Source organism: Hydra vulgaris, chromosome 01, assembly GCF_038396675.1.
Source record: "Hydra vulgaris chromosome 01, alternate assembly HydraT2T_AEP".
NCBI lineage: Eukaryota > Metazoa > Cnidaria > Hydrozoa > Anthoathecata > Hydridae > Hydra > Hydra vulgaris.
Window position 1 is genome coordinate 11282491 of NC_088920.1, and position 72089 is coordinate 11354579.

A 72089-nucleotide genomic window follows, 5' to 3' on the forward strand; every position below is an offset into this window, starting at 1 on the left:
GCTTAATATTGGAAAGACTAAATGGACTCCCTTCTACCAAGCATTTAAAAAACATTTACTTCCAAGTGATATGTTAATATTCAATTTTGTTAATCACTAAAAAAATTTTTTTAGCTAATTTTGGGCCAACTGATACAAAATATTTGCTTATTTATTACGTATCACAGTTAGATTAGAGGAAAAACCATCGTTAATTTTTAAAGTTTTGGGTAGAGTGCACGTTTTTGTAATCCGCAAAAACGTGCGCTCTAATTTGAGTAATTCTTGTTTATACCAAGTAAATTAGAGTAGTACTGTTTTTCAATTTTTTTATTTTCTTTTAATAAATTTTGACATAAATTTTGTAAAGAATTTTAGTTTTCTGTTTTGGTTTTCAAATTTTTGATATAAAATTTTTGCTTAATTTTAGAGTATTTTCTGTAATCTATTGTGATCCATGATAAAATAATTTCGTGTTTTTTATTTACAGTAGATTTTGGAAAATTAACGTCATACAATTTATAAAAAGTTTCAAAAAATGATTCATAAAATATATTAGCATCAGAAGAGGCTTCTACTTGTTTCTAATGAAGCACAGATAATTGAAACTGTCACTTTGAAAAGAACACAAGTCCAAAACTTTTAACAGTTAGTTTATAAATTTAAAATAAAAGTTTCTGTGTGATTTATGTTTTTTTAATAAAATTAAAAATTTTATTAGTTATATAAACTCTTTATTTATCTGCTCCTATGTTTAATTTCTCTTGCAGCGTAGACATTATTTAAATAAAAAACAAGTTTTTGTTGATTTTAAAGAGTTTTATTAAGTGGACTTGTGTACTTTTCAAAATGACAGGTTCAGTTGTTCTTTGAACAAACTTTAAATTCGCAGGAGTAAAAAAACGTTTATTAAACGTTACTTTCTGTCGAGATATTTTTACTGCAGCAATATTAATTGAGAAGAAAATAGAAAAATGGCCAGAGATATTATTTTTAATTATACCTTTTTTGAACGATTTATTAAAAATATCAGTTGTTATTATATTGTCTGATGACGTTGCAGTTTTTCTTGTTGGTTTATTAATTTATAAAATGGCGCCATATTCTAATATAATGTTAAAAAAAGTTTTTTATTTTATAATTAGTCCAAAACTGTCCAAACTAATACCACCTATTAGGTGGTGTGATCTCTTTTCATAAATGCATATACTTAAAATTTCTTTAAAAAATATATTGAAGTTTTTAATTTGACCAGAGGCTGGTCTATGGAAGCAATATGGAATTAATTTTTATTTTAAGGTTTCAATTTGAACTTTAAAACCTCTTTATTGTTGTCAGAATTACTCATATCAGGCCTGATAATATACCCTAAGCCTTCTTTTATAAAAATTACAAAACCACAGCCTCGCATTTTTTTTTTGAAACTTTAAAGAAATTTTTTAAGAAAGTAAAACCTGGTGTTTGTATTAGAACTTGCGTTATCTGTGTTGCACCAAGTTTTTGACATAAATAAACTAAAAGTACTAAGAGATACTTTCATGTTTGTACAAAAATTTTCAAAATTTTTTTTAATAAGCTCCTTATGTTAAAGTGCAAAGTGCTAAAGTCAATCGAATTAAGAAGTTCTTTTATGTAATTGGAATAATAATAGGGGCAGCTGCTTCGAACAGCAGTTGCTTCTTTAAAGTAATTTAAATCCCGATCCAATTCATGGTTTTGTAAAAAAGTCATCAGTTAAAAAACAACTAAATGAGTTTAAATTTAAACTGTTGTTGTTATTCGAACACATTTTTTTTTTTTTATTATGAGACCTAATTAAATATAAAAAACTCTTTTAAAAATCACGCGTTCTTAGGCAAGTTCATGTAAAATTTTATCATATTTATCGCTTATAAAATCTACACTTTTTTTGATTCACTAATTTCTAGTTTAAGAGCCTTTTTTCATCATTTATCGAATTTACTTTGTTCTCCAAATTTTCTATTTTTTTCGTAAAACTAATAATAATTTTACTGTCGTGCATTTCTAAAAGTTTTTTCAATTAAGCTATTGTAAAATTTTTTGACATTTTAAACTTCCTAGCAGTTAAAACGTGTACGTTCAAGGCAAATATTGAGAATATCTCCATATCTCCATTTTATTTTTATGTTACAATGATATCAGTAGTAGTGGTAAGTAGTAATAGTAGCAGTAAAAGTATTAAAGCAGCAGTAGTAGTATTAAAGTAGCAGTCCAAGCATAAAGGTAGCAGTAGAAGTATTAAAGTAGCAGTATAAGTGTCAAAGTAACAGTAGAAGTTGTAAAGTAGCAGTAGAATCGTAAAAGTAGCATTTGAAGTATTAAAGTAGCAGTAAAGTATTAAAGTAGTATATATATATATATCTCGAAATATATATATATATATATATATATATATTTATATATATATATATATATATATATATATATATATATAAATACATATATGTATTTATATATATATATGTATATAAATATATAAATATATATATATATATATATATATATATATATATATATATATATATATATTACGAAATATATATATATATATATATATATATATATATAAATATATATATATTCATATATATATATATATATATATATATATATATATATATATATATATGTATATATATATATATATATATATATATATATATATATATATATATATATATATTAGTTTGCTATAAGTGTCGTTAACGCATAATAATATGCACATTCAATATTTCCGAATTTTTTTTTACAGTTATGTTTACAGTATATTAAGTATCACATCTAAATAGATATCTTCACTAAAATCATAATTTAATAAAAATATGACGTATTGCGTCTTGGAACTGAAACATGTACAATATTTTATAATTCCTTTTGGAAATATTTTGATTTACTATTAAAGTTATAGGCGAAGGAGAGTTGGTTCTGTGTCGAGCTGAAAGTTACGAGTGTTTTTAATGTATTGTTAACATAAATTTATTTTTAGAATTTATGTTGTTCTGGGGGATTGATATATATATAAATATGTATATATATATATATATATATATATATATATATATATATATATATATATATATATATATATATATATATATATAAATATATATATATATATATATATATATATAAATACATATATATATATATATATATATATATATATATATATATATATATATATATTTATATATATATATATATATATATATATATATATATATACGGCAACCAGAAGCCGTTTAAAGCCAAAAAAAGGAGCATTTGATCATTATTAGTTAATTAACTTGCTTATAAGCAAGTAATTTAACTTACATGCCTGAAAGAAAAATTTCCAATATATATATGTTTATACATATATATATATATATATATATATATATATATATATATATATATATATATATATATATATATATATATATATATATATATATATATATATATATATATATATATATATATTAGTAGAAAATCACTTAACTAAATTTTTTTCCATTTGACACTGTGTTTCATCAACAAAGATTCATCAGAAATGAATGATCAAATTAATAAAACTTCAATTTATACCAAAAATTAAATTACAGGAAATTGCAAATGTCTTAACTACTGTAAATTTTCACACACTGGTGGAATTTGCTGACACTATTATAAAAAGAATTCTTTAGAGATGATTACTAATGCTTTTTTTTTTAAATTTTTTTTTAAAAAGGGTAGTGAATGTAAATATTATTTGAACTCATTTATTTTTATCGTTTTTTAGGAGAAACTTATTTTCGTGCCTACATTTAGAAATTAATTCCGATCTTTTGTTTAATAAGCATTCTTGATTTGAATGTGTAATTATTTTAAATTTTTCTTGTAGGCATAGTATGCATTTTTTGGAAATATCGTTATATGCAGGCGCTGTTTTAAGGATAGACCAATTCAGTATAAAATCATCAATATTTTTTTCTTTTAATTCCCATATATATTTTGACAGCAAGGTGTCTTTTGAATACTTTTTATTCTTGAAAGATTGCTTATGATTGGAAAAACGTTTTTTCCATTCACCCTCTGTTATGCCAATATATTGTTTATCAGGTACATTCTTGGAGAAAACAACACATTTATATACCACATTTTTTGATAAACAACTTCCACTCATTGGACAATTGTATTTTTGTTTACAATTACAATTTTCTGTTGTTTTTTCATTTAGGATTTCTTTTTTGTTTAACAAAGCCTTATTGTGACCTTTTATAATTCTTTCCATATTTTTTGTGCAACTGTAGCTAACTTTAATTGTATTTCGATTAAAAATTTTATGTAATTTATTGGATCGCGGGAAATGCTTATCGACCAATTTTATAAAACACTTTTCCTATGTTATAACAATATTTCCAAAAAATGCATACTATGCCTACAAGAAAAATTTGAAATAATTACACATTCAAATCAAGAATGCTTATTAAACAAAAGATCGGAATTAATTTCTAAATGTAGGCACGAAAATAAGTTTCTCCTAAAAAACTATAAAAATAAGCGAGTTCAAATAATATTTACATTCACTACCCTTTTTAAAAAAACATTTAAAAAAAATAGCATAAGTAATCATCTCTAAAGAATTCTTTTTATAATAGTGTCAGCAAATTCCACCAGTGTGTGAAAATTTACAGTAGTTAAGACATTTGCAACTTCCTGTAATTTAATTTTTGGTATAAATTGAAGTTTTATTAATTTGATCATTCATTTCTGATGAATCTTTGTTGATGAAACACAGTGTCAAATGGAAAAAAATTTAGTTAAGTGATTTTCTACTAATATATATATATATATATATATATATATATATATATATATATATATATATATATGTATACGCATAAATGTATGTAAATACAAACAGTAGAGTTTTATTGTGTCAAACGTTAAAATACCCTAAGTCGATACCCTGTTGAGAAAATCTCAACAGGATATCGGCAATATTATAAACGAGATAATAGATTTACCAATAATCAAAAAATTCGAAAAAGTTTTGTTTGATGTAATGTTACTAATTTAATTTTTCAACAATCTAACTTTTTATTTTAAATGAAACTTTTTGACTTTAAGATATAAGAATCGTTTTTTATAGGAAGTAGACAATGTCAGCAACTTGAAATAGTTGAGTAATTGGATTTTTATGAAAATTTCAGAGATTTCTTTAAATTATTTCATTAGAAAAACCTAAAAATTTGGAACCATAAGGGGTCGTCCATATAGTATGTACGCTCATAAGGAGGAGGGGGAGGTCTTTAAAAAGCGTACAAAAGCGTATGGGGGCGGGAGGGGTTGAATATATAAGTACGTGTGCACTAATTAAAAAGCAACTTTTCTTAGTTAATGCTTATATTTATTAACTTATCGCCACTAACAAATACTTATCTATAACTAGATGGTTTTTAATAAATAACTAGATATTTTTGAATTTAATAACAAATAAATAATTTTTCTAAATAATAAAACCATGACCGTCACAATGAAATGGCAGTTGAGGAGGGATAGAAGTACACTTACCCTTAAAGAAGATCTAATTTCAATTTTGTTTTGGAAACTTTAAAGTTCTTTTTACTAAAGGAACTTAAAAATTAGTAAGAGAAATTTAAGTTTAACAATAAAAACGTAATAAGTTTAAATAGGCTTGGTTAAAATGTTGTGGGATTTTAGTTCCAAATAAACAGGTAGGAGCGTTTATTTGGCACCTTATAATTATCGTTTGAAGCGGTTTATAAATGTAACACCTTACATGCTTGGTTACGTTTATTACTTATTTAGGAATAGGGAAAGTTTTAATAATAATGCACAATTATTGGATTTTCAAGCAATATTCAAAAAGATTTGCTTGCGACGGTCAAAACATTTGTTTTGACCATCGCAAGCCTAGAAATTTTCTTTCAAAATTTTAATGTCACAATTTTTTACATACCCTCCACCTATGCTTCTTTATTGCACTTAAAGTAGGAAATTAATTACCGCGAGGAAAACACATTTGTGCTCAATCTTGTATAATTTCGAAAATTTTTTTGTGTATGAGAATATATAAATATAAAAAATGTCATGTAAAGAAATTGCATATTCTTATCTCGGGTAATTTTTTTGATAAATATAATAAACTAAGAAGCTGGAAAAAAAATGGAGGTTATAAATTTTTGAAAAATATTTCAGCTAAAAAAATGCAAGCAATCAATTTAGTGTTTGAAAATTTTGAACTCTGAACATCAAGGTGACAATGAAGTTTGCAATCATTTAAAAGATCATTTTTACAAAATAAAACAAAAAAGACTTGTTGAAAGATTTATGCAGTTGAACTTAAAGCGCTTTTGCTTAAAAGAGGAAACTTTTAAAATCAACAAACTGGCGAGAATGTTTGTTTGGTACCTTTAAAGTATAGGTTGTGTTTAAAGAGTGGGTGATAAATTTTTTTTAAGTAATCACAAATATAAAAAAAAAACCGTTATCTTTATATAAATTTTGGTTTACTCTAATTTTTTTTGTTCAATTATTAATATTGGGTTTAGGTAAGTATTTTAAAATAACTTTTAAAATCTAAACTAACATTCAAACATATATTTTTTGCAAAAATAGTTTTTACCTAAAATAACATATGGAGGGGGAGGAGATAATGTGAGGAGGCCGGGGATTTTTTTCAAAATTTATTGGGGTATTACAATTCTAAAACAATTTTTGTTAAAAAAAATACAACTTTAAAATGAAAAAAATGAGATCTTTAATGATAAAATTAATTGATACACCAAACTTTAAATAAACTTTTTTGTGACATAAAACCTATTTTAAAGACTTGCTGTGCAAATATTTCACATCTAGTTTCATTTTTTCAAACTGGATTGTATTCTAAATTGTCATGCATTTTAAAAAGTGATTTAGGAAGCTCAACTTTTATATGCTTATTTAAAAATTTATGTAATGGTTGAGTATACCTCGACATGTTTTTGTTTTTTTTATATACAAGATAAAAAACTAATAATTATATAAAAAAAATTTTATTTATGCGAAAGTTTCAAATTAAAAAATCAAATTCAAAAATGGAATATTAGCAAATGGTGAATCTAGACCTAATAATAAACAACTTTACCAGTTGTTAGTGTATATCCATCACCACTACTCTAGTATAATCCATCACCTAAAAAACCTCCTTTATTCCATGGTCTAATATAAAAACCAGATCCTGTTGCAGTCATTTTAAGTCCTTTTCCATTCTTCTTCATGTAAACAATACCATTTCCAGCAATTTTATTAATCATATTTGTCCAGCAGCTGAACTTACTCCTGCAAGCAGTCCTGTTGCAAGTGATGGTATAACACTTGATGCTAAAATTTTACCAGCTGTACCAAAAAATGGTAAAAATGTAGCAAGAAATCCGCCCTCGACTATTTTAAAATTGTGAATGAGCTGCGCTTCACTTAAATTAATTATTAAACCAGTACCATTTTGTTAAGTTTTTTTAATTTTTTCCAATTGTCTCTTTGTTATACATAATGCATGATCACCATTAAGATCTAAATGGGCTAATTTAATACTAGCTCCATAACCATCTTCATCAACTGCTTTTTTAATTTTTTTCAATTGTCCCTCTGAAATATTTACTTTAATATTAATATAGTTACTCATTGTCTTTTTATATACATAAAAATATTAATATTTTTCCTCTTATATGAAATCTCATAGACATTTCTTCTCCTCTTAGATTAAAAATATTTTCATTTTGATCAATTACTTTAGTTTACATTTCTTCAATTGTTTTTAGTGTTACTGGTAGGTAAATTAAATTAATTTGCTCTTGAATAATTATATATCCGGGTCCTACACTTGGGAAAAATGAATATATAACATTTTCCGTATCTCCATTTTTATATGATGATACTATTATATCAGATGTAACACGTACACTATTAATTTTCAATACGTTTACAATATTAGTTGATTCATAATAACTTGATGAATATACTTGGCTATTAAAACCTAAAACATTTCTAATCGAGTTTGTAGTTGTAAAATCAACTTTATAACCAGTTGCAATACTTAAAACTGATTTTAATGTATTATTTTTGCATCAATTGAAATAGCTGGAACTCCTACCACAGTGCTGTTGTTTTAATCAAAATCAATTGAACATAATTATTTATATCATCAATCTCATAACATCCTTCTGGGTTGTTTATATTAAGCCAAGCTGTTCCATTATCTGCACTGTATCTAATATTGTTTTTTGAAGAATCAATATTAGGAAATCTGTAATATGTCTTTAAACTTACTAGAGCCACTTCATATTTTTTATCATTATCAAGTTCAATAAGAAGAGTAAACTGAGTTTTTATTTCATTTCCAATTCCGCTTACTAATATAAAAGGTATTTTTGTTTTTATGTACATTTTTTTTTATTTTATAAAAAGTTGGCTGGAATATAAAAGTTATCTAATCTACTTCTATATTTTCCATAATCATTTTTAGAAGATAAATCTATAACAACAAATCCACGAGGTTCTGACCAAGCAATCTTACAAAATCTTCTAAACACATCTTTTGTCATGTCATTTGAAACATAATCTGTATAAATATGATTTAAATTCTTTAAATCTTGCGGAAATAAGCAAATAAAATTTGCATTTTCTGTAATAGTTTGTCAAGGTAACATAAGGTAATTTTGAGCAAGATAAAAACAATCTCCATTACTATATCTTTCTATTATATAATATTTTTCACACTTATTTTGCTTTGTAAATTGTAAATCATCAAATATCATCAAATTATTCTTGTTAATATTAAGATCTTCGGGATCTGGTACATCTTCCGCTGTTTTAAAAAACTTACACTCCATATCTGTTTCCTAATTCAAATGTTTTGAAATGTCTTCAATTATAAATTCTTGATTTCTACTTTGTGTTGAAACTTAAATAGTTTAAGAATAACTTCTTTTGGTAATTTTTCTTCAAAAGATAATTTTATTATTTTGTATTCTGGTTGAAAAAGAGGCTTTCCAAAAACTTATAAATTATTATAGTCTAACCAACCAGGTCTTAAGAGTAAATTTAATAATTAAGTAGTTTTTCTACAAACTGACTTTCCAACAATAATTCCTCTTTTACTTTTAGGAAACAACTTATTTTTATTTCGTTTATTGTTATTTACATTCCATGATAAATCCTTAATTTCCATTTTTTTATATATAGTAAATAAAAAATGTATTGTGTCAAATGCAAAATTAAAACTAATACACTAAATCAGAAAAGAGTCGTTAGTAAAAAAACAATAGATATATGTTACGTGGAACTTGCGCTATTTGCGGAACAACAAAAACTTAATTTGTGTCATCAAAAACTGGAGGTGGTTTAGTTAGTTCAATTAATTCAATAGCAAAAAAAACGACTACCATGGGCAAAGTCTCCCGGTGAAGTGCAAATACCTGGAATGAACTTTGCTGGTCCTGGTACTAATTTAGATGAACGAATAATTTGTACTGACGCATATAAAGAATAAAGTAAACCTGTATATAGAGTTGATAATGCAGCTTACGATCATGACCTTGCTTATCAACACTTTACAGACAAATAGAAATATAGCTGATAAATTTATGGTAGAAGAAATGGATGTAATAAAAAATCCAACAATGCGTGAAAAAAATGAACGCGGTATTATAAAATCTATTATAGCATCTAAAGCGAAGTTTGGGCTAGGTTCTTTGAACCAATACGAAGTTGGTGTTGAAAAAAACTACAATTGATGAGTGAAAAAGTCAAAGAAGAACATATGAAATGAACTGACGAACTTGCAAACGAACTTCATAGACCAGTTGTAAAAACTTTTAGAAAAAGAAAAGTTACTATAAATTGAATTGATGAAATACGGGCTGCTGATTTAGTTAACTTGCAATCGTTCTCTTAATTCAATGATGGTATAAATTACTTATTAATGGTATTAGATGTATTTTCAAAGTATGGATGGATTATTCTATTGAAGAGTAAAACTGAAGTTGATGTTGCAAATGCTTTAAATAAAAATTTTGAATAAAGAAAGTGTAAAAAAAATATGGGTAGATAAATGTTTCGAATTTTATATTAAGCATGTAAAAGCGTAAGGTGTTAAGTTATATATATCTGAAAATGAAGAAAAAGTTGCGTAGCTGAACGATGGAATAGAACAACGAAAGATAAAATGTTCAAATACTTGCTAGTTTTACTAGAAAATATATTGATGTTTTAGATAAAATGGTAAATACATATAACAACACAAGACATTTTTCAATTAAAATGACACCAGTTGCAGCTTGCAATAAAAATAATGAGAATATTGTTTAGTTAAATCTAAATGGAAATGCTAGATCAGAACCAGTAAAACCAAAGCTTGCAATTAGTGATAAAGTTAGAATATCTAAAAAGAAGACAGCGTTTGAAAAAGGATACACACCTAGATAGACTGAGGAAGTTTTTACTGTTTCAAATATTCAGTTTACAGATCCACCAACATATAAAAAAACTAATGATAAGGCTGAAAAAATTCAAGGTACATTTTATGAACAAGAACTGCAAAAAATAATTCAAGAAATATTTAGAATTGAAAAAGTTATTCGCAAACTCAAAAACAAGTCACTAGTAGAGTGGTATGGGTATCCTCAATCGTTTAACTCACGAGTTGATAATAAAGAATTGATAAATCTAAGAGCATTTACACACAATTTCAATATCAAGTTATACTGTAAAATTATCAAATAAAGATATTATAATTAAAAGTTATGAGCTCAGAAATGATGGTTGGTTTAATGGTTAAAAAAATATATGATATGATGGTTGGCTTGATGGTTGAAAATAGATTATTAGATGATGGTAGGTTAATGGTGGAAATAAATGTTATTATTATGGTTGGCTTGATGGTTAAATGGATGATGAGATAATGGTTAGGTTAATGGTTAAAATGAATGATGAGATTATGGAAGGCTTTTAGGTTAAAAATTTTTGACCTAGAACCCGCACTTTTCTACTACTGTTATTGTATTAAAACTTAGAAGCATGGCTCTGTTTTTATGCTTAAATGTTTACGGGTTTGGTTTTTCCGAGTTAAAAACCCTCATTTTATCTGTTCAGCTGGTAGGAATATTCATTTTAGTGCATGGTTTTGCAAATTTTGTAGTTGAATAATATTATTTCTTTTTTATGTGTGCCCATGCCAAATTGGCAATCGAAAAATAAGTATGGATTATATTAAAGTAGTGTTTTTTTTTGTGAACTATAATCAATAGATGAGCAAGACGTAAAAGAAGACAGTCCAAGTCTTATCGTCACGAAATTATAAATATAAAATGCCAAATTGCAGATTATATTTCAAGACAACTCAAGAGAATGATATTTTAAAAAGTGCTTAGCTAGCTCCGTCTTAACCTCGTAGAAATAAATACGGAATATATACGGGCTATACGGAAACTGCTTCGTAAGTCTAAATAGTTAGTTTTACAATTTTTAAATAAAGCTAATACAATATAAACTAAAAACTAGATTAGTTTTATTTGATGCACATTATAGGCGTTACTTTGATAACATTTGTTAATGACTTACCTTTAAAACTGTGATGTTCTAACCCAACTATTACTTGGAGGAATTGCCTATACTTTAGTCAGATCGTATATTACAAATTATTTAAAATCACTTTGTTAATAGATTTTAAAAGTAATCGACATTTGTTTCAGATTACAAAAGTTACACAATTAAAAAATCTTCACAAAAAAATGTCAAACAAAAAACTAAGTATTCAAACCAATTAAAAGTTTTATTTGTTATATTTTAAACAGTTTTTTTAATTAAGTCTACAAGTTTTATGTTGTTAGAGAGATTTTTTACTTAAAAGCTCTTCTGAAATTTTCCATAGTTTATCTGCAGATTTAATATCCATAATAAATGGTGCATAACACAAGAATTTAGCCCGTAATTAATTCTCCAGATATAAACCAGATTTTCTTTCTAATTCTGGTGATACTCCAGCCCAAACTCTATGTTGTCCTTTTTCAATCCAAAATTTTTTACTTAGAAGTCTTCCTAAACTGGTCACGATATTTCCAGGCATAACTGAATTCGACGCGATACCATTGTTCAAAAACCGTTTTGTCAAAGCCAATCAAAACAAACAGTTGCATGTTTTTGATTGTCCATACAAAACAAATCCTTCGTGCTATCTACCTTTTGTAAAATAAATGTCATTAAAATAATGTTTGAATACGCATGCGCTGTTGAACTGACATTGATTACTCTAGATTTGTTACTCATAAGTTTCACGCCCTCTTTTAATGCGGGTAAAAGTCCCACAATCTAAGCATAATGTCCCAAATAATTAATACCAAATTGTGTTTCAAATCCATTTTTAGTAAATGATATAGGACACGCCAGAACTCCAGCCTTATTAATCAAGATATTTAACATTCTGTTTTTGGCAAGAAGTTTTTGCACAAAATTATCTTCACTTTCTAAAGAGTTCAATACGAGGAGCTCCACTTCGATCTGATCATTTCCCTTAGATTTAACTAGTTCTTTTGAAACTTGGTGTCCATTTTTCCAAATCTCTTGTACATAGAACACAATTGGCACAGCTTTTTCAAAAACTCTAAGGGTTTCAACACCAATTCCAGTAATTCCACCGGTAACAATGACTTCATAGCCATTTAAGCTGATCCCTTCCACAACCTCCATTGTAGTGGTGTCTTCTCCAAATTTGCTGCACATTGTTTAACTTTTATTTGGTTTTGGAAATTTAAAGTTAAAAATATATTGAAAATAAATTTTTTGGCAAAAAATAAATTTTAAAAAACTCTAAATTTTTTTATAGGTATTCACATGTTAGGTTTAATGAAATTAATTACGTAGATGTAATTTGATATCAATAAAAACTTCACTTATGGTTATCCTTTGCTAATATAATGCTAATAAAGTTAAAATAAAGCATCAACATACAACAATTAAGTTAACGTCAAAAGCATCAACATACAACAATAAAAACAATATAATTATCAGCAACTTGGACATGAGCAATAATAGTGATAGCGTAACAAAGTTACACTAATAATAGAAAATATTTAATGCAACTAAAGCAGTAACAAAATAGTAATAATAATAAAACATAACAATTTTTTTTTTTTAACAGAAGTCAAGTAAAAAGTTTGAAGTTTGTTCAAATTGTTTAGATTTATTTGAAGACAATAAAGTCTAATTATTTAAGCATTTTGTAATCATTGCTTAAATTTCACTATTCTTGTTTTCCATGTAAAATCAATAACTTTGTTATTAGAGTCAAGCACATTAAATGTTATTGAAATAATTGACATATTTGACTTGCAATTAAATTAATGGACATATTTATAAGTCCTAATGCTGATGTTAAAAAGATTTTATTAATTTTAAGCTTACTAAAAACTTTTTTACAGGTGCCATACCTATCGGTGCATGAAAAAGATTTTGAGAAGTATTTAAATCTTTGAATAAGAAGTTTTGTTTATTTAAATAGTTTTCAATAGTTTAAAAACGTACTTGAAGTTTAAAAAAAATTGGACTTATAATTTTGAATCAAAATCTTTTTTATAGTATTACATTAAGGACAAAAGGACAAAGTCTTGCCAATAAAAAATAAAATTTTTAAGAAACCATTACTATTTATTCAAGCTTCAGTTTAGTTTCATTGGTGAAATAATAATGTCAGTTGGTAAATTGCTAAATTGTTTTTCAAATTTTTTTATATCTTTATTTTGTCATCAATACAACTGTCTTAAAGACTTTCAAACAAATAAACGTTTTGCACTCTGAAAGTTTTAATAGATAAAAAACTACAAATGTGAATTAACTTAATAACTTTAAGCAGGTATTTGTTTCAGCATTCAACTTGGAAAGAAATTGTGTATTGCCTATCCATTGAGCTCGGAAAGTAGTTAAATAACATTTAACTGTTAAGTATGAAAAGTAGTTCAAAATTTGTTACCCTTTTGTTACTCTTTTGGTTAAAAGTCATTCACTGAATACAAATTAATTAAATTCAAAGTTTAGGCAAGGATGGAGACAATGGGTACAAATTATATATGTCCATATATACCACATTCGGTTAGTTTTATCAAGTTTTATCAATCTTATCAACTATTACACTATTGTTTTTACATAAAATAACTAACCTATTATTATATCTTTGACCCTGAGAACCTTTCAGAGAACACTGAAAGAACGAAAAGTAATGGTCACACCATTGCTTTTCATTTTTTTGTTGATCTCTGATGCTAACTTTCTTAATCAGTTTTTTTGGCTTTTGATTGGTTTTGATGAAATCAGTCCGGTTTTATTTAAACATTAAGGATTTCAAGCATAACTAATAACTCTGTATTTTTGTTTGTATTGAGACATATCAATAGCGTATCAATAGTAAATAGTGACTTTTTATTCTTGCCACAAACTTGTTTATTTCGTCATCAATAATGAAACACTCACGGCTAACTTGTTTACCAGTAGATAAAAAAATTTAGGTACTTTTGAGTATATTATTGTTTACTGCCAGTAATAGTCAAACTAAATAAAAATCTGGCATCAGGTTTTTTATGAGTCTATGTTAAGTAAATCAAAAAGTTTACGCCAAGGTATCATGTAAATTAACTTCGTCAAAGTTTTGATTTTTTTTTACAGTTTTTTTTAATTTAAAGTGTTTCTTGCTAAAATTATTGATTTTTTTAAAAAAGTTTAAAACTTTAAAAAATTTTGAAGTTTGAGTTGAAATTGAGCTAGATTTATCTAAAGCAAGACATTTTGTAGCCATTTTTTCTATCATTTAAATTGAACTTGTCACTTACTGAATTAAATTTCAGCCATTAAACAAAATTGAACTTTTGTTAGAAAAATGCTCGTATCACTAAAGGCAACATTCTTGTTAGCAGTAACAACAGACGTTTACCGAGTAGTTTGTTTTTAAACCAAGTTTTAAAAACAAACTACTTGTTTAAGTTTTATTTCGCTGTCACTCTTTCTTTTTAATAAATAGACAAGAAATATTTTTGGCAGCTCTGCATAGTGACTCAAAATAACAAAATTAGCAATAAACTACTTTTATAAATAATTTACAATAATCTACTTTTATAAACTAATTTTATAAATATGTGCCCTTTGTTAAATAATATCAAATTACAATTATTTTTTATTTCAAAAGTAAAAATAATTTTTTTATAAAACTTTCATTTTGTATTTTATAGTTAAAAGATGTAAAAAATGGTATTATTTGATATTAATTTCTAAGAAATCTGGAAAATGTGAGACTTTTATTTAATTAAAATAGAAACTTTTTAATTTAAGTAAAAGTGTATTTTTATGTTTAAGATATCCTTTGGCTCTTTATATTCCGAATATAAAGTAAAATAAAACAAAAAGTCTGATTTTTTGGTTTAAATTTAAAGACTTTTTAAAATAAAGTGGCAAATAATCTTTAATGACTTATATCAGCTAATAATGTTGCCCCAAGTGCGTCGAAAATATGTACTTTTTCGAGATAATTAAACACTTCTACTTTTAGAATTTAGAGGGATTCATGCGGTTTTGGAAGTTATTAAAGATGCATATGTTAGTGAACCCAAGAAAACTTTTATTCCGCCATTTTTTAAAGTATTTAAGTTTATTAAAACAAATGATAACGGAGGGAAACTTAAATTTAAGTACTTTACTTTGTCAGGTTAGAACTATTTTGTTCCATCTCCAAACTTGAAAAAAATGTGTAATAGCTTTTTCTATTTTTTTGTTATATTTTCGTTCTAGCTGCATTACTTTTAAAATTGAAAAAAAGGTGTGACAAAAAGTGTCAAATTAGATGTTACCGATTGCTCTATGTGCAAAATAGCGATAAGATGTAACCTATTGTTCTATGTGCAAAATAGTGATAGTTATTAATATTATTTTGTTCCATTTCCAACAAACAATAAAATTGTTTATAAATCGCATTGAATAATATGTTCGTGATTATTTCCTCTTTAATTATTTAAAATGGCGGAAAATAATAATGTATGTCTTGGAGTAATACACAAAAATACAGGTATTTTCTTATATATTCTAGTGCTAATCGGCTCTTTTTAGTTATTAATAAAAATTCAGCACATTATTTTAGTAGGAAATGTGTTATTATCTTATTTAAAACTCACGGATTTTGTTGTATATGTGACATATACACTAGTGTGTGTTTGTCACATATATAACAGAATCCGTGAGGTTCTAATAATATATATATATATATATATATATATATATATATATATATATATATATATATATATATATATATATATATATATATATATATATATATATGTTAGTGTGTTCTACAAACAGAGTGCTCAATGTTCCTAAAGAACAGAGCAATAATAAATTAGTAAAAACATTTATCGAATATTCTTCAACACTGTGTTTCACCATCAGTAGGTTTATCAGGAAGAATCAGGAAGAATCTTCTTTCTAATGAACCTACTGATGGTGAAACACAGTGTTAAAGAATTTTAGATAAGTGTTTTTACTAATTTATATATATATATATATATATATATATATATATATATTATATATATATATAAATATATATACATATATATGTATATATATATATATATATATATATATATATATATATATATATATATATATAATATATATATATTTTACGTCAGATCAGGTTATCCTGCTCCTGGTAACATGTAACCCAGTACAATCTGCTTCATGTCCTGCTGCCTTGTAGGATACGCCTTTTTAGGCAAAGGCTAGGAGATGCTAACTCCGATTTAAAACACCCCCTTCCTTGGGGCTCTTGGTTGAGTAAAGGCTAGAGATGGTGTCTCGATAAAAATACTCATCTTAGGCAGATGTTAAATGCACCCGGCTACTGTCTTGTAAAAGGCCTCCTAGGCAAAAATCTAAGGGGTAAACAGATCCTATCTGTTGACCAGCCTCGCACCCCTTCTTCATCTATTAGGCTGGCACAGATGAATTTGTAATACATTGTTTCCAGTTTAGGATGTTAAATGCTGAATCTTCTTGACTCAATGCATGTATTTTGCTTGTGTCTTTGTTTTTATGACTAGACAACTCGTTCTATTATCTCATAATGAGAGTACAGCTCTAAAACTCAGTTTTATGGTTGTGATGCCAGCTGGTATTTAGGTTTCCCGAACTCCGTGGTAGCTCTCAGAGAGGCTAATTTTATCCACAGCTGAAAAATATCAAAGTATTAACAGTGCCATGTTGCGCATGGATGGCGTCCCAGTTTGTACTTTTCGTGTGCTTTGCGGAGGCCACATTTAGAGCCCATTGTTACGGCTTAGGGTTTATTAGTAGTAATGAGGCAATTGCTTGGGCTATTAAACGATGTTCTGAGTACTATCTATGCTTTGAGTCAAGCTCTTCAACCTATGTTTAAAATGAATAAAGTACCAAAAACTAAAAAACAAAAAAAACCATCATCATAACCAAGTTCTCTAAACCTATCATTCACTAATATTTGTGGTCTTCGAAGTAACTTGAGTTCTTCTGTTGAGTCTTATCTCTTGCAAAGTTCACCAGACCTACTTGCTCTTTGTGAGACTAATTTGAGTTCGGCTGTCTCATCTTGTGATCTTAGTGTTGATGGTTATCTTCTTCTAATTCGTAAAGACTCCAATAGTCACATGCTTGACCTGGGCATTTACATTTGTAAGAATTCACCTATTTGTCGTGAAACTAGGTTTGAATCCACAGACTAATCTTTTATGTGCTTTCGTTTAGCACCACTTCACTCTATTACCTTTCTCTTTGTTTTATATCGCTCTCCTTCATCTCAAGACTGCACACTTGTTGACATTATTTCTGATCATATTGACCAAGCCGTCTCTCTATATCCACCAGGTAATATAATTGTTGTCGGTGACTTTAATGCTCACTCTGAATGGCTTGGCTTAAGTGTCAGTGACTCTGCAGGCATTAAAGCCCACAACTTTTGCCTTTCTCAATCCCTAACTAAAATAGTCAACTTTCCAACTCGCTGTCCCGACAACCCGAATCATTTACCTTCTCCACTCGACTTATGTCTTGTTTCTGATCCTAGTCAGTGCTCAGTTTCTCCACATTCACCTTTAGGTTCTTCTGATCACAGTTTGATCTCTCTAAAACTAATATCTCGTTCTTCTTCATCACCTGAATCCCCCTATTATCGTACCTCTTACAACTACAGTAAAGCTGACTGGGATTCTTTCCGTGATTTTCTTCGTGATGGCCCTCGGGTAGAAGTCTTTCGTCTTCCTGTCGACAAATGTGCTTCTTACATAACTTCATGGATTCAAGCTGGCATGGAATCTTTTATTCCCTCTCGACAATTCCAGGTCAAGCCTCACTCTCCTCCATGGTTTTCTTCACACTGTGCTGCTGCGATTGCCAATCGAAACCGTTACTTCCATATTTATCAGCAAAACAATTCTCTAGAAAACAGACGTCTGTTTATTACTGCTAGAAACAATTGTAAAAAGGTTTTGTCTAACGCCAAAACCCGCTATTCTCAGTTCATGAAATCTCGTATCTCATCTCAAAAATTAGGCTCTCGTGACTTCTTGAGAATCTTTAATAATATCAATAATAAGGGCAAATCTATAATTCCACCTCTCTTGTATGGTTCAGACATAGTCACCTCACCTAAAGTCAAAGCCGAATTGTTTGCTAAAAATTTTCATCAATATCATCTTTTGATTCCACTAGTTTTGTTCAGCCTGATATTGCCAACAAACAGGTTGATCCATTGCTTGACATTCATATCACTCCAGCATTTGTATCTAAAGTGATTTCTTGCCTAGTCTCTTCTACAGCTTGTGGCCCGGCCAACATACCTGTTATTGTCTTGCAGAAGTGTTCTCCGGAGCTGTCGTCTATACTCTCAAAACTATTTAACAAGTGCTTATCAGAGTCTTGCTTTCCAGCCTGCTGGAAAGCGGCATCTGTTATCCCTATCTTCAAAAATTCTGGAGAGCGATCTGATTCGTCTAACTACCGTCCCATAAGTCTTCTTCCTATCATAAGCAAGGTTTTTGAATCTTTAATTAACAAACACTTAATTTCTCATCTTGAATCTAATAACTTACTTTCTGACCATCAATATGGATTTCGTTCTTCTCGTTCTACAGCTAATTTGCTAACAGTAATAACTGACAGGTTTTATCATGCATTAGATGAAGGTGGAGAGGTTAAGGCCATCGCTCTTGACATTTCAAAAGCTTTTGATAGAGTTTGGCATGCTGGTCTTCTCCATAACCTTTCTTCTTATGGTGTATTCGGCAACATCTTTAAGATCATTGAATCCTTCCTATCCAATCGTAGCATAAAAGTTGTCCTCGATGGACAACACTCTTCTTCTTATTCTGTAACTTCAGGGGTTCCTTAAGGTTCTATCCTTGGCCCTATACTCTTTTTAATTTGCATTAACGATCTTCCAGATATTCTCACACCTAAGGTGGCATTGTTTGCTAATGATACTACCATTTATTCTCGTCGCAATAAGAAACCAACACCCTCTGATTGCTTGAAGGGGAAATTTTAGCTTGAAAAGGATCTCACTTCTGCTACAGCATGGGGCTTACAGTTGCTGGTGAACTTTAATCCAGATAAAACTCAATTTTTTTCAGCCAATTGTTATCGCAATAATTTAGATCATCCTATATTTATGAATGGTGATGTACTCGATGAGACACCAACTTTTCAGCTCTTAGGATTAACTATTACCTCAAATCTTTTTTGGAAACCATATATCAAATCAGTTGCAAAATTTGCATCTGCTAAGGTTGCATCTGTTTATCAAGCTCGTCACTTTTTTACTTCGGATTCTGTTCTCTGTATCTATAAGTCTCAAATCCGGCCTTGTATGGAATACTGTTGCCATATCTGGGGCGGATCTTCTTATGATGCCCTTTCTCTTTTAGAGAAGGTGCAAAAACGCATTGTAAACATAATTGGACTTGCTCTTGCAGCCAACCTCCAACCATTATCACATCGTCGTAATGTTGCTTCTCTTTTTTTTTTTCTACAAATACTATAATGGGCACTGCTCTAAAGAGCTAGCGTTTTTTGTGCCATCTACTAAAATTCATTCTCGTGTTACTCGTCATTCAATTAAGTGTCATCCTTTTTCTGTGACTGTTCCTAAGTGCTTCAAAAACGCTTATTCGTCTAGTTTTTTTTCTCGAACATCAGTTCTTTGGAATTCGCTTCCTTCATCTTGCTTTCCTGATTCATATAATTTGCAATCTTTTAAGTCGTCCGTCAATCGTTATCTTGCTCTACAATCTTCATCTTTTCTCTTTCAGTAACTTCCAACTTTAATTAGTGGCTGCTTGCAGCCTTGTTGGAAGCGAAGGTGATTAAAAAAAAAAAAAATATTTATATATATATATATATATATATATGTATTTTGAAAAGTATATTCTTCAGAATATATATATATATATATATATATATATATATATATATATATATATATATATATATATATATATATATATATATATATATATATATATATATAAATATATATTCTGAAGAGACATTATGTAAAAATTAAAATTATTTAGTGATTTCTAATAATTCATTATTGCTCTGTTCTTTTAGGAACATTGAGCACTTTATTTTATAGAATACATTTATGTTTGTTGCCATAATTAAATAAATAAATATATATATATATATATATATATTTATATATATATATATATATATATATATATATGCATGAATATATATATATATATATATATATATATATATACATATATATATATATATATATATATATATATATATATATGCATATATATATATATATATATATATATATATATATATATATATATATATATATATATATGTATATAATACATGTTTACTCCTTATGCTTTAACATATTCTTCATTTGCCGGTCAACTGCGATTACCTCTGCATGGCGGGAAAACAAGAAAACGTAAGGCAAACTGTTATAACTAAAAACAGTCTAAAAGTATGAGTCTTAGGCAATCAGGAAAAGAATATATAAATATCAGAGGCAGGGTTATTCAACCAAAAAGTATTAAAAATATAAATATTGTAGAAATTGTTGCAAGTTTAAGTCTTCCGTTAATTTTTCAGAAGACGCGAGAAAAATATTAATTAATGGACTGTGGGGAATGTTTCAGATTGAAAAGCAACACTTTTTTAGTAAAACTACTGAACGATTAAATAAAAAAACAACTCAGACCAATAAAGTAAGCAAGTCAAGAAGAAAATAACTTATTTTTACATTTTCTTTGTTGTCAAACATCGTGCATGTAAGGTGTTTTATTTGTCTACATTAGACATCAGCAGCAGATAAATATCATACTATCGTGAAATAAGCTTAAAACTGTTATTCTTGCCCCTACAAAATGGGGGAAACATTGTAAAAAATGATCTTGAAATGACCAAACAGAGTATAGAAAATATATCAACTTGTTTCCACGAGTTCAGTCACATTATTGGTTTAGCATTTTCTGCAAACAGTACTTTGATGGTTCATTAAATTTGAAGAAACTTTATGATTTATATATAAATATTGCACTCAATATAAAGTTTTAGCAGCAAAGGAATGTATGCACCGCAATATTTTTAACACCAAATTTTATATTGAATTTCAAAAGACAAAAAAAGATCTGTGAGATACATGCTACAAAATTTGCATTATTTAAAATGAAAATGAAGAGCAAATCCTAAAGTATAACAAGCATATTGCATCGAAAAATAAAACAAAGATCGAGAGAGATAAGGATCAAAAGTTGAACTCCCCTACCACACCTATAGTTTGTATTGGTCTGCAAAATGTCTTGAGGTTGCCAGAAAGTAACGTGGGAAATTTATTTTATAAAAGAAAGCTCAGTGTTATAATTTAACAGGTTACTCTTCGCTAAACAAAAAAGCATATTGTGTATTATGGCATGAAGGTATGTCTGGTCGTTCTGGTAACAATATTGCCAGTGCTGTGATATGCATGTTAAATCAAGTTTACAAGGATCTTCCTAATATTGACAAGTTTTTACTTTGGTTTGATTCTTGTGTTCCACTAAATAGAAACAGTCATATGTCAGCTGCATTGCTTGAGTTTCTTATTGACCATCCAAATATTGAAACCATTGAACAAAATTATTGTGAGCCAGGGCCAAGCTCCATTCAGGAATGTGATAATATACATAGTCAGATTGAAAAATCATTACATTCGGCAGAAATATTCAGCCCTCCCTTGATGGTAAAAGCAATGTTAAATGTTAACTAACGTAAACCATTTTTTGTATACCAAATCCAGAAAAAAGACATCAAAAATTTCTCAAATATTGCCTGTCTTATGATCTACAAAAAGGTTCCATACTTTAATGTCAAAACTCTTGTTTATAGGTGTAATGCTCCTGGTCAATGTGTGTATTTCAAGAATCGTTTTACAGATATTTATAAAGAAGGACTTCTGTCTAAACCAAAAAACACTCGAGAATCAGGAAGTAATCTTAAAAAACCGTCAATTCCATTGGCATCTTGGTTTCGACATAATATTAAAATTTCTAGTGAGAAAGTAAAAGACATTGTAAATCTGTACCCATACATGCCAGCTGTAGATGTCTGTTTCTATAAAAACATTAATTCAGTATTTTTTTTTCAACTCTTTATCCGGAAACAAATATTATTTTAATTGTTTTATTTATATACTTTATATAGTTATGTTATGCAACATTCAGTTTAATCTTGTATAAGGTTCATTTAAACTGTTATTAACATGTTATTTGTATTAAAAACTTTGTTTTTATATTTTCAATAAATCTTTTTAAATAGAAATGATTTTCTTTAAATAATATAGCTCTTGTTTAAAGCTGCCCATCCTTGCAGAAGCAATATCAGTTGAATTCTGTGAAAGTAGGGAGTTTAGGCAATATTTATAGCAAATGTAAATATTTTTTATATTAAATGCATTATATTCCTTAATATATTTCCTTTTCAAAATGGTTTCAACCACCTCTGTAGCTTATTTAGTTCCAAAGATATACGTGTTTTAATATTTTCAATTCATAGACTTTTTATGAAATATTTTCTTAAAGTATCTCGTTCATTTTTTGGCACCGAAAAAAAAAACTTTTTTATCTTTTTTTTTTTTGCGTAAAAAGTTGCGTAAACTAACTTATAATAAAATTTTATTAGAAAATAAATTGTAAATCTAAATTATTTGAACAATTCATAAGTAGAATTTTTTGGGGGGTTAACGCAGACGTACCATGAAGTAGTCAAATAACTGTATAATATGTTTGAATATGTTTAAAACCTTTTTGACACAAAATAAATTTTCAAATATTTTAATTTATAATACGTTGAGCGTAACAAAACTTTGATGATAAATATTAACTTAAATTAATTTTATTTTTCTTTAATAAATTATCAATTGAACAACGTGGACCCAAATAAAACACGCCGAAAACGTCAAAATACGTACAAAATAAAAATAAATCTAAAATTTATTTTTACACAAACAAAAAAAGAAATTAGTCAAAGACTTGTTAATAATTTCAGTATTGTTATAGATTCAAAAAAAGATTTAACCACTTATAGTCTACTGATTCGACTAATTTATTGTTTTCAGCACCTATCATAATATAAAAAATGTTATATTTTTAAATGGGGGTTAGGGTTTTTAACTTTTTAAAAATTTTGAAAACAATGAATGAAAAACTCGTTGAATTGTTCTATTTCATTGTGTTTGCCTTTATTTGATTGTGTACTCTCGAGTCCTTAACTCAAGGGGGGGGGGGCGTTCATTATTTTTTGAAAACTTTGCCACCCACACTAAGCTTATTAAGACCCCCTCCCGTTTATTAATTTTTACTTGTTTTAACCAAAAAAATTATATCTAAAAACTAAAAAAAAAATCAGTGAAAATCAGCTTTAAAAATCAAAAAATACATACTAGTTACTGATAAGTAATAAAACTTTCAGTGTAAATTCTGACCCTCCCCTCCCCCGGTTCATTAAATCTTGACTAAACCCCCCATCCACTTTTATTACCCCCCTCTTGTATTAAGAAATTGAGATAACATAGATTAACAGACACATGGTAATACTTATACGGATTATCTTATCTGTCTATTTGTCTTAAACTTTTTAATAGATGTTTTAAATCGTTTTGTCTTTGAAATAAATTATCGCACTATTAATGTACCCAAATTTGACTAGATGTTGCAAATTATTTGAACTCAGAAAAAATATTTTAATTATCGAATTTCAATTCAAACTTCAGAGTAGGCTATGTGTGTATTGTTAACAAACAATTTTATACATAATTTGCCTTAGCTATTTCGTTCATAAATTAGACAAAATTGTCTAACTTACTTAACGAAGTGCACCAACGAGAAGGTAAGCCATAGGACTTTGCACTCCATCCGTGAGCTGTCATGTTGCCTAAGGTTAGCCCTCCATTTCTGGATTCTTTCCTTTACTTGATAGGCAGTTCATGTAAAAGTAATAGTAAATTAGCCTAAGGTTAGCCCTCCATTTCTGGATTCTTTCCTTTACTTGATAGGCAGTTAATGTAAAAGTAATAGTATTTTTGCATAAGCTTTTTTTTTTTTTTTTTTAATAATAAAAATGTGCAGTTAAGCTGCAAATAAACAACAACAAATAAACAAAATTGGTACAGATAAACATATCAGATATGATTCATACTATTTGTAAAGATAAAAACCACTGAACTCAAATGCAGTAAAAACAAACTATTGGAACATAACAATAAAAGAAATAAGATTAATATATACTGTAACATAATTCTAAATTTACATTAAATAAAATTTCCTCGCAACCCTAGCTACAAAGAATAAGATCACCTTTTTCAAAATCAATCAATAAAGGAAATGACCATACTTCATCAGGTTCGTTATCATACTTAACAAGGTATGTAGTTCTTCTACCGTTTAATTGATCAATTTGAACCACTTGCGCACGTTCCCAAGATACTTTAAGAGCATCTTCTTCTCTAACACGATGTTGTATAAAAAAACCTACAAAATCAGATGGATTGTTAATAAATTTTGATAAGGAGTGCTTTTTTTGTTGCTCTATTAGTTTGTTTAGTCTTGCATCCTGAATTTTTTCCATTAAATCTTTTTTTTTGTTTTCAACAGCTGCATCACGTATTGAACGAGGCTTTAAATTATTACTTATATTATTACTTAAAGATTGTTTGTTTGGTGTTAAATTTGCTTGAATAACAATAAGAAGATTTTGATATAATTCCTCTGAAGACAAGTTTATTCTTTTGCTTCCTTCTACTTTTGTTTTACAAAAATGTTTTTTGTCACATTCAACACATAAGATTATGCGATAAAAATTAAGTTGAGCAAGGAGTACTTTTGATTTCAATGGCTCTTCTATATTAGAAACTGTTTTCTCTGCTTCCTCTAATGATATCCATGCCCTTACATTTAAATTTATCAAATCATTACAAGCTGCAACCTTTTTATGTTGTAGTTTAATTTCTTCTCGATTTTTTTCTTCTTGCTTTGCTAGAAGGTGCATAGCATTATCTTTTTTAAGAGCTTCTTTTCTTTCATCATATTTGCTTTTCATTAATGTTACTTTAGTTCTTGAATATTCAAGCAATTATTTTCTTTCTTCATCTGATTTACTATTAAGCCATTTTAATGTTTGGTTCTGAGACCACATTGTCAAAGCCTGGATAGTTTGAACATTTGCATTGGGTTTTGTGCGAACCATTAAATCCAAAATGGCAAAGTCGCTTTCTGATGCTTTATTAGTGACAGGGACATTAGAAGCAGCTTCAGAAACAGAATTAGATGGATTCCAATATTTACCACCTGGTAATTGATCAGCACACTGACGTTCCAAAATAACAAGAATTGAGTGGAAAATAATTTCAAGTGATTGAACAGTTAAAGAATCAAACTCATCATTTTGAGTGCATTCAAACAGCTTGGTGTAAACCACATCTTGATGAAAAAGATTGGTATCCTCAAAAATGTTTCCATTAGCAAACAATAAAGAAGATGCATCGATACAAAGAGATGAAAGTCTAACTTTCAAGCGAAGTAGGTAGGGGTTTAAAAATAATATACTATCAAGTGATTCGATAATTCTCCACATTGGACCAGTAAGTAGTTTGTCAATAATACCTAATGCACGGACTTCAGCTATGAATACAAGATTTGTGATATCTTCCTTAATTGCTTTTAATAAATTATTAGGGTTAGGCCAAGCATTAAGAAATTCTGTTATAGAATCCTTATGATAGTATAGGGCAGCTGCATTGTAATACAAAATATTAAATCGATTTCCAATAAATGGAACAAAATAAGATTTATCGTTACGAGAGGAAAGAAAAGAATTAAACCATGATGCAACACCAGCTTCCTCACTACCCCTTGAATGAAATGCCTTACATGTAGTACGAACTAACCGTACAGCACCACATTCTTTACCACTAAAAGCAAAAACAGTTTCAAAATCATTTTGAAGCAGAATTTTTTCAAAAGAATTTAAAACTTTATCAGTTGCTAACAACGTCACAAATGTCATCTACTATATTAGTAAAGTTTTGCAAAACAGTTGCTGCATCTTTGCCAACCACTTCTGACAGACCAAAAGATAAAGTTTTCCCACTAGTTGTAGTAATTTGAAAGTTTTGATAATGCTTATGGTATTTCTGAGTACCATCACCATGCAAACAATTGCCTATATTAGAGTTTTTATTTATCAAATTATTTTCAAGCATTGCTTCCGCAACTTGAAATTGACCTAAAATTGAAGCTTCCTGCATTAACCTACATTTTACAGCGGCTGATGGCAGTCTAGATATATTCTTTTTGGCTAGTTTGTTTAAAACTACTTTTATGACTTTGTTGATTTTATTCATACTCACGTTCATTGAAAGAAGTTTCATTATTATTTCTCGAATGTCATCACTGTATCTGCCATCTTCAAATGTTATTACTTCGTCATCATCCAGCAAAGAAACCAATTTGAACTTCTAGATTCTCCTCTTTTAAAATGTTTGTCTTACTATATAACGAAACAACTTCCTTCTCTAAACTTATAACATCTTTCATATTGTTGTCATTAATATAGTTGGTTTTATTTTGCAAAATAACTTTTAAATTACTTACTTTTTTTTGCAGCTTTATTTTTTCGTTTTTTAATTCAGAAATGTTTATGTCTGAGTTTTCAAGAATTGAATTAATATCTGTTATTTTATTTTTTAATGGCAATATTATTTTTTTTTCTTCATTTTTAAACGAACTTATTTTATTCTTTTTTATTTCCAGCTGAGTATCACGATATTTTATTTTTTTATTCAAATTTCTAACATTAAATGATTCTTTTTTTGACTTTAATAGCTCTAATTTGTTTTCGATATTATTAAGCTTTTCTTCTTTTTCACAATAACACTTTTTAATAAAGTTTAATTCAGCTTCTATTAGAGAGTTTTTTGAAATAAGTATTTTCAGATTGTTCGACATATCTTCAAAATCTTTTAGATGTGTAAAATAATCCATTTGTAAATCCATCATAGATTCCATTTTCCTTTTTAAAATTTTATTTTCTTTTTTAAGCATTTTGTTTTCGCTTTTCTGATGGTGTCAACTAATCTATTTATCTTTTTGGCTAAAGCTTTCTTGCAGCAGAACAGTTCAACTTTAAAATCCACACAATATCTACAATATATTGCATCATAAGATGTATCTTTTAAAGCCAAATACCAATCATAAATACTTTCATTTATCATTTTATCTAAATAAATAAAGATTTTCCAGTCATCAATTCGAAAAAATATATAAACATATAAATATATTATTTTAAGTCTTTTACTTATTATATATATATATATATATATATATATATATATATATATATATATATATATATATATATATATATATATATATATATATATATATATATATATATTTATATATAAACTTAAAAACTAAGTAAATTGTATAAAAAGAAAATTGTAAGTTACAAATAAGACTTACTGATAAACTGCTGTGATTCAATTACCAAATGGTTAGCAAAAACCACATTAACAACACAAAACAAACTCACTTTAGAATACCTTTAGTAAAAATTTATAATAAAATCTCAGCTATATAAAATATTGAATTCAACGTGTGCAAAAATCTTTAGTCAAGTAAAAGAAGAAACGGCAAATTTACCAAAAATATCTAAAGACGGGGGAAATTATAATAATCTTTACTTAGAAAACAAAAAACCCACCCTATAAGACTACAAAAAAAAAAAAAAAAACCTTATTCACTTAATAAATAAATAGTTGCAGAATTTGTTTTTACGTGGGGACGAAAGAATTATTTTAACTTACTTGTATTTTAACAAAACTGAAAGATTTAAAACTAAATAACTTTATCAATTCTAAACCAAAACGTCGTCCCCAAACAAATTATTGTAGTACAACCTTTTCTAAAAAAAATAACATCTACATGTAAGTATATACTATTTAATTTCATGGGTGGGTTTTTATTCTTCAACACTTACATAAAATCATTTCTGGCGTTTTTTGGACGAAGTTTTTCAAAAATATATTAACGATTTTTTTCCGCGATAAAATGTCACGTGACAAAACTCCCTACATAAAAAATAAAAACTTTTTGTCTTAAAGAAAATAAACCATATTCATTTTAAGTCAAAATGAATATGGTTTATTTTCTTTAAGACAAAAAGTTTTTATTTTCTTTGCATAGTATTATAGAAATATAGAAATAGGATTTTATAGAAAATGTTAAAGTTCAGTATTGCAAATTAACAGAGCGGGCACAGAACGTCCTCTGGATGTCTTAAGGACGTCCTCAGGACATGCGACGTCCTCTAGACGTTGTATAGACGTCCCACCGACGTCTGTATCCGCTGGTATAGGTTTACTTTCTTTTTATTAAAGGCGTATTTTTCTGTCCAATCACCATGAAATAAAATGTTCTCATCTTCATATTTTCTTTTCTTACTTTCATTTTGAAGTGTATTAGTGTCACCTTTTGATTTATCCATTTTTGAAACATTATATTTTCCGGCTTATAACTTCTGGCTATGTATAATACTAGTTAGTACTAATTATTAGTAAGTTCAAAAAACTTTTAAAATGAGCCGCATTTAGGTTTGTGATTCGCAAAAATGTTCTATGAACCGCATTCGGCTTGTGAGCCGCTATTAGGCCATCCCGGGTCTATCATATTATAAATACAAACTTTATTTTAAATTTATTTTGCATTATTATTATGATGTGATTACTGCATTAATATTAATTTAATGATACTTTTAGAAAAAAAGAAAAATAGATTTTTAATAATGCTCATTGAAAACTTTAATGAAAAAAACTGTAAGCATAGCAACTTCTATAAAAGCAAATTATCGATGCTGTCTATTTAAATATTTAATCAAAATACAACATTGATAAATTATAATAAAATAAAAACTAAAATAACATAATCAAATAAACAAATACAAACAAACATGCCATTATTATAAAAAATGTAACTACTTTTTTAGGATCATCTTTGAAATAAAATTGTTTTGCCTAATTTTGACTTACCCTTAACTTATCCTTTATATATATATATATATATATATATATATATATATATATATATATATATATATATATATATATATATATATATATATATATATATATATATATATATATATATATTTATATATATATATACCAATTTGTGTATATATATATATATATATATATATATATATATATATATATATATATATATATATATATATATATACCAATTTGTGTATATATATATATATATATATATATATATATATATATATATATATATATATATATATATATATATATATATATATATATATATATATATAAATAAATATTTACATGGTTGGGGCAAGTCGGGCAAACAGTAGTCTTATCTTATCTTAAGCCCCGTAGTTTACATCGTATTTTTACATTAAAAGCAGTTATTTTATAAAATAAATTTTTTATAATACCGTTAAAAAATAATTGAAATATATATATGTATTTTTTATTTAATTAACAAAAACCTAAGAACAAAAAAATATGACACATCTAATTAAAACGCTGTTAAATTTTTTCCCTTGTTAAAATAATATCATCACGCATGAATAAATCTGTGGCGCGAAATTTCGGTGCTAAAATAATGCAATTAACTTTTTCATAAAAAAAAAATATGTTAGCTAAAAATCCTATCTATTTTTGTTTGAAAAACAATGCATAAAAACATTAAGTTTTAACTTTATTTAAAGATGTCATTTTTGTGTAATATGAGTATGCTCTAATTACCCAGTGTTTTTCATTGAAATTACCTAGTTTAAAGTCCTAAAAGCAGTGGTTTTTATTGCTTTTTGATTAAAAACAACACATAGTAAAAAATTTTAGTATTTTAACAACACTAAATATTTTTCCGTAATTTAAATTCAAAAAATTTGAATTTTTATCGTTCAAAGGTTTGAGTTAATAAAATTGAAAAAATAAAAAACTAATTTTTTTTTTTGCGAAAAAACATACTATTGTTTAAATTGTTATGTAACAGCACTATTGTTTCAACAAAAAGTGGCTTAAAATTTGATCTTTTCATAATAAGTTTTTTTTATAACGAACCATTATATTCCAAAAATTAGTTCTAATAGTCAGGTTGTTATTTTTTTACTTAATTAATGGTTTTTTTTTAGCTAATATAAAGTGCTCATATTACCTAGGGGTCTGGGTAATATGAGCACTTTTGGCACTTTTTTAAAACCTTTGTGTTTTTAAGAAAAAGTTCCAGGTGCCCAGAAAAAAATTGTTTATTCTAAAATACCGTAAAAATTGTTTATTCGCAAAAGTTTTAGATCCAGCAAAGTTATTTTTAAAAATATTCCAATTTCTAATTTAAAAATATTCCAATACTCCTAAGAACGCGCCCGAATACTCTCTTTTTATAGTAGAATTATCAATACATAGATAAAGAAAATTTTAATGGAATATTTTTTTTTTCGTTGTGTCTATGAAAAAGAGTGTATTTGTTTTTACTTAAACTTAAGGATAGTTTATTCGACTTGAATCATTCAGTTAAATTTGTGAGTTCCTAATTGACTGTTTCAAATAAAAAGTCAATGTTACTATTAGAGTTAAACAAATTTGTGTCATCGGCGAATAAAATTGTAGTTAAAATATTAGAAAACTTATGTAAGTTGTTTATATTAACAATCCCGTTTTCAAAAGTAATTTAAAAGATTTCATTCTTTCTATTGAAAATATCATAGATTACTTTTAATTAATTTATCTTGTAACGAAATGTTTTATTGTTTTGAGTCATGAATGTTCATTTTTTATTTTATACTTGAGGTCATTTTATATTCATATATTTAGGTACGATTTATTGTTTTTATGTAATTTTACAAACTCTTTTGTAAAAACCCAGTGGGCACGTGTTGTCCGGGAAACGTCCAGACGTCAGTAAGACGTCCGACGGACGTCCCCCGGACAGCGTATGCCCATTGGGAAGACGTTTATAATATTTTACACACTCATTCTTGTAAAAGGCTTCTGAAGATAAGATTATTGTGATCTTCTTCAAGAAATTTTGTTTGTATTTGTAAAACATGTAGTATATATACATTACGTCAAATGTGAACAAAACATATCAACAGCAAAAGTAACGCTATACGTAACTTTACAAATTTGGCCTAGAGTTAAGATGTATCTAAGTTATAATATAATAAACTTTAATCACGTAACATTGTGAAAATAAAAGAAAAATAAAAATTGTAAAAAAATGCTTCGATAAAATTTTAATCTCAATCTTATGAAGATAAAATATTTTAATCGTAATCTATTTTCACCTAATTATTAACCTTTTAATAGTTAATTAATTAACCTATTTAATCAATAACTGTCATAAGTAAACTATAAAGTTTATGGTTGTAAACTACTACTAATGTATATAATAAATTATGACCAAATAGTTATCTCTCTTAAGCTTAACCCCGTACTCGAATTTTGAATTATTCGTAAATATTGCGAACTACCATTCCATACAAATTTTTCAATCGCTAAACCGTTTAAAGTTGCAAATGTTTGATATTCCGTATCATAGCAGCTTGATTGAACTTTGCAACCAGATAGTCGTTTGAGAGAGTTACTAGTTCGATCATCAGCATAAACTACAACGGTGGTTATTTGAAATATTTGCTTTAAATCTAATTTTACCCAGGCTTCAATGCCGTCACTTAAGATAGAGTCACAAATACTTGAATAATCGGAATCAATAAGGTTTTTAGGAACATAAGTACTCCAAGTCATTGAATTAGAAGGGGTAGCATACTTTGAAACTTTATTTTCGTCTAAAATTATAATGTAAAAAAAAACAAAAACAAAGCATAAGCAACAATTTGTTTTTTTAAAGCATATTATATTCTTTTTTATAAACCTTATTCAAATATGCAAAAAAAGAAAGTAATGTTTGCAAATAAAGATGTCGCTAAAAAAATAAAGAATAAAGGACGCAGAAACTCGAACAAGACACTTAAGTCATGTCACTGAAAACCGCTAAAATAATCGGTTTATTATTCAAACTTTTATTGTTTGAAATTAAATCATTTAAAATTGGTATTAATTAAAAATGAAGACGAACTTATCTATGTTTGGTGTGTTTTTGGTAAATAGAGCGCGTAGTAAACAAAATGTTGAGTTCCTTGAGAGGCAAATAGCTTGCGACTAGCTAGCGACATTCGTTTCAATAATGACAGCAATATAGTAAGAGAATCGCTAATTAAATCAGCTAGGTGCATCTATAGGTCATTTTATTTTACATTTTATTTTATAGGTCATTTTATTATTTTACAGTATCTTTAGTTTCCGGCATTAAAAGTAGATACGCTTTGGTTTGAAAGTAAACAAATAGCCATTGGTTTCATTTACTTTTTGAAACGGTAATCTAATATCACCATTAATTACACACAAGATCTTATATATCAGTGAAACTTTTTTTTCTTCAAAAGTGTATTAACCTGGGTCTTAAAAGACTTAGAACTTTATAGAAATTTAAAAACTTACGATCTATTTTAGTATATACGAACAAATGCTAATCAAGGAATAAACTAGCCGACCAAATTCCTCAAAAAACCGACTATAATTTGAAAATCAACTTCTTTGGGGAAGGGGGTTTCATCCCCCTTCCCCGTAAAACTCCCGTAAAAAATCGTTTTTCTTACTGGAAACAACTTTTTAAAGAAACGAATGTTTAAAATGTATATCAACTAAATGTCTTTAATATTTTATACCTTATGTTTAAATAAAGAGAAAATTTGTCCTCATGTGTATTACAAAATCTACCCAGCTGGCATTTATTTTTAAAAGTTACGTTCTAAATGTATTTTAAATGTCTTTTAAACGTTTTATAAACATTCTTCTGAAAAGAACGTTGAAAGACATTTAGAACACAACTTTGAAAAACAAATGCCCGTAGAACATATTGTCTATCTAAAAAGTATAATCTTCCTGTTAATAACAATCTTATTGCCTCTTTTTTCCATAAAAGCAAAGACCAGTTTTATGTTTCTTACCGAGTTCCTTATATCTGGAGCAAAATAATCTTAGCAAATTTGGTTTTTTTACAAAGCCAACTTTTGCTTCATTCAAACAAAAACTTAAAAAAGTTGTATTTTTAATTAAAAATATCTTCATTTATTTTTAATTGTTTTCTATACATTGCATTTTTGTCGAAAACTGATTATAAAATGTAAAGGGCTTTATAAATACTTCCTCATGAGCTTCTAGAAGTCGTGCTGTTGCTAATGTAAAAAACTGTAAAATATATGTGATTATTATAATAATTTTTAAACTGCAAACTACATTTAAAAAAAAAAATATTTTTTAGACCTTTTTTTAAAGAACTAAATTTAAGCAATTTTGTTTGTTTTTCAAATTATGTTAGTCCATTTAAATCTATATGCTCTCTCTTTTTCTTAAAATCACTTAATATACTATTTTTTAATGACCGATGAAAAGTTTTTTTGTAATTTAAAAGAAATATTTATGAAGCAGTAAAAACCTAATTTTAAATAATTAAATTTAATTAAAATCAAAATGAGTTAAAAACATTATTTTCAAAAATAATTGAAAATATTATTTTCAAAAATAATTGAAAATATTATTTTCAAAAATAATTGAAAATATTATTTTCAAAAATAATTGAAAATATGATGAAATCTAATATGTTCAACGCAGACCTATTTAAACAGTTACATAGTTGAGGTAAAGATATGAAAGGTCGAAAATATTTTTACTTTAAATTTGATAAAACTAGAGCTCAACAATGTTAAATTATTTTATAAACTTATCATTTTATAAACTTATCACTTGTCATTTTATTATATTTATTTTTTATTCATTTTATATAGTACTTATAATAATAAAAAACCTATTTAATAAACACTAATATAAACGAAGATATACAACAAATATATCACCAATCAAAAAACTTATAAAACAAAAAATTGCTTACAAAATAAAAAGTATGCATACAACAAGGCCTCAGAATGGAAAAATAAAACAGTAATGCTAATGTGTAAACATAATTTGTGTAGTGATTAAGTAATATACATCTCCTCAGAGGCGCGTCTGTTACTGACGTAGTACTGACGTATTATTACTGACGTTTCGATGAGGATCAGCACTAATAACTAGTTTATCCCGTCAGACAAACGTCATCACCACTTATGTTTTACCCGCGACTTACATCTATTCCATACTGCAGTAAAAAAGGACTCATTACAAATAGCCAAAATCCAACCATACCCAAATTTGTAAAACACTAATATTTTTTGATGATATGATATAAAAAGTGTAGATCTACTGTACACTATAAATAAAAATAACTAGATAAATCACCTACCATACCACCGGTAGAAAACACTAAGCACAATAAATTAAAATTCTAATAAAAACACAAAGTTTTCTCTACGGTCCGAATCGAAGTAACTTTGAGACCATAACAAAATCGAAATTTCAAAAAGTAGAGTTTTCTCTACGGTCCAAATTATAAGTATTTTTGAGATTATAACAAAAGCAATACTTACAACTAGTAAGAACGTAACGAAATTTAACAAAATACAAAAATAATATAAAGAGCGGGAAAACATATTTTAAAAACGAGGCTTTCTCTACGGTCTGAATTAATTTTTTAATTGATAATAACAAATGGACGATAAAAAGTTTAATTCTAACTAATTAAATATAAATTAAACTAGAAAATTGATGTCAAGTAAACAAATAATATTATGTAAATAGTAACACCAAGGAATTGTAACTTAGTAAAGAAAAAATAGATTTTTTATTTATGTTTTTTTATGTTCGGTCTGGATTAGAAATTTCTTGATCGATTTAATGTTTTTGTAACTCGCGATAGGTGGAGTTGGCCATATATTTTTAAGATCAGTATCCTGTTCAACAATATTCCAGTGCTTTTTTATTGTTTTATTGATAAGTTTTCCAACTTTTCCAAATGTTATAACTATCGGTAAAATTCTTTCTTTTTCTTTTTCTTCTATATATTTGTTGTAGACAAGACATTAGTTTTAGACAAAATGCCCGACGAAAACATTTAAAGTTTTTAACTATCATTATAAACTTTTTTTTTCAGTTCATATTTCGCTGTTGAAACAGTTACAGATGTTGAAAAAGTTACAGATGAGTTTTACATGGTAAATATCAATAAATAAAATTTTTTAAAAACAGACGGGGACTCAAAAAAGATATATGGATAATGCAGTATTATCTCAATTTTTTTTATAGAGCCCCTTAATGTAATAAAATCATCAAAAAGAGTAATAAAAATCTATTAAAATTACTAAAGTAAATATAATAAAAAAAATATAAAATAAACTAAAGATATAATAAGAAGGCAAATTATTTTTACATTTACAAAGATATTTTGCAATAACTATATATCAAATTTAGGTATTCAAAGATTTAAAAATACAGCGGAGAAAATAGAATTAGCCTCACCATGTGCTGATCCAATATTTTGTAAATCTGTAAACAAGTTTGTGCGGTACAACTTTTGTATCCACACACATATAATTACTGTTACAAACAACAACTTTTTAGATTATAATATAGCATAATTAAATTGCGGAACATTTGATAAAACCATAAAATGTATAATACTTGATATTTGCGGTAACAAATAGAAATAGCCTCATCAATAATTATTTTCAGTTTACTTGTATATTTTGATCTGGTGATACGCATTTGTGAGTTAGTTTTTTATTATTATTTGTAAGTTAAACAAAGACTGTGAAATCAGTGCTCATAAAGTTTTTAACATTTGGTTTTTGATACCTTTATTTGAAATGGGACGTGGTAAGCGTTTAACAAATGAAGAATTAGCAGTAATCAAAGCATACAAAGATACAGGCTTATCTAATCGGGAAATTGCAAAGAAAATTAAAAGATCTCCAAAAGTGGTTAACAATTACTTCAAGATTGGCGTTAATTATGGAGCGTATAAGGGAAGTGGTGGCAAACGTAAAATTGATAATCGTACTAAACGAGTTATTGTACGTCGTGCTGCTGCTCAGCACATGACTGCATCTCAAATTCGTGCTGATTTACAATTACCTGTATCTGTTCAACGTGTGAGACAAATCTTACATGAAGATCCAAAAACAGTTTGGAAAAAGCGTAAACCAAAACCAAAACTTACTGCTCGTCATAAAAAAGTTAGATTACAATTTGCGAAAGAACACATGTCTTGGCAAGAAGAGTGGCATCAAGTTCTCTTCAGTGATGAAAAAAAGTTCAATCTAGATGGTCCTGATGGCTATCAATATTACTGGCAAGATTTTCGAAAAGAGAAAGAAACTCGGATGAGTCGTAACTTTGGGGGTGGAAATGTTATGGTTTGGGGGGCTTTTTCCTTTGCTGGAAAACTTCCACTGGCATGGATTTCAACAAAAATGAATTCACAGGACTACATTGACTTATTAGAAATAAGTTTACTTGAACATGGTGAGGAATTGATGGGTGAAACTTTCACTTTCCAACAAGATAATGCTACTATCCATAATTCAAAGCTTACAAAAGCTTGGTTTAGAGAAAAAAATATTCACGTAATGGAATGGCCCGCACGTAGTCCAGACCTTAACCCAATTGAAAATCTATGGGGAATACTTTCTAGAAAGGTTTATGAAAATGGTAAGCAATTTGAATGCACTTTGGAGCTGAAAACTCGTATCAGAGAAGCTTGGAATGAAATATCTATAGAAACTATCCAAAATCTTGTGACTAGTATGTCAAACCGCATATTTGAAGTCATTAAAAATTCAGGAAGCTATACTAAATACTAAATGAGCGATAAAACAAAATATTTTCTTTATTTTTTGTATATAACGCTAATGAGGCTAATTCTATTTTCTCCACAAATTGAATATTTTTAATTTTTTTTCCATTTGGAATTAATTAAGCATACCAATTTATAAACTTTTTAGTTGTAGTAGAAGTAACAAGAAATAAAGTAGATTTCATAATTGTTTACCTGCAATTTTTGTTAAATTAGAACAAAAAATAAAGGTGAGGCTAATTCTATTTTCTCCGCTGTAAATACAAACATATACACAAAGATTTGATAATTAATACATTAAAAGACACATGTATTATTAAAAATTACTAAGAATAATAAGTAAAATTCATTTGAATAAATTTACAAAATATTTTTGGAATTATTATACCGCAAAATTAAAAATGTGTTTTTTTGCAAGAAACTTAAATGAATTTAATAATTTTTCTATATTTGCGTTAGTTTTTTTGAAAAGTATTCCATAACTTAGGTCCTCGATATTCTATTAAATATTTTCTATATTTAATTAGTTTCCTTGGCAGCTTGAAGGAATTTGATTGATTTATTCTTAAGAAATACTTTTTACATTTTTCTCAAACATACAAATAAAATTAGCTGGAGTTACGTTATTAATATATTTATACATAAAAATTAGGTGCTGATAAAAATTTATTTTGTTTACATTCATCATTTTCATATTTCTCATTATGGGTTTAGCATGCTCTCCTCTTTTTTTCCCGTAAATAATTCTACACGCATTTTTTTACAAACTAAGTATTTTTTTAAGTTTTGATGGTTGCGTACTAGCCATGTAATATTAGCATAGTTAATGAAACAATAAATTAAAGAAAAGTATATTAACTTTATACAGACTGTGTTGTGGACGAACTTGGTCAATGTCACTTAGTCAAACATCAGATCAATGGCTTTACTAACTTTTGGTTGTAATATTTAATATGAGGGAGCGAAGATAAATTATTGTCAACAAGTATTCCTAAAAAATTTATATAGCCTTGCTTTTTTATTTGTATGTTATTTAAAAATAGGTCTCGTAATTTAGGCGGAAGATTTTTGTCATGCATTTTTTTATGAAATAAGGTATACTTTGTTTTTTCAACGTTTAATGAGAGTTTATTCGCCATAAACCAGTCATTAATTTTCTTTAATTCAAAATTCATGTCTGCATAAAGTTATTTGATACTATTGTTGGAAAGAAATAGGTTTGTATTTAGTCATTATACAAACAAAGAATAAGAGAGAACCAAGTATTGATTCTTGCGGTACTCCACACGGGATTTAAAGCACTCCGTATTCCTGATTTAGAACATATTGTTTGTAAAACTGTAAATGGAAGTTGAAGATTATGAACAGCCGTAGCGCAGTGGTTAATGCGCTTGCCACTGCGCTAAGAGATCCGTGGCTCAACGCAACCTCTGGGCAAGTCTTATAACATTAGTACGTAAGGAGAAATGAACTTCCTTATAAATGCTCTTTCGCGGTGCTCTGCAATAAGACCGTAAGAACTTTTGGGAGCACCTAAAATAAAAATTAAAAAAAAAGAAATTATAGGCAAGTAAGTAAAAAATTTCTTACATAAAAGAAGAAGAGGTACTTTTAATGATATTTCAAAATACTTTTAATGATGTTTCAAAAGATACTTTTAATGATATTTCAAAATGTAATAATTTTTTTCTAATAAAGTTTGAGCTTTATTTATAAAATTTCAGTTACTTACATAACTTGTTTCTCGCATTTTAAAGTCTTTTTTATTTATTTATTCTAATTTTAATTGAGGTTGGTGGCTCAGAAGGTTTGATTTTTCTATGTTTCAAAAAGATGAAAAAAATCCTATTTTAGCAAAAAAAAATTGTTTGACATAAGCCATGCGTATGTAAGGTTTGAGGTTTGCAGCGTGTCTGGAAGTTATTTTACTTAAACATTTAAATTTCATAGAAATGCTTTCTGTAAATACTTGTTTTTAAAAGTGCCTCCCACATGATTTTTATTTTTATGTTTTAATTAGAACCCTAAAGATACCTGTAAAAATTTAAAATTTTGTTTATTATATACCACTACTACTACTACTACTACAACAACTACTACTACTACTACTACTACTACTACTACTACTACTACTACTACTACTACTACTACTACTACTACTACTAATACTACTACTACTACTACTACTACTACTACTACTACTACTACTACTACTACTACTACTACTACTACTACTACTACTACTACTACTACTACTACTACTACTACTACTACTACTATTACTACTACTACTACTACTACTACTACTACTACTACTACTACTACTACTTTTACTACTACTACTTCTACTACTACTACTACTGAATAACTATTATATACTACTACTATATACAGAGTCATTACACCTATTTACAATAATATACAGGGTCATAATAACTATTTATTTTTTATTAGTAGATTAGTATGTTAATATTAATATTAGGTTCATAAAATAACAAAAACACCATCATACCAGAGCAAAAGTAACTGTGGGCTAACTCTCCATTTAATATTATGCAAGTGTCTCTACAAAACATGTTGTTGCAAGGTGTATTATTTTCACAAATTGGCCCCACCTAAAAAGACATGCATACAAACATACATGCATATATATACTCAAACAGAACCGTCACTAGGCTCCCCACACACTCCAGTTTTGAGAGGAGGGGGAGGGGGTGGCAGTAATTTTAAGAGACCCATTTGCAAAATTTAGGGCCCTTTAGCAAACTTAAGAAGCTTTTACATACATACATACATACATACATACATACATACATACATACATACATACATACATACATACATACATACATACATACATACATACATACATACATACATACATACATACATACATACATACATACATACATACATACATACATACATACATACATACATACATACATACATACATACATACATACATACATATATACATACATACATACATGCATAGGCTGAGTGTAAATAACTTTTTAAATATATTTTCATTTAATTATATATCAGCTAAATTGTGTTGACCAATTGTGGTCAACATTATCTGGTAACAAAAAACTGTTGAAAAAGTATATAAAACAAATTGTTAAAAAAGAAGACACTAAAAGACGTAAAATATAAATATTAATGAAACATTATAATAGTGACGTCAGTTAATGTTTGCTACCCAAAACTGCTAATTTTTGCTACCCAAAACTGCTACCCAAGTTCTAATTGTAATATTGTCGCCGTCATTGCTCAATTGCTCCTGCCCTCTTAACTTCAACTTAATTGCAACCGACTCTTGCTCTCTTAATTTCCAGAGGTTTCCTAGTTTTTCTGGTTCGGTTTTCTGAAAATTAATTTCTTGTTTGAGGGTTTGGTTATTCTAGAACATTGGTTATCGCGAAAAGTAATAATTATTATGACTGCTTCATGGAATGACACTCCTATTGTTGCTTTTAAATTTCAAACTTGAAATTTAAAAAGCAACAATAGGAGTGTAGTTGAGAATGAGCATTTAATTAGAAGTTCACGCCTCCTTTCAAACCGATATCGCAAAATTTGCTCAGAGGTGGGGTTTGAACCACAGATCCTTTGTTTTAATGAAAGTGCGCAACCACTGCGCCACGGCTGCTCATGCACGTGTATCAAAGATGCCACTAATAAAAAACCCCTGCGTAAAATTTTTATCTTTTTTTTTATCTAAGTAATAAAAAAATATCATTTCTTTTTTGAATAAAAAAGTATTATTTCTTTTTTGAATAAAAAAGTATTATTTCTTTTTTGAATAAAAAAACATCATTTCTTTTTTGAATAAAAAAACATCATTTCTTTTTTGAATGCTGTGTTAAAGAAGACTTCAATTAATTGTTTTAAAATATTTAGTATCAGCAAAACAAACCAGCAAAAGGTAAAAGCTGCTGAGGGTGATTCGTTTAATCTTTAACAGAAGAGCTTGGCCTTTTGCGAAAATTAGATCTTAGTGTCATTCAAAAAGAGCTCCTAGCGGAATCTTACATTGATTTCAATTGCAGTATAGTAATTACTTGTTCGCTACTTATGTTGAAATTGTTGCTCAAAATTAAGACCCTAACTTTGAAAACGACAATGGTGAAGTTAAAGATATCTTTGACAAATGTATAGACGTTTAAATCCTGCCACGCCCATCTAATATTCAATTAGATGGGCATGGCAGGTTAATTCAAGGTGCTTTTAAAACGTACCTTTAATTAACTAAAACTAATTAACTAAAAAAAACTTATTTTTTTTAGTTATTCAGGTGCTCCATAAATTCTATTCCACGGTGCTTTCTCACAAAGCACCGTGGAAAATAGCATTTAAACAGAATGTTCACGCCTTTCTTCCTTGCCAATGCATATAGAACCGGTTTCAAACCATGGACCTCTAGTTCTAAAGGCAAAACCCTAACCCGAGAGTAGAGGTTGAGACAGAAAATTAACTGTAAAAAAACTTCTACAAAAACAACATCTTTTAAATAAAGTCCAAGTCCCTTTTTTTTTTCTCAAACAAATCATTAATTATTCAAAACCGTTTAAAGAATAAACTTCGATAACAAAATCTTGAAAAAAATTATTTTATGAATTATCTTTTAAAAATTATTTGATGATATTTGTTGCTTAAAAGCAATTTGCTTATTTGTTGGAAGTAGTTAATATATCATTTTGGATATAAATTTTTTAAAAAATATTTTGAAAATGTTGTAATTGAGCATTTTTTTTTTTTTTACGTTTTAAAATATTTTTAGGTTTCTATTTCTATTTCTATTTCTAGGTTTTCTTATTATAAAAACTACTACGATTAGCAACATCAAATGTAACTAAAAAACAGTTTTACATAAGAATCAGTAAAAATAAAAGTTTACTTGAAGGTTTTTTGTGAATAATACTTTTTCTCTATTATTTATAGAATGTGTAGATTATTATTTAATAAAATTTTTTAATAGAATGTGTAGTTTTTCCGGTATGGGTACTCTCATTATGTTTCTCAATTTTAAAGAAAAGTTATATCAGTGACGAACCCAGGAGTAGGGAGGGGATGCGGGGATGCATCCTCCATTGCCCAACTCCCACCAGAATTAATACAATAATCAAACATATAGCACAATAATGTAATTGAGCTTACTAAATTTAGAACTATTTTTTTTTGACTTCATCATGCCAAAATTTACCTGAAAATTATTAAATTTTACGAAGCAAAAGTTTATATCTTGGGAATTGTTACTAAAATTTTTCTAAAAATTTGAGTTCGGATTGTAAGTTGTTTGAACTTAGAAAAATTTCAAGGAAATAATAATGAGATCAAATAGTAAAAAAAAAAAATCAGAAATAAATAAACTTACATATTTATTACTGGTACTATCAGTTAACAAAACTTGCCATTGTTGTCTAGTTATACTTTTGCTAAGGTTTCCACTTGAAGACATTATCTGACACATGTTTTCATTGGTATTGAAATTGGCGAATTCGCATGAAGGACTTCGAACACAATGCGTACCACAATCGTCAATGCTACTGACAATGAAAGTTGTATTAATGCTTCCTTCAATATATTTGTTCGGTGTCAATGAAAAACTTGCATAGAAAATACATGGCAATCTTGTAATATACAATCTAACATCAGTTATATTTGATGTTAACAAAATCAGGAGTCTAATAAATAAAAAAATATTATAGATTTTTATAGATAACCACCTCAATTTACTTGATGAGAGGGTTAGCTATAAATTTTATGAAAACGTAGCTTATTTAAAAAATATTATACAAACTTACTTTAATATAGATTGATCCATTACTGATAAACGTTAAAATAATCATGATGGTTTCAAAAGTAAATCGATATGTTGTGAGACTATTCATAAAAAACTTCTATTATAAAAAGTAAAAAAAATTTAATAATAAATTGTATTATAATTTGTAAAGTCTATTTATTATTAAAATGGGTAAATAAATGCGCGTAACCAGTGGTGAAGCCAAATAGATATTGGATAGTTTTTAGAAAAAATGTTCCTTTAAAAAAATAAATTTTTAGTATTCTTTTATTTATTTTATTCATGTATATATATATATATATATATATATATATATATATATATATATATATATATATATATATATATATATATATATATATATATATATATATATATATAATATCATAAACATGTAGGAATGGCTAGAGATTATATGGCTGGCTAGTTTAATAAAAGATGATTCGTATCGGGAATTGAAGCGCAAGTTTAGTGGCCGACGGACGTTGGCTTTGAGTGATGCGAACTACTTAACTTGCGCTTTGTCTGAGGACAAGACAAGTCACTACATTTTTACACTCCAATCTTTGTGTTTTTTTCAAAATTGAGGGAACAACGAAATTTTTTATATATGCGTGAAAAACGTGACTTTAATGCAGCCCAGAATGATTGAAAATTAAAGTACAAGACGTCTTCAAACTACGCGTTTCTTTCACATTAGGGGGCAATTGAGTAAAAACTTGTAAACTTGAGATTATTTTCAGCAGTCAAGCTGTGAATGAAAAATTTTAATTGGAGCTATATACAGCCTTAAACAAGTTAACTTAACTGATTTTTCGTGCCTATGCTTAATAGTTGTGCTGAGGTTACTAAAAACAATGGACTCGCTATCAAATACTGCAATGGAATTTGTTTTTAGTAATATTTTCCTAAAGGTTCTCTAAAGTTAGTTGAATTAGTATAGTTTTATTTTCTCTAGTTTTATCGGTATTTCAATATTTACTTTACGTACTATAATTGCTTACACTATGCTTTACTCAAGTTAACATTTTATTATATTAAAACTGATATGATAATTAGCGTGTTTTTATAATTTTAAACATATGCCACCTTAGTTTTAAGGGAAAGTGTATATATCCGTGTGTTTGGAATTTTAGTATTTAAATGTAAGAGTTAATTATTTTTATTAAAATATTATTTTTTATTTTAATTTTTAATTTTTTGTTTTTTTTTAAACTTATTCATTTTAGGTGCCCCAAGAATTCCTTACCAATGTTATAAAACTTGCGTTGAACCACAGTTTTTTATATTTATTCTAATATTTTTATTTGAGATCCTGCATATTAAAAAACATTGAAAAAGTGGGCAACATTTTGCTCAAAAAAAAAAAAGTTTCAGAGCTTTTGTATAAAAACTAATTAATCAAAGCAATAGTACTAATCTGGCCCGTCTTAACCCTTGTACAGCATAGGCAGCCACTGCGGGGCCAGAACCTTGGAGAGGCCGGCCAGCAAGGACTCAAATTCAAGCACTCAGCTGAGTTTTATTTATTTTTTATTTATTTAAAAAAAGTCAATTACAATAAATATATGCCATTAAAACAAATACTAAATGTCAATAAAGAGCGAAATTAATGTTGCTAATTTTTAACACCTTAAAAAATAAAAGCTGCATTTATTAATTATTCAAACATCAAGATTACATTCAAAAGACGTTCAAAAGAAGCCTATTTTACGTCACGTAATCACTGGGCACTTGCTATAGCTAATAATGTAAAAGTATTTTTAAAAAAACACTTCTTTTTTAAATTATCAAGATACTGTGATTTCCATTATAGCAATATGGGTTCTTATTGATTAACGTCAGGTAAATAATTTATTAAAACTTTTCTGTCACACTTATTATTATCCAAGTTTGAAATAAAATTTGTTTTTTGTCACACAAAAACAAATTTTATTTTTATTTATTTTATTTTATAAATTTTATTTTATTTTATTTTTTTATTTTATTTCAAACTTGGATGTAACAATTTATAAATCTAAAATAGTTTATAATATGTTTTATGCTAAATATGTTTTTTAATTTAATGAAGATATTTCATAGTATATTAGGTTGGCAAATTGATTGAATTTGTAAAGCTATATATTTTTAAACCTTCAACCGAGACGAAGAGTTAAAGTGTCTTTTTTTATTATTGTTTTTATTTGGTGAAAATTAATGTAAATTTATTTCAATTATATTATATTATATTATGAGAATATTTTCCTCTGTTTTAACTTTTTAATATTTTTTAAAAGTTGTTTTGTTTTGACATCATTTACTTTCATTGTAAGTCTTATTACATTTAAGATATTAATCTGTTAATTTAATTTTTTTAAAGAATAATAAATATAATAAATATTTTCATAACATTCTCCTCAGCTAATAGCTTCATTTGATATCTTGTTTAGCTGGAGGGGGTGTTGATAATAATAAGTAAACAACTATGTGTATTAGTAAAATAATATATATGTATTAGTAAACGACTAAACTTTTTTAAAATAATGTTTTGCCAAGAATTGGGGTGATTGGAGCAACTTTCATGCAAAAATCTCTTAGTGTTCAATTTTTATGACTCTGCAATGTTTACAGCCCCCTCAAATTGAGGGGGGTTAAAACTTTATATGATCATAGTTTTTGAAAAATAAGAGATTATTGTATGAAATTTGAAATTTTTTGATGAATATAAATTTAGATAAAAATAATAAAGAAAATAGTTTATAAACTCGTTGCTCCCACGCTAAGGGCTGGGTGGGCCCAAAAATTAGGGTTTTTTTGTTCCCAAACTACAATCACCCCAATTCTTTGCAAAACATTCTTTTTTAATGTAAGCATAAACAAACAAAAGTTTGGAGCTTGCACAATGCCATTAAGTGTCAAAACTCAAACATCTAAAAATCCAGTGTACACCACTGATAGATAATGATAATATATAATTTATAAATTGAAAATAATAACATATATGAAATATATAGACTGCCAAATAATGTATCAAAAGATATAAACTGCCAACTTATTAAGAGTTGATAATTTTGGATTACTCTAAATAAATTAAATTTATTTTTTTATATTGCTAATATTAATTTAATACAATTATAGTAAAATAATTGTTTTCATTTTTCAGGCGAGGAAGAAGTTGGTATTAATGTTAATGCAAAAAGTTAGAATACATAAAATGATAGCTAATTTAATGTTACAATAAACATGATAATGTATGTTGTAAAAAAGAACAAAGGAATAATATTTATAATCAGTGCTTTGAAGTCGGTGCTACCCGCAGCTGGTATTTTTATGAGGGGTGTAGCAGAAGTTGAAGTATTTGAGTATCTCTGCCAAAGCCCTGGTGATAATAATAGCAATATCGATTATAGTAATAATGGTAGTATGTGTATGTGGTTTTTAATAAAACAGTTATTTATAATAATTTTTTACACTTGCTGTATTTGTATTTTATTTTTAAAATAGTCAAACTTTCTGCATTTCCACAGCCACCTGCTAAATTAAGCACAATGTTGTCATTAAATATTTCACTATACAAAAAGATTGTGGATGTGGTACCACATGTTTATAAAATTGATCATGCAAGTAAGTTGTCTTACTTTATATTTTTTAATACTAATAGTAATTGTAGCGGTTATATCTCAAACAATATACGAATTTTATATGCATTGTAGCTAAACCTTCACCACTTCCACAGTCATCTGTTCTTTCAAGCAGTCGTACTAAGACACCTTTATTCAAATCAAACATGGCTACTATACCAAAAGACAATGGGTCCATCAAGTAAGATGTCTAAATTTATATCTTAACTATAGACATCCTTCAGTTTTAGATTGACCTAATAACTTTTATGACTTATGAACATATTTTTTTAAGATAAACTTTTTTAAATCAAATTTACAAAGATTTAATAAATTTTCTTTGAAAATAACTTAGCATGTATAATGAAACTATATAGTTATTTACATTACAGCAAAGCAATCATCACTTTCAAAGTCTCCTTTTCTGTTAGCCCGGGAATTGAATTCTAAAATATCAATATTCAGACATAGAGCCGCCATATCAAAAGACAATGTAATAGATTTATCAAGTAATACCTAATTTTTCACTTAAGTAACGTGTTTGCATATATATTTAGATTTTGATATATAAATTTTAATTATTAGGTTAATTTACTTTTAACAAGAGTTATAAAAATATTTAAAAAAGTCAATTCGTATATAAAAAAAATCAATTTGGATATAAAAAAAAATCAATTTGCTAAACAAATACAGCAATTTCCTTATTTTCTAAAACTAAGGCCCAGGCAAGGACTATTCTAGGTGGTTTTCTATTTCGAATTAAGTTAAACAACTTGAATTTTTATACTATTATTACACTCGACTTTCATTATCTCAGACAGTGTACCTGGGAAATAGTTTGAGATATCAAGATGATTTTTGGTGTGTGTAATACTTGGGAAATATTGGGGATATTGAGAGTCAACTGTATTATTAACATTTTTTGTATATAGTATATTGTTGTATAGTATAGTATATGCGGTCTGATTTACATATGTACTGCAAAAATTTAATGAGATTTTTAAATAAGTTTCAATTTAAAATGCCCTATTTAATGATATAGTCATTTACATTATAATGAAACTATAGAATAGAAATAATTGAAAGTTTCATTCAAACAAGATATTGAGTGTGCCAACTGCTCCTTAAGAAAATGAAATGGATAATGAGAGTAAGTCAAACCTTATTTATATATTATTTATTAATTTATTTTCAATTTGATTGCTTTATTTTATAGTGGACGCTACAGTTGTCCTGCAGTTAAGCAAATTATTTGATATCAACCTATATATGTGAAATATGGAAAGTTGCAAGTTTTTTAATAAGGTTTTTTTTTATATAAATAATGTTATATATTTTACAGAGTTTCAGAGAAAGGTTCTCTATCAGTTATCAATTATGGCCAACGTATTTAAGGTTTTAAGAATAGCAGTGGAAATGATGGCCATTCCAAGTTTAAAGCCTGTTGCTAGAAGTTATTGCTGGAGCTATTGGGACCTGGGATGGGTACAGAAATTTAGAGGAGCAATGTGGAGTTCTTGTTAACCGAACAATTTTAGTAAGTGTGTCGCTAATTGTTTTTATTCTCCATCTCAGAAAAGACTCCCAGAAAAGTTTTAAACGTCTATAAAATGTTTGTTTTGATGTCAGAAAATATGTTGTTGTTTAATAGGGTGGCAGGACTTTTATTTTATTGTTAACTGGAATCCCATATCTAAAAAAAAGTAGCATTTATAAATAACTTCTTTGTTTATGATATATTAAAAAGACTTTTTACATATTTTGTCATGTCTCATTTGAGTATGGATGGAAAAGGTTCACTGAAAAAGCTTCCGTTTTCCGAGACACTGCTCTGTGTCAACTTGCTGTTGGTAAAATATTAATTTATTTTTATTATTATTATTATGTTAAATTTAAATTCAAAATATGGTTGTAATTTAAATCTACTCTGTGTACACTGTACTAATGTAAACAAATTTCAATCTATAAAACTATGGATTTAGAAAATTGAATAAATGATTTATATGAATGGAATAAAGCTGTTCATTGAGTTATTTTTATTATTTTTAGATTGTGTATTTAAACGGGATTGTACGAGTCCCGAAATGCATTCGTGGATTGCTTCCCATCTTAGAATGGCTCCCTTCCGTACTGGTGGAATTGGGAAAGGTTATGACCATTTTACAAATTCTCAAGACGGACAGGCTGGATTGATCGATTCAAGCAAAGATGACGCAGATTGTCATGGAGACGATCATGATGATGATAATGAATATTTTAATAATTAAAATGAGTGTATATTTATTTTAGACTAACATATATATAAAATTATCTGTTTAACGTTTGATTCGTTTAAGAGTATTTAGATAACGCGTTGCAACGTTTAACTCATTTATGCCGCTTATATGCTTACAAGCATAAATTAAAAAAACGTAAATTTATAAAATTCGTACGGCATTCAAAACGAAAGATTTAGATGGAGTTTAAATAACGTTTAAAACTAACCCTTTAGATTTGGTTTAAATGGAACATTCGATTGACCTACGTTCTAAATCAAAACTAAATTATATCTAAACATTTAGGACGAACATTATTTAAACGTTGATTAAATGTTTGCATGCCCGCTGGGAATCTTATCTGAGTTCTTGAGTTTTTAAATTTTTTTTTAACTATCAATGAATTGTTGTTTATTTTACTTTTGTACAAATTGATTTAAAATACACAAAAAATTACGGTTTTTGCAATTTAAGTACTCCTTTAATTTAAATTTTTCGTTCTTTATTTAAGTACTACTTTATTACAAATTGTTATATATCTTATTTTTATATTTTTCAATAAATAAGTTGTAAATTATACGTATATTTTACGGCTTTTGTATGCTCTTTAATTTATACATTTATTTTTTCTTTCAATTTTTCTTGTTTACTTGATTATTACTCTTAACATGAATATTGTTCTTGAAGTATTTCTTAAACTAATTGTTATTTATTTTTACATTTATAATTTTCAATAAATAATTTGTAAAGTATGAATATATTATACGGTTACTGTAAATACGTACGATTGGGGTTCGGTGTTTAGATAAATTAATGTCTAATACTTGCCCCGCCAGTAATTTTATTTATAAACTTTAAAATTGTAAAAGTTATTAAACGGCGAAATAAGCAAACAAACAAAAATTATAAATTTTGCTGTTGGTGTTGGGTGGGTGTAGCAGGTGATGATCATGGCTTTAGATTTTTAATTGAAAGTGTGAAAGTTCTTTTGTTGAAAGAATAGTTAGTTTGTGAAAGTTAAATTTTAAATTTTATTTAAAAAAATTTTTGATTCGAAAATATAAAACTAAAAATTACCTTTTTAGAGACTATTGAAGCTTTTTTTCATTTTTTTAAACACGTTTTTCAATGAAATTCTTATATTGGTCACTTAAACTTATTAAGTTTATTTAAAAATAATTAAAATAAAAACAATAAAAAAACATCTTTAATAAAGAGCTTTAAAGTTAAATACCTTAAAAAATTTGCTAATTTAAGACTGCTTTTATTACTTTATAAAAATTAATATTTAATATATCTACATTGCTTTCAAATGTATCTAATTTGGTTTTTAAAATAATAAGTGCATAAAAAGCCCTAAAAAATTATTTATAAATCCTAGAAAAATTAGCAAAAAAATTGGTTGAAAATGCTAAATATATGTTTTGTGCATGATATAAAAACTACCGATATATATTTTTTAGTTACTGCCTCTCTAACCAGTCCACGTGAAAATGTTTAAAAATTTATGAACATTCAAACTTTTTCATAAACACTTAGCATTCTTCATTATTTAAATAAAAAAAACTTGAAATTTTTTTTATTTAAATAATAAAGAATGCATCAAAACTAATTAATACATTTTTTATGATAAAGACGATTGTAGCCAAATATTTTGTGATAACGACGATTGTAATTGAATTTTGCAATTATTTTGTAATTAGTTTTAAAACATTAAACCTTATAATACTTATTGGTTATATGGCTGTGGCACAGTGGCACAGTGACACAGTGACACAGTGGCTCGGGTTTTGTCTTAGAACCGAGAGGTCCCAAGTTCAAACATTATTACGTTTTACTCTGTAAATGCAAAAAAAAAATCATATTAATTTCTTGAATTATTTTGCATTATTAGAAATTTTTTTCATTGAATATTTAGCTGCATAATTTATTTATACAGACAGAAAAAAATGACGAACAATTGTAAATCTATAATAAAAGAACTTTTTCGTAACAAGTTTAAAAAAAAAAAAGTACTTACCAATGGTGGGAGATGGTTAGTCTGCTTCTCTTGCAGTTAAGAGTTGGATGAGGAATGAAAAGTAGTGGGCTACAAGAGGATAAAAATCCAAATATTGTAAATGATAAAATAAGTTATTAAAAGGTACTTTATAGAGGTTTTCTGTTGCCGCGTTGTAAAATTCGTGTTCATAAAACGTAAAAAAAAAAAACGTTTTGCATGTCTGTTTTCAATCACGCTCGCAATGTTTAAGGGGGAAACTCCCCCTAAAATCATAGAAAAAAACAAAAAAATTGTTTGACCTTTTTTAGACATAAAAATTACCATAGATTTCATTTATGTAATTTGTTTTTGATAAAAATTAATCTAAAGTGCAGAAATTTTAGTTTTTTTAATGGTGAGTTGATGTTTCGATATATCAAAAGTGTAATTTTTTTGTCGTAATTTCAACAAAAAAAAAAAAAAAAAGCTGTTTTAAAATGCGTAACTTGAGTTAGGATGCTACATTCTATTATACTTCTTGCTCAGCTATGCAAAAGTAAGCGAGATTAGGAGACAAAAACAGACTCAGATTAAAGTTATTTAATTTAACAAGAATGCCAAAAAGTTGTAGAGTAAAAAGTCGAACTAAACTTGGTAGGAAAAGGTGTAGTTTTTTTCCAGTTAAAAAATCATTAATTTATGAAGAAGAAGTTATTGTTGATAGTGTAAATAAAGAATCTACTCAAATTGTAAATATTTTATTTAATAATGACACTGTGATTGACTGTCTGAGTGATGAAAATAAAAATGAAGCTTCTGATAATATTGTAAATATCCCATCACATTCAAAAATACGACAAATTGATGTAGTCGAATCTTCTTGTAATACTCTACTGTCTGGATATAGAATTATAGATATAGAAGTGTTATCTGTTATTTTTAAAGAACTCATTTGTCCAATGTGCTTCAATGAAGACTCACTTGTGTTGTCTGATAACTTGAAAGATCGACATGGACTCGCCTCTTTTTTAGTTTTAAAATGTTCAAATTGTTTATTTCGTAAAAATTTTTGTACTTCAAAAAAAAGTGGTAAGCAGGGATACGACGTAAATAAGCGAATTGTTTACACCATGCAGTCGTTGGGACATGGTCACGCAGGACTTGAAAAATTCACTTCTTTAATGAATATTCCTCCGCCAATGACAAGAAATAACTATGACAAGTTTGCTAAAACAATTTCTAAAGTTGTGAAAAAAGTAGCAATAGAAACTATGTGTGATGCTGCTGCAGAAATTAGACACGATTCCAATACTGATATTGTTGATACTGGTGTTTCATGTGATGGGACATGGCAACGACAAGGTTTTTCATCATATAATGGTGTAATGACTGCAGTATCTATTGATAGTGGAAAAGTTTTGACGTAGAACCAATGAGTAGAGTTTGTAAAGCTTGTATTTTAATGGAACCAAAAAAGAAAAGTGAACCTTTACATTTTGCTGAGTGGAGAAACGTGCATAAGTGTGCATATGATTACAAAGGGTCTGCTGGGGGTATGGAGCCAGTTGGTATGAAAAAAATATTTGAACGTTCTATTACAGATTGCAAGCTTTGCTACATAAAATATTTAGGTGATGGGGACAGTAAGAGCTATTTAAATGTTATGAATGTCTACCCTGGTTTGGAAGTAAAAAAACTTGAGTGTGTTGACATTATCAAAAACGTATAGGTACAAGATTAAGAAAGTTGAAAAAACAAACTAAAAACCTTGGTGGTAGAGGTAAATTAACAGATGCCACAATTGATCGGTTGCAAAGTTATTTTGGTATTGCAATTAGAGCTAATGTAGGGGATTTAGCATCTATGAAAGCTGGTACTCTGGCATCACTTTATCATGTTGCCTTCAACAAGTCGGAGCTGATAGTTGGTGCAAATATAATTCAGATAAAGCCAATGGTACAAATACTTATAAACCTGGACCAGGTTTACCAATAGACATTGTTTATAAAATCAAACCAATCTTTGCAGAACTCAGTGCTGATGATTATTTGGAAAAGTGCTTACATGGTAAGACACAAAATACCAACGAAAGTTTTAATGGAACTATCTGGGAGCGTTTACCTAAAACGAAATTTGTATCATTCATTCAATTAGAATTCAGAGTTTATGATGCAGTGGCTAATTTGAACATTGGTCGAAAAGCCTCGATTTTAGTCTATGGATCTTTGGACATAATTCCAGGAGCATATACTCTTAAAGGTTGTAAAAATTTAAACTATAAACGACTGTCGCGTTTCAAATACAGGAATATTGCTAAAAACAAGTTGGGACGAAAAATTATTTGTGGAAAAACATAATAAAAATGATAAAGAAAAAGAAGGGAAGTTGTATGAAGCAGGAGGTTTCTAATATTTTTTATTAGATATTTTAACTATAGTTTGTGTTTTACCTAAAGTTTTAAAGTTTTATGTGCTAATTTTTTTTTCTTTTCGCGTTTTCTCTAAATAGTCTTTTTTCACACGCTGGCCGTTCTATCTCAAGAACCGTTTAACCAATTTTGATGAAATTTTCTGGAGTTGTTTCTATGATTATAAACTATGTTTTAATACAAACAGTTTTTTAAATTAAGGTTTAGATTTTTTTATTTTTATTATTTTTAATAAAAAATATTTTCGCCATCTTTAAATGTGCACACATCACTCAGATTTTTAGTTAAAGGAAAATGCCGCTATTAAAATACCCTCTGACCTTTTGTGAAGCATTTGGTAAAAGGTTTTTAAGAGATCTTGCACGGTTATTTAGTTTTTACGGCCGGTGTGAATGCATTTTTTGCCCATTTTTATGTGTTTTTGTGGTTACTATGGCAACCAAAAACCATTTTGTATTTTTTTAAGGATTTTGTTTATTCATATTATATTGATGTTTTATGTTCTTGATTTTGTTTAAAATGTTTAATTCTTCTGTTTAGGGGGGGGCTTCCCCCTTAAGCACAAAACCAAAGTAATTTGTTTTAAAAACATTTCAGCGACTCTAAATGCATATCTTATACGTATAAAATACGAATACGACTTTTTAAATTCTGTTTTTCTCAAAAGGGCATTTACGTATGTCTTATTTTCCTTGACATATTTTGCAATAAATGTGGATATGATATTTGCGTTATGTGTGGATATATTATAGGTATTACATATGATTTTAAAAAGTACAATGTTGTTTATAATGTAAAATATTTTGGAATGCTAACGAGTGATTAATAAAAAAGATATGTGAAACCTGTCAAACTACTCTAGCTGGATGCCCTTGTCTGTAGAACTACAGCCATGGTTGTTAAATGTTCTCAAGTAGCATCTAGTATATTCTCCCACAAAGTCTTAATCCCCACTTTATGTTAAGTTAAGATTGGTAAAACAAGTTTGTTAAAAGCTTAGATTTTGAAGAAGATGCATACAAGAAATGGAATATTGCTAAGATAGGAGATTAAATATGGTATTCAGTCAGAAAAGATTAAAGTAGGCTCTCAATAAAACTTAATGTAATTATAAAAAGCACTTTTAACCTGAGAAAGGAGCTTGTAGTTAAGAATTGTGTTGTAATAGTAAAAAAAAAATGCAAAAATCTAATTGATTTGTAAGTTTAAAAACATTTATAGTAAAGAATTGTTTCTTTTTGTTTTCTATAAAATCGTATCTTAATACCTTTCAATGTATGAAAAAGTGTTGTTGTTGCATTGTATGTTGTATTTTATGCTATGAAATTATCCTTACAATATTAAAATATATTGATACAGTATACTCACTTTGCAAAAGTTGTGCTTTTATCAAGTAAATAGGAAGTTAAGGATAAATTATAAACAATCAATGGTAAAAAACAAATGTAATTTCGGCGGCAAAAAATACATAAATAAATACATTGAAAAATCTAAGTGTGAAAGACCTTTGTTACATTAAGTAGTTATTATGATTTTCATCTGAAACATAATTTTTATGCATGTTTCACGCAAAATTGTGGCTAACATACCTAGGAATTAAATTTAAAATTTTAAATGTCTTAATTCCGGCAAAGCTACAAGCAACCTCTATTTAATTTTAAAATTAACAGAGAGCAAAGTAGAGATTTACGTAGTCAAAAAATAATTAATAGAAAACTTAAAAAACTGTAAAATCTATGAATCAGAAAAGCATGAAAACGGCAAATTATTTTTCAAGTATAGATGTTTAAGGAAAAAAGCTAGATAAATTAATGTTTATTGAACAATAAAAAAGAAAGTGTAAAAAGATGCAACTTCACTAAATGATATTTCACAAAAAAATATTTAACAAAAGATGAAAATGTATGGCAATAAAAGTGATCGTTTAAAAATGGTGCAACATTAGGATAATGAGACAGAAGGTCAACATTAGCCTCAACATTAGCTGCATCAGCAGATAAAAGTGGATTAAAATAGATGAGCAGGTAAAAATTTTTTCTGAAAGAAAAAGAGTATTGTTTAAAAGACTGATATTCAAGAATGATACAAGAAAAAACATACAAGAAAAAATAGCGAAAAAATAAAGATGGAGAAACAAAATTAAGAATGAGATAATAACAATAGTACAATACATTTGTGTTATTAGCAATTAAAATTACCGGAGAGAATATTGTTAGGAAGGTTAATAATATTAATGAAAAACAAGACAGTTCTAAGAATGGAGTACAAGCTATTCATTGTATTATTACAACAGTATTTGCTTATGGATATGTGCTTATGGATAAAAAGAAAATCTTTTCCAATTTGATCAGATATTATTTTTACTCATTTTGTTACAAAAAAAGAAAAAAGTGAAAAATAAGTTAAGTGACTTTTCATAACCATTTTTTTAGATAATAAAAGCACCTGAAAAAAAAGTTTTTTAAAATTTACACCAAATAGATGAACTGACACACAAATATATACTCTGGTCAAACAATAATCATCAAAATTGAGATTCAAAATGGCCGACTTTAAATTGAAAAATAGATATATAAGATAACATTTCTTGTAACCTTCAGAAAAAATATATTATACACAAACACACAACACAAACACACATACACACACACGAAGAAGAAGTACAGATATATATGTGGGGTATAAAAAGTATTACCCTTCCTGTCCTAAAGAAAGATATTTTTAGATTATAGCCGGTATTTGACTCATTTGAATTGGGTGATTTTTAGTTTTGAGGACTTTACACACACATATACACCCACACACACACGCACACACACACACAGACACACACACACACAAACACACAAGCATGCACACACACACATATATATATTATTTTTTATGTGTCTTCAAAAAAAAATCTAACCCTTTTAGAATAGGCTTGCATGTATACTGATAAACACTTGTTTCAAAAATAGTTCTGTTTACGCTAATATAGCGTAAACAGAACTATTTTTGACACACAGGATAGATATGTTGATCTAAAATACATACATGTTTTATATGATAACATTAATCTAAAGTACATACATATTTTATATTATAGCATTGAGTTTTAGAGCAAATGGAAAATATTATAAACAAACACTAAAACAGTTACATAATTTTCAATACACTGATATCATCTTTTTATTGACTTTTTTGCATTTTACACGTTTATTCTGATTTTCTTTAATTATTAGATATATTTAAATATTAGATATATTTTGTTGACAGTGTTAGTGTAATACAAATATTGCTTTTACTCATAGCATTAGGAACTTAATATTATAAATACACAATTTTGTATTTATTAATAGTATAAGCTACTTTTAAAAATTTAATATTACTGGAGATCTTTTAGGTTAAAGAAAAGGTTATTCCAAGGTTTTATACTTTGATATCTAATGGACTTGTTCAAATGTTGTTTCAATGTTCAAAGCCAGCAGAATAATGTTTCAAGGCTATTACATTCTGGTTATTAATGTATCAAAGAAAGGAACGTTTATTGTTCTTTTAGGGAAAACGTTGATAAAGGCAAGAGGTCGGTTTTTTTTTGTTGCTGATTCCAGACCCACTGGTAATTTAGGAGTTGAACAAGATCACAAAGTTTAAGAATCTTAAAAAAAAAAGAATCTATAAAAGGATTGAATTTGAAATTCTTAAAAATATAAATTGCTCCATATTTCACAAGCATATCGTATATTAGAGCCAAAAATGACATAGTATATGTTTGAGAGTGTTTCCAGATGTCATAGTGGCGAACTTTAGCCGCATTCTAAAAGTAGATGTCCTAATACAAAAAAAGTAGATGTCCTAATACAAAGCCTTGAGAGACACAAATGAAACATTTTGTTTGAGTAGATATTAGTCATTAATGGAAACAAACTCTGTTGTGAAGATAAGAAGGAAACATTTTACAAGAAATTCCTTTGATTATATATTATTCAAGTTTTTTAATCACATTGAGTCATCTAGTGTTTTATAATCATGAGCTATTCTAATTTACTATGTGGGTTGTGGAGTGATTAGCACGGAAGCCAAAATGGTGTTTGTAAAAACATTTAAATTTATCAAAAAATGCGAAGATCTTCTTATGGGTAGCTTTTTAAGAATTTTGTTAGAAAAAAAGTTGGTGGGTAGGTAGTTAGACATATCCCTTGTATATACTTTATTAAATATTGGTGCAACTCTCATTAAAGTTAACGCAAAAAAAAATTTTCATTTAACTTACCGCAAAGTAAAACTTTTGTTTAAGTGAAATATTTTAAAATTATATACTCAGAAAGTGTATTTATAACTATTGGCTGGACCGGCCAAATTTACTTAGCAATAACACGAGAATTACTTAAGGAATTGATTCCAAAATATTTTTATATTGACCTTATATGTGCATATAACGTCATTGGTGTTTTACTAATATTATCTGTTGATCAGTCCAAAATAAGTAAACAATTGAATAATTGGAAAAAGGTTTTTTTATAAAGGTTTTTAGTAGGAAACACATTGAGGCAATACATAAAGACTCCGAGTATCCAAAGAAAATTAGGCGGTGAAAAAAAAAATTGTTTTGTTGACAAAAACAAACCACGCGTTATCAAGTCTAAATGGACAATTATAATAAGAATCTTATTGAAAAGTTACAAATCAGCAAAAGATGACAAAAAATTTAAGCAAAAATGGATAGCAGCATTAATACAGGTCACTGAAATCAAATTCTAGGCCATTATAGTACCAACTCTCCAAAAATTTGATAATTTTCTAAGAGTCCTCTAAAATCTTTTAGTGAAATCTGTTGTTAAAAATTTTAAATGATGCAATATATTTCATCATAAAAAAATTTTTGAATTAATTCGATGAGTATTCTTTGAGTTATTGCTCACGTGTATTCGGACCAAAAGTACTTAGCCCAAGCAATAAACTTTTTTTTTTCAATAGAGTAAAGTTAAACAATATTCTAAAGAAAAGAAAATGTTTCAAAACTGCTTCATTTTAGTAACGGGAAAAAAAAATTGTTTTAAAATCTTTTTATTACAAGTTTGCCGTTTCGTTTCATTTCAAATGTAATACACCTTTTCAAGATGTAATTGAGAACTTGAAAGTTGTAATTAAGAAAAGTAAGATATAACTGAGAAATACAACATGTAATTTAGAAGTCGCAATAAAATTAAGAAACACAACATGTAAGTAAAAAATCGCAATATGTAATTTGAAAAACAAAAGTTGTATTTTAAGAAATCGTAATATGTAAATGAAAAGACATCATTTTTAATTGCGAATACAATGTAGGATTAAAAGTCTTTATAAAAGATCTTAGACAAGCATTTTAATAAGATAATATTATCAAATTTAGCATTTGTATGCACTTGCAATACAGTAATACAGTTATGGAATTAGAAGATCGTTGTGTTATTTGTCAATACACTTTGAATAGAAAGTCTGTTATTAAATTGAATTCGTGCAAACATTTATTTCACCAAATTTGTTTACAACCACTTCTGTAACAACCAGAACCACCTTGTAAACATGAAATACATACAACTGAACAAGTTAAAAGAAAACATTATGTTTTATTTTTATCGAATGATAGAAGAAGAGAAATTGAATGTGCTCAGCGAAACAACAATTAGGTGACTCTGGTAGAGCTGGTTTTAAACCAAAAAAATTAACCGATGATCAAATCGAAGAAACATTAACATGGATTGAAAGTGACTGTCAGTTGACATTGGTGGCCATTAAAACAGGGATATTAAAACAATTTAATTTTAGCGTCAGCACAACCACAATTGCCAATTACCTCGAAAGCAGACATTTTTATTTTAAAAAGTGCAAAAGAAGCCTACTACAATGAATAGTAATGAGAACAAACAAAAAAGAGCTGAATATGTTAGGAACATTAACGAAGAAATCAAAAGTGGTCATTAGATAGTTTGATTGGATGAAACAAACTTTAATCTTTTTTGTAGAAAAACGCAAAAACGTGCCAAACAGGGTAAAAGAGCAATAATCAAAATACCTTCTTCAAAAGGTGCAAACATACATTTGATTGCAGCTATATCAAAAACAAATGTCGTCATGATGGAAACTCCCAGAGGATCATTTAAAGCAGATTCTTGTAACGAGTGGATGTTGGCTTTGTTTAACCAGTGGGTTAAACTTCCGCTTTTTTGGAAAGAGTGTTTGAAAATTCACCGGCTTAGTTGGTAATATGGAACAACGAATGCATATTTAGAAAGAATTGTTACTGCGGTTAAAAATACAATAATGGGAGGTGATTGTATACGCGCCGCACAACATACGACCATGCATTACGCAACAATTTTAAATGTGGAAGACGTCCAAGTTGGTGCTTAACTGAATATTGCAATGATTTTTAATGACTATTGTTTAAATTTAAAGTTTTATGTAAATAAACTATTATTTATTATTTATCTGAAATCTCAATTAAATTTTTCACAAAAAAAAATTAAAGAAAGTTTTAATTGACACTCGATAGGATTTTTCCAGTTACCGTCTAAACCTTTTAGTTTGAGATGCTAACACATCTCTCTCTAAAATATCTACTTTTTCCAGAAGTTTTTTGGAATTGATCCCATCAAAGCCTTTCCCATGATAACCTTGAATATAATGAGATATAATGTTCTTTGAGCCAATTTTTTAAAAGAGGCCAATAATCTAAAAGCGTCAACCAAGTAATGTCACAATCCCCATAAGAAAATGTAACTCTGGTGGAGGGACTAAGTGATTAATTTCATCTTCAGCATTTTTATCCAAATAAACAAGTCGAGGACTAATAACATTTTAAAAATCTTTCATCTTTAACCGCTTTGCCCCAATGATCAAAATAACCTAACGTTCTTGGAATACTTTTTCTAGGGAACATTCGCCTTTACACCACAAGCAGGTATATTTACCTGAATGAGAAGACAAACCAAAGATGCTGTAAGCACATTTTAAGTCAAATGCAAGGTGATATGTAACATTATCCAAATTTAATCTACTCGAGATTTTCTGCAATTTTTCATTGTCTTCACAAACATCTTCAACAATAGCAGAAATAAAACACCTTTTAACTCCACTGTCAATGTAAATCTCATTTTCATTGGTTTTATCAAAGACATTTACAATTATTTTAAGAAATTCTTGACCTCCATCAATTGATATATGTACCATACTGGAGAGAGGATCCAATCCTCTTTCCATTAATATACTAAATTCCATTAATATAATAAATTCAGAAATGTTATGGATAAATACTAAATGTCTTGTTACCCTTCCATCATTCCAAATAAAGTTATCTTGTTCTAATTTATATTTGGATTCAATTTTATCTTGTAACGATGTCATCATACTAATTACATTATTCTCGACAACAGCAGATGATCCCAGATACTTACGGAGACTTAATACCAGTTTTTTGTTTTATTTTTTGTCAATTCTAGTACAGAAATTAATTCCATCACTGTTTGAAATGATATCTGATTAAAAAACTTTCTTGAAGATTTTTTGTCTTTAGTTCCAACAGTTAAAATTAACGGGTTTCCACCTTAAAGATAAAGTATAATTAATTATATGTATCTTTAACCTACCCCTACTTTAAATTTACAATTCAAACATTTTGAGAAAGTTGTTAGCAACCAATACAATTGCTTAGTTAAAAGCCTTTATATCTACTGAGTGTTTTATATGTGCATTTAAGTTTTATCTGAACATATAAACCCTTCTTAATTATTTAAAATTGAAAATAAAAACTTACATACCTGTAAATATTTTAAAGGACTGGCCTCTCTCAATGCCTTCTCGCTCCATTTTGTTTTTTTATTATGCCTGAAGCAACTTGCTCACGTGAAGTTGGATCAAGAGTTTCTGCCAAATTTAATTAAATTTAAAACAGCCTGACTAGAACCACAGTTGTTATGACATCCCGAAGAATAAAATTTACTCTTAAATTAATATACGCCTAAAGGCTTTTTATTGAAGTTTATAAATGAATATTTGATAACTATTAATTTACTTATCAAGTAACATATTATTTAATTTTTAACTTTTTGCAAAAAGAGTAAAGCAGCAGCGGCACATATTTTTTTTTAGAGATTCAACATGTTTTGTATTAACATATGGTTGTATAATATCACTAAGCTCAGTACTACGTCTAATTCTTGGTCTGTTAACCTTATTCAAAAACACTATTCAATAAATCTAATCTAATCTATATCTTTATATGTATTAATCATTTAACTTAAATAAGTTTAAAGTCATATACTTGAGAAACTTATCCAGTTTGAAAGATAAGTGTTTGATCCCTTTTCCTGCAAAAAGATGTTTCTCCTACAACTTGAAACAATTACATCCGGAAAGACATTAAACTCTGCATTGTACTCAGGCAAAATATACTCCTTGATCTATTTGCTACAGATGGTTGTACTTTTACTAAAGATTTTGAATATTTACCTTTTTTTCCTAACAGACTAAAACTATTAAAGAAAAAGAAGCCAAGAACGGCGGATTGCATTATTTTTAAGGCTTAATTTTTAGGTTTTTCTAATTTTTAATACTTAAAATACTAACTCGTCTGATTGACTTTGGATTTGTTCTGCACTTGTAAAAGACTTGCACAAACTACATATACTTTTAAAAAAATTAAATTAGAGGTGAGGAGAAGTTGAACCTTGCGCTCTTTATGGCTCACTATGAAATTCAAATTAAAAATATATTTTTATGCAAGTTTTATTTTTAAAACAAGTTTAGTTTTATATATTCTTTGTTATAATTGAATATATATATATATATATATATATATATATATATATATATATATATATATATATATATATATATATATATATATATATATATATATATATATATGTATATGTATATGTATATATATATATATATATATATATATATATATACATATATATGCATTTTTTATAAAATTTTAAACCTTTCTAACGTTACATCTAGAAATAAATTCTATATGTAATAAGATATTTTGCAGTTTTAGATTTTAAACTTGAAAATTCGATAATGATATATGATATTCTCCAATAAAACTTAATTTGAAATGTGTTAAAACGTAATAATTATCGTTTCAATAATCTTCCTTTTTTTAATACTATTGATAAGTCAACGCTTTTTAGAAAGGACTTTTTTGTAAACTTTTTTAAAAAAAGTTAAAATAATAAAGTATAATATAAATAATATATATATATATATATATATATATATATATATATATAATATATATATATATATATATATATATATATTATATATATATATATATATATATATATATATATATATATATATATATATATATATATATATATATATATATATATTCATATACAGTCATGGACATAAGTTTGCGACCACTGCGATTTTCGCATATTTTTTAATGTATTCTACTATGAATTGCTTTTGGACTACTTTAGTGCTACAATTTTGTACCAATTTGTGCTAATTGTCAATTAGAGTCTAAAATTGATGTTTACATGTTTATTTTCAGATATAACTGAAATATTTTGGAACATTTTATATTAAGGAGACCTTATTTGAAGCAGTACTAGTTAAAATGGTACGCAGTAAAGAACTGACATCTGAAAAGCGAGCTCAGGCCGTTATTTTGTACGAAGAGAACATTTCTAAAAGACAGGTAGTCAAAAAGCTCGGTATTTCACATTCCACTGTTGTAGCTACTGTAAAGAGAAATCAAGAGCTGAAAAGTTTTAAATCCTGTTCACGCGCTGGGCGCCCGAAGGTTACAAGCAACCGTATGGATAATGCTATAATAAAGGCAGCAAAAAAATCACCAAGAGCATCCTCAAGTGCCATTAGAGGCAAACTGCCTGGATCACCATCCAAGATACCAAACAGTCGGACAATACGCAGACGATTATTTGATACAGGCTTGAAATCTTACTGACCAGCACGGAAGCCGAAGCTTTCACCAAAGAATATTCGCGATTGCATAGCGTTTTGTCAGAAGTACAGGCAGTGGACACCAGCCCATTGGAAACAAGTGATGTTTTTAGATGAGACAACATTCACGCAATTCTACTCATTTTGTAGACATGTCAGACGCCCACCAAATCAGAGGCATAATCCAAAGTACGTTATACCAACAGTCAAACAGGCTCCAAAAGTTATGGTTTGGGGAGCAGTCTCTGGTAGCGGTCGTGCCGACATTTGGATTATGCCTAAAAATACAACAATTAATGGTGCTGTTTACTTGAGTATACTGATGGATAAGCTGCCACCATTTGTACCAATACAAGGCATCACTCATTTCCAGCATGATGGCGCACCTTGTCATGGTACCAAGGCTGTTAAGGACTGATTGCGTTCTGAAAACATCCCGCTACTGAAACCTTGGCCAGGCAACAGTCCAGATCTCAGTATTATTGAGAATTTTTGCACTGTAATGAATCAGAAAATTGCTGCACATAGCCCAAGTTCTGAAGATGACCTCATCAACTTGATTAAACGCGTGTGGGTGCGGGAGATTACGCCGGACTATTGCAAGAAACTGTGTGAATCGATGCCAGGACGTATTGAAAATATTCTCAAAAATAAAGGATTTCATTGTAAATACTAAAATATGAATAGACATACTGTTTAACCTGTATAGTGTGAATAAACATTCGAAATATATGTACTAATTTATAATTTACTACTTGTTTTTCTAAATTTTGAGTGTTTTTTGTAAAAAATTGGAGTGGTCGCAAACTTTTTTCCATGACTATATATATACTATTTGAACGCCACGATGTTTATTAAGTATATTTTTTAACAAAAAAAACAATGTATTTTTTACCTGATGATTGCTAAACACATAAAACTTTTAGAAGTAAAAATCATGTAGTTATTTTTATTTAATCTCGTCAAAAAATCAATTATATATATATATATATATATATATATATATATATATATATATATATATATATATATATATATATATATATATATATATATATATATATATATATATATATATATATATATATATATATATATATATATATATATATATATATAAACACATATATAAATATATACAAAAATATATATATAAACATATAAAAAAACGTAAAAACATTTTCAGTGCTTTTTATTTATTTAAGTTATACAAATATTGCATTTTAAACAGATTTTGTTTCATTATTCATTAAATATGCATAAGTTTTGAAAGTTATTTAAAGAGATTTGCAACATCGTCATCCATAATATAGTGTGCATATCCTCTAAAACCACTTATTAATGATATTTTATTGATGGTTAAAAAAAACCTGAAAAATCTGCTGATTGCTTATATTGCTACTATCAACAAGGGCGATTCTGGAAACAAAATGAGAAGAGGGTTGCGAATTCATAAAAGCTGCTGAGTGCATTATTTTAAAAAATAAAAGGTTTTCAAAACTAAAAATGTGCCAACTAGCAAATTATATTTCTTAAAAAATTGACTAAAAGTTGAAAAATCTCAAACTAAAGCTAAATCAATCAATAACTAAACAAGTTAAAACAAATCAAATAAGTCAAACATCATAAAATAACTAAACAAGTTTTAAATAATCCTAAAATCTTTTTCTAAAAACTTTGACTAAACAAATATTAGTTTGCTGTATTTTATATATTTTTAAAAATTTTATTAATTTTTAAAAGCACATAGCACATAGTTTGCCTTAATTTGACTTTTTCAATTAAAGGCAACCATGTGCAATGTGCTTCTAAAAATTTATAAACTAAGCGATTTAAATTGCTTCAAAATTCTTTTTGTCTATGTTACTGTTAAAAGTGCATTTAAAAGCAACATAGCTTTTTCTATAATCATTTTCCGGGTGTTCTTTGCACTGTTAGTCATCCTTCCGGCTGACCTTTTATACTTTTTATTGCAAATGTATGTCTTTAATTTTGCCTAAAGTTACTGTTTTGAAACCGAGGTGTCTTGACTTTTGATACATGCTTTACGTTTTCTAGACATTACTTTATTAACTAAAACGTCCTCACTAGCAAATGACAATGTTGTGGTAACCTAACTTTGTAAACTTTAACCCCTTTTTTTGGTATTTTCTTTCAACATAAAACCCAGTATCTAAAATCTTACTAAACAAATTTTTTTGTCAACTCCAACACATTGAAACTAACTCCAGTACATACTCATTAAAACCATTTGCGCTGGTTGCTTATTTCTGAAATGTAACAGTGCTAGAATTATTTTACACAGTTTTTTATAAAATATTAATAACATTAATAATATTAACATTACGTTAAAAACCGTTTACGCTGGCTCCTTATTTCTGAACAGTAACAGAGCTGGCTTTTTTTTAAACAGTTTTTTATGGAATTTTAATAAGTTGGGTAAACTGGGGTAACAGGTAACAGTATCAAAAACTGATGGTAATTTTATTTCTTTTATTTAATTTTTAATTTTTTATTTTTTTCAATGATATGCAGATTCATGCCATTTAAAATTTTTCATTTTGGATTATCATATTGAGATTTATTCTGATGAAGATTGTTTTTGTTTGATGCAGAAGTTTGTGCTTAATAAGTTGCTATTTGTTTAGACTGAAATGACCTGCGACAGCCTTGGAGCTACGTAATCTACTTTCCAGTTACCAAAAGCGTTTTTCTTAGTACCCTTGATATGAATTACTTTGTTTGTGTGTGTTGATACAATGGAGCCTTCCTTCTCGTATAACCAATCAATAGGGTTTTAATTTATTTGTCTCTAAAGCGTCATTACACTTTCTTTTTAATTTTTTTTTTTTTTAGTTTGTTGAAAGCATCAACTTCACTTGGATTTTGATATGGACTTATAAAAACTTTTTCTATAATTGCCAATTATTGATAGGTTTCTTACAGCAGCTTATACCATCAGCACACTGTCAACTATCGGTTGAGTAGCAAGCGAGCAAATAAAGCAAGCGAGTCCTTTGGAGCACTTATAGTTACTAGAAGTATAAAATATTTTGTGAGTAGAACCAGTTTTAGTTGTATCAATAACACCTTTTACAGCAGCTTTGCCATTTTCGTGACTTTTTGTGCTAGAGAAACTATAAATGACTAAAAAATCCAATTTTTCAATTGCTTCAGTATAATTAAATTAAATAGATCGTGCTCTTGGTTAGTATACGCGTTGTTTAAGAAAGTTTTTCCATATGGTTTAACTGCTAAAATGAGCGTGCTATAAGTTTATTTTAAAAACAGCCAATCAACCACTCAAGAAATGACAATCCTGGATTACTGACAAGTTAATTAAGGTAATTAGACTAAAAAAAGGAGATTTGGTACAAAATGGTAAACTCAATATAGAAAAATGTAACGCATATGAAGAAGTATACAAAAGTAAAAAAAGATATGGATTTATATTTGGACATAACTTGATCAAAATATTGATCTGAAAAACCTATAACAAGCCGATGGGCAATGATGGCATTTGTCCGTTTGTTTTAAAAGTAAGTGCTACATCAATAACAGTTCTCCTAACTTTAATATTCCATTTTTTAAATGAATCAGGTAAGTTTTTATTGGCTAACAGCTAATGTTTTACCTTTTTATAAAAAAAAGCAGCAGAACAAAGAGCCAGTGGATTACAGGTAAATATCAATGACTTCTGTTCATACAAACTTTTGAAAAAAATAGTTCAACAAGCCATGATCAATCATTTGGAAAATAACAAATTACTTTATCAATTTCAACATAAAATTATTTTAAAAAAGACTTGTGCCAAAAATCTTTTTGAAACAATTGACTTTTTTACTCATTGAAAATCGAAAAAAAAAACCAATCACCGCAGTTGTTCTTGACTTTGCAAAAGCATTCGATAAATATTTGCATGTCAGACTGCTGAAAAAGCTTGAAATGTAAAAAGTTTTGAATAAATAGCAAAACGTTCAATAAAAGCCTTTTTAACAAACCGCAAGCAGCGTGTTTCTCAATAAAATCTCTATCCTTCCTAACAAATACGTCTTTACTTGGAAATTCGCTGCATGACTTGATTAATATAACAAGTGGTATTCCGCATGGATCTGTTTTAGGCCAAAGCTTTTTGTTGTATTTTTGTAATATGATACATTAATTATAAATTTGGTCATAAATAAAGCATATTATAAATATGTTATATTTATAAACAAAGCTCTTTGTTACATTTGTTAATAACCTGATGATTCATCTCAAATTAGCATAATCTATGCAGATGACGCAAAACTTATGAAAGTTGTCTTTAACGATAAAGACAGATCAAGTCAACAATCGGATAAAGAGAGAGTTAAGTAGCCACAAACCTGACTAAAGGAGTTAAGTGTATTAGTTAAGTTATATTTGATTACTTTATATACAAAGTCAAAGGCGATGGCATTACCAATAGATCAGTTTTAGTAGTTACAAACTCCAAAAGAGATCTTGGAATTCTAATCTTTGAAAATCTTAAATATTCGCAAAAGTGCAACATAGCAGACAAAGCAAATTACAAGTTCCGATTTCTTAAACACATGTTTATGTCAAGAGACATTTGGAAAAATAGTGATAGTGATGTAAAATAAAATTAAAAAAAAGTACAACACAAGGCCACGAAAGTATCTCGGGCTTCAAAAAATAATGACTAAACCCTCGATGAATAAAAAAAATTAACCCTCGATGCGAAATTATGAATTTAACTACTCTTGAAGACAGATGGAAACAGAGGCAATCTTGTACAACAATATAAGCTTCTTAACATTTTAAACTTAATTGACTTGCACATTAGGCCTTGCAGAATAGCATCCAAAGCTCAAAATCGATTTCAACTTTATTGCAAGATTATCAGGGATTGCGAAATCAGATATAAACTTTTCAAAAATTATGTAGTCACATAATGTTATCAAGATAACATTAGTTAAAAAACTTAAGCGTTGACTTTATCATATAATTTATAGTTTTTCAAAAGTCTTCTGTTGCTTTCTTGTATGTTTCTTGCATTATAAGTAGCAACATATAATGTAAACATACATATTATAATGTAATGCTCATTAGGCCTTATGATAACTTACGATTATTTTCAATAATTGTAGTTACTAAAGCTCATTTACTCTAAATGTCACACAAAAGTGGCTTACATCTAAGTTGAGCATAGGTGCGTATACTCAGCTGAAAATGAGGTTAAGAATGATGTGGCTTTGTGTAGCTTAATTAACTAATTAAGCATAAATCATTAAAAATTCTTTTTTGCTTGAACAATTTTGCTTGATTATTTCAAACGTAATCTATCCCTTTGAACACCGTATGATGGCCCTTTATTGGTCCAACAACTTTTTTTAACAAATATAAAAGGCCATTGTATTCCATCATTTAGTATTATTTGCTGATGCTTTGCGTTTGTTGTCTTGTATATGCAGACGATATCAAGGCCTGAACACTTGATAAGGAATGTATTGGGCCAAGATTGGCTAATATTAATTTCTTTTTAAACCAATAGCTGCGAAATATTGGATTTTCTAATAAGGTGCACGTTTCTAGGTAACACAATCATTTTGCACCAACAAGTTAAAATTACCATAGAACTGTATTTTGTAAATCAATATTCAATTTCATATCATATTCAATTTCAAGTATACATATATTCATATTTTTTCTTCATAGTTTTTGTTTATTGACATTTTAGCTTATATAAAGTTTATACAAGGGATTTTAACAGATCATGGATAATGATGTGCCATCTTATTGGTCAAAGAGAAGAAAAAAAAAAAAAATCTGTCAATAAAATTTTGTGCGATATTCATACAGAATCTTCTTTCTCTAATAAAAATGCAGATTTAAAAATAGGTATTCTTATATCTCATTGCTGCTATCCTTTTAATGACATTGTGGAGCAAAAAGATGATTATGATGTTTGTAATCAACATTTATTGGATTATTTCTCTCCGAGTTATGATAATTCCAAATCTGAAAACGATTCTGAATTAAATATGCTGGATTTAAATTCAACAGATAGAAAAATGTTAAATGAAAAAAATTATTATGATGAATTTATAACAAACAATTGGGAAATGTTTATTAAGCAGGACACAATTGTATCCATTGATGCAGAGTCATTGTCGGATGATACCAGCGAGGAAAATGGATCTGAAATTGAAAACAGAGAAAAAGGACTATCACTTGATTTGGGAATGTGACCAGCATCATTTTCTATTCCCATGGTTGCAGTATCTTCTTTTTTAGATATACTTAGAGTGTTGCACCCATCACTCTAAGTATATCTAAATTCTAAAATCATTACTAAATACACCTAAAGTAAGCACTGTCAAAAAAATTGAAGCTCCTATTTTCACTTTGGCATTGTTAATTTGTTCCAACACATATATCTTTTGCCATACTTTTTCAAAAGTCTATGCTCTGAATTACATCAATTTTACTACAAATTAATATTGAGGGATTGTCCTTACAGAAGTCAAGTACTCAACAATTTTGGCCGATTCTAGAAAGAGAATCGATCACATTGTCAAGTAATCCATTTTTGATAGGCTTGTTTTGCGGCCAAAGTAAACCAGTTAACTTGAATGAATATTTAAAAGACTTCATTGAAGAAATGTTAGAATTAGAAAAAGGTCTTGTTAAAATCTATGTAGATGGTAAAAGATATATGATAGAAACTCAGTTTTCTCTTGATTTTATGCACTAAGTGTGTCTTGGAGTAACGAGAAGGATTTTGATGTTTTTAACAAAAAGCCCTCTTAGCGATGGAGTAAGATTGGGAAAGACATCTATTAATAGCATTTCAGAGAGATTAATAGAGTTTAAAAAAATTTATTTCTTAGGAGCTTTCTAGACAATGTCGGCCTTTAAGTGACAATGAGCGTTGGAAAGCGGTGGAATTCAGTCAATTTTTATTATACAGTGGCATAGTTGCACTAAAAGGACATCTTTCAAAGTCTGTATATAACAATTTTGATTTGTTTTTTGTTGGAATCCACTGTTTAGCTAGTTCAGATCTGTTTTAAAGTCCTGCTGATTATGCGGAGTCTATCTTAAGAGCCTTTGTAGAAAATGTTAAAGAAACACATGGCAGAGGTTTTATTAACTACAATGTACACCGTCTAATACACCTTGCAAGCAATGTTGAAAGTTTTGGATCTGTTTATAATTACTCTGCATTTGAAAATTTTCTGGGGCATTTAAAGCGTTTAATTTGAAAACCTCATTTACCACTTCAACAGGGTATTCAGCGTATATCTGAAAAAAATGGATCAATTATAAGAAACTCTGATAAATTTATGTAGGAAGGCATTCCTAGGAAGCTGCATGAAAATGGTTCTATTGGTTTTAGAACACAAACTGAGTGTCTACAGTAAAAAGAAATTTCTTTAAATGGAATATTTTACTCTACCTCAAAAAAAAACAGTTGCATTAGATTAAAAAGGGACTTTTTCTTGATTCGTAACATACTAAAATTCCATGGCGATAATAGACATTTTATTATTTATGAAAAATTTCTAACTATTGAGCCATTCTTTAGATATCCTGCAAATTCTTTTGAATATTTGATATAGTAAAGGTCTCTAATTTATCATGTCAGTTTATATCTGCCACAGCAGATGAAATTCAGAAAAAATATGTGATACTGCCATACAAACCCAAATTTGTTTGTATTCCTCTATTTATGAAGCCTCAATAAATACAATCACAAACTGTATTTTTTGTTTCGCTAACTTTTTGTATTATGCCCTTCTTTGCATATTGATATTAGTATTTGATGAGATTTGGTTTTTATACAATATAGGATCATGAAAAGTTGTTATTATTATTGCTAGAATGAAACGTATAAATAAATTTATTTTTATAAAAACTTTGAAGCTAAACATAAAAAAATTAGATAAATTATTTAAAAAAACCGCACATCTAATAAGATACTAAATACACTTAAATGAATTTTTTGTGACTTTTATTATGACTTTTTCATATAAGTACTCTTTGCTGTTAAAACCTATTATTGATTTAATTATCATTACATTAATGTAATGATGAATTAATTTATTATTTAAACTGATTTTTATGTCGATCTTTTAATTTCAGATAGTAATGTATTGTTTACTCGAATTGGAGGATGGAATGGCTGTAATTCCTGATTGCTGGTTAATACAAGAATCAACTACACGTTATTGATCTCAGGGATTTGGTGCTACACAATGGGCATAAACAAAAAAGTTACAAATTTTAATTTCTATATGTTTTCGTATAGGGGGCCATCGATAAAGCACGTATAAAGGTATGGAGGGATGGGGGTTACCCATAAAACGTACAAATGCGTAGAGGGAGGGAGGGGGTGTTAAAGAGAGCAAGTACGTACACGGTTTGACTATCTCTCTATTTCTCGCGGTTTGACTTTCTCTTGATTTTTTATTTCTAATAAAAACATTGACTTTCACAATTTTTTTATACTTCTTTATAAATAATTAAGGGAGAAAAAGTTTTTTGTTGTTGTTGTTAATGTTTTGAAATATTCATGCGTCGATGAAGGAGGGGAGGGGGTCTTGATTTTGTAATAAATAATGTGTACGTACGCAGAGGGGGGGGGGGGGGGGGAGGTCATT

At 27.7% G+C, this 72089-nt stretch overlaps 2 protein-coding genes across 2 annotated transcripts; both read right to left on the minus strand.

Moving 5' to 3' along the window:
- Positions 1 to 12333: 12333 nt before the first annotated feature.
- On the minus strand, positions 12334 to 12744 carry LOC136074087 (uncharacterized). The gene has a single exon (XM_065786387.1). It carries the CDS (start codon positions 12742 to 12744, stop codon positions 12334 to 12336), a length of 411 nt encoding a protein of 136 aa, XP_065642459.1.
- Positions 12745 to 31926: 19182 nt separating this feature from the next.
- LOC124809829 (uncharacterized) lies at positions 31927 to 43313 on the minus strand. Its single transcript, XM_065787077.1, has 4 exons — positions 43232 to 43313; positions 42802 to 43111; positions 39934 to 40036; positions 31927 to 32421 (listed from the first exon to the last, which is right to left on the minus strand). Exons 1-4 carry the CDS (start codon positions 43249 to 43251, stop codon positions 32030 to 32032), a joined length of 825 nt encoding a protein of 274 aa, XP_065643149.1. The 5' UTR covers positions 43252 to 43313; the 3' UTR covers positions 31927 to 32029.
- Positions 43314 to 72089: the final 28776 nt, after the last annotated feature.

What these genes read in the sequence shown, in the direction of transcription:
- LOC136074087 (XM_065786387.1), bottom strand. Translation starts at nt 12,744, where the DNA reads ATGTGCAGCAAATTTGGAGAAGACACCACTACAATGGAGGTTGTGGAA.
- LOC124809829 (XM_065787077.1), bottom strand. Translation starts at nt 43,251, where the DNA reads ATGGATCAATCTATATTAAA. An exon ending in ATGGATCAATCTATATTAAA is followed by an intron (nt 43,112 to 43,231) that starts GTAAGTTTGTAT and finishes TTTATTTATTAG; the next exon opens with ACTCCTGATTTTGTTAACAT. An exon ending in CCACAGTTACTTTTGCTCTG is followed by an intron (nt 32,422 to 39,933) that starts GTATGATGGTGT and finishes TTATAATTTTAG; the next exon opens with ACGAAAATAAAGTTTCAAAG.